The following is a 69,338-nucleotide window of genomic DNA, read 5'->3' on the forward strand; positions in this document are numbered from 1 at the left end:
CATCCAACTCCACCCTTTAGGCAAGATGAGACCCAAAGAGCTGGGAGAGATGAGCATAATCTACTCCTATAAATCCAGGAATTCCATGTGTGGTCCATCATGGAAACTGTGGGACAGGGAGAAGGAAAGAGACTCAAACTGTGACAGGTGTGACTGATGCACTGTGCAAAATTGATATAAATTAGGATTGTATGGAAAATATTAGTATTTCACAAGCACTGTGAGAGTGAGGGAATGGGGAGAATAACATGTAACTTTACTCTCAATCAAAGCTCTGGAAAATTTAGCACCTTGATTATTTCTATTTGCCCCAGGTTTTGCTTATTAAGAATTATTTAGTGTATGAAGAAACCAACTTCCACACTGGGATGTTGCAGTCTTACAAAAAAAATCACTTTTAATTGGAATGAGAGACTTTACCCCAGTGCAAACCTGGGTTTGTTGATGCTGTAGGTTTGTACAGGGTAATTAAAAGCCTGCCTCGCCTCTGTGACGATATTTTGGAAATAAATGCAGCTTTTTGTAGTTTTCTGTCCTCGTTTTGGAATAGTTCTTGGCCAGTTTGAAGCTGCTGAAGGATGTGATGCTCTAGGTTTGGACATGGCCCTCTCAGCTCCCTGGGGAGCAGCCACGTCCTGCTGCAGTTGTTTTTTTACTCCTTGTTCTTTTACTACATCCACACATTATGAAAATGGGTGCTAATGACAAAAAAAAAATGCTAATTGTGATTCATGGAAATGGAATTTTGTTGACCAAAATTGCGGATTTAACTCGGCCAAAGGAAATGCTTTTACAACTGTAGATGAATATCTCAGGAATGGCCATTTCTTTGGAGAGAAAAAGCCATTCCAGTTTTAATTAAAAAAAAAAAAAAGGATAATGATGTAAAAGAAAAGCAAATAAAGGTGCAGACAGAACTAGATCCACTCAACAGCGGCAATAAAAGGTCCAGAAGTTAATTTTAGGTGAGTGAAATTAATGTAGAGTGGATGCAAGGCTAGGAGGGTGCTTGTCTCAGCACAAACCCAGTCCCCCATGACATAAATCTCCTCCTGGAATCCTGGAATGGTTTGGGTTGGAAGGGACCTTAAAGCTCATCCTGTTCCACTCATGATCCAGTGATACTGGGGTGGGAAGGATGAAGAAACAGTTTTGAAGAATGGGCTGATTGTTGTGCCCTGGACTATTGTCTTGCAGCTGCGAGGCTTTGTGGAGCGGTGGAGGACAGAGGGAGCGGAGCTCGCCTTGGGATGTGGAATTCCAGGCAGGGAATACAATCTACAGGGCATTCAAAAATCGAGGAGTGCAGTTAAAGTCCTGTTAGATTGATAAAAATGGCAAGGGGGGGGCAGAGTTTGTCCCGTGGCCACGGCAGGCTTTGGGTGCTCGGGGTTGGAAATGAGAACAGAAATGAGGGAAGTTGATCCTGGGAACTGAAAAAACAGGAAATACGAAATGCAGCTGGCATGTGTCACCCCATGACGCTGTGCACGGCATTCTGGGTTGGAGTAACTCCCTCACATGTGCTTTCCATGTTGTTAGACCAGGAGATCTAAGGATATATAACAGTGACATCAGCAAAATGGTCCAGTATTGTCCCCTAATTTGGGGGTTTGGGTGATTAACTCCCCCCCCCCCTACCCTGGGAATTCAGATAAGTCAGGCAGCAAAGCTGTGATGAAACTTTCTTTTCTAAGTAAGTAGCAGCCCTTGTTTGGGCCAAATCTGCAAGCTGATGGTAACCTAATATGATATAATTGAATGTAATATTGCTCTTGGATGTGGATTTAGGGGGAGGTGTGTGCACCAGCCAAGTCCCAGTCACTCAGCAGGAACTCGCTCCACGGCATCGTGAGCACTGCCACGTATGTTGCTTATAAAAAATGGACTTATTTTATCAGACAGATTTGCTACTCCATTTTCTACTCACGCAGCCAAGGAATTTTCACTAAAATGTACCTCTGTGGCTTCTTTTTGTCCCTCAGAAAAAGTTATTTCAGTGACACATCTAAATATTTTTAATGCCTCTGACAACCTCAGATTTCAGTGGCTTGGTCGTGTTTTCTATCAAGAAATAGGAATTGAGAATCTATCATTAAATGAGTTGTACTCAGGATCAAAAATGCCCCCCAGTACTTTTAAGCAGAGAGTAAGTTTGAACTATTAGACAAAGAGGGGAAATTCTTGGAGACTCGGACTAATGAAAACAATATGCTGGTAGAAAAATTGCATATCTGTTTTAAAAATGTTATTGTGTCTGAACATGGTTTTAAGCAAGTGAGTTACATGACACGATCCATTTTTTGACAAGTTACAGAATGGGAAATTAGAAGAAATGGGGGTGGGAGGTGAAGTCTCGGGCCATTTATTCTACTGAGATATGGCCAAAAGGGGGAAATGAACTTCTGAAAATTGGGAATTGAAAATATCAAAATTCTGAATGGTTGAGGAAAATACTATTCTTTAGTCTTCTCCAAAAGGTCAAGAGAAAAAATTTTGGAGCTTTAGCTCAGAAAGAGGACAACTGGAAGACTATTGGGGGTATTTTTACCTACTCCAGTTGCACCCCAGGTATGTCTTTTTAAAATTAAGACAGAACCCTGACAGATCTGAGTGTTGCCATCGCAGCCAGAGCTGCAACAACTGGGAGCACCTTTGAAAATCACTGTGTGTTGACAAAGTCTTTTCTTGGCAATAAACCATCATCTGAGAGTCAGGAGCAGAGAGGAACAAAATTTCATTACATGTAAATAATAGTCTAAATATAGAAGCACAGATTGTTTTTCTCATTAAGTTCCTTCTTCATACTAAAGCATATCCTGCTTTTAAAAACAAGTGACTATCAAAAAGTCCAAACTGAAAAATAAGGGGCCTGCACGAGCTTTGTCTGTACAAAACCCTGACAAGTATTTTAAACCAAATTTTCGGTACCCTCTGTTTTAGTTCGCTTCCTTATTTTAATGGAGCTGAAGACATTCTCAGCCTGCTTTATTTAAAGCCAGTTTTGAAAGAGGACACTGTGGTTTATGGCCATGTGTCAAGTTTGATAGTGCTATGCCATGATTTAGCAAAACACTTCAAGCACACGTCCACATCCCACTGAATTTGGTAGGAAGTGAAGAAGCAGAGGAAAAACTGTTTGCTGTGCAGCAAGCAGCCTCATTCAGGGGAAAAAAAAAAAGTAATTGAAATCAAAAAGGATTTGTCTTCATACAATTAGAGACCGTTTCTGCCAAATTCCTGAAACGAGACACAAACTCATCGATCACGTTAGATCCTGATTATTAAACAGACTGAATCATTTCAGATGAAGGGTTCCAAACTGGGCTGCTTCAGACCACTGAAATAGATGGGCTAATTATGGGACCCGTGGGCGTTCTGGGGAGTCAGCTGACTTTTTATTTTTTTTTTTAGATATCTTGCCGAGCACCCTGCCCCCTCCCCAAACCAGCCTCTTCGACACCCTGATAAGTCTTCATTACATGCAGGATTAAGCTGGAGTATCGGAGTGTCACTTATCAGCCTCTTCTAATTGCTCCTCATTTCCTGAGTGCTTCGTTTGATATGCTGAACGGAAAAGAAACCCACGAGAACAGTGGATATTTGGATATCTGCAATAAAAGCGGGGTGTAGACATGGCCTGGAGATGAGAGAGGGGTCCCAGCGAGGAGTCTCCTGGATTTGCTGTCTACAGTCTGGAGACCAAGCTGGGGAATATTTCTGGGAGAAATGCTTGGAAATGGAATGTTTGGAAGGAGATAGGAGTTCTCTTTGGTCAGAGAATCGGGACTTCATATATATACATATATATATATATATATATATACACACACACACACATATTCATTCATATATATTTATATATATTCTTATGAATAAAGAGGATGGTATCAAAAACCTACTTACTAGAAAGACATTTGACACCACTCTCCCCTCAATGCAAACTACCTAATTTTAAATCGTGGGTAACTCCTCCGGTCATATGGGATGAATTATAACTCAGTAATAACCAGGAGTGGTAATCTCCTTACCACATGTTCCCTGGGTGGCCCCAAACACACTTTAATCTATGGAGTGGAGACAATAATGTTTGGTTGGTTTTTTTTTTTTTTAATTTCTGTCTTGCAATGCACATAATCTAAGTGCTTTCTGAATGTAAAGTTGGGGTTTATGGAAGCTATGGAAAAGTAGGAAACTGTGTTTCATTTTTTCTCTTCTCTGCATCAAGGTGAAGGCCAAGTGAAGAGTCTCGTGGTGATCTGTATTTATAGAGTAACACACAGGTAAAAATAACTTGAATGAAGCCAAAGTGACTTGAATATTTGTATTTAATCTGCCCAATTCACAACTGATTCTGTCATCTCGCCAGGCAGCAACTTTGATGTATATTTTCCTCTCTGTATTACCTGGTCTGCTGTTGGAATAACCCACATTTTACTCGAAATTGACATGAAATGGTCAATTTGCATCTCAAGGCTCTGCTCCGGTTCCTTAGGCCTCCCAAGAACACCTGTATTGCTGTTCCTCGCTAAGAGGAAAACCCGGGCAAGCTCGTGATGATTCCCTGAACTTTTCTGCAGAAGCCCAGGGGAATAAAACTTATTATTTATAAAACTCATCATTTCCCGCTTGGTGCAGATCAGGAGCCTGAGGGTTCCACACCGCCCCCAGGGACCCCAGCCCCGTCCCGTGCTGCTCCACTCCTAAACTACTTAAACCCGCGGATTAAGCAGCAGGAATCAGAGTTGCAAATTCCAATTTTAAATAACTTTATTTATTACTACATCGACGCGCATCCACCGCCCCCCGCTGGTGCTCCGGAGGGTCCCGGGGCTCGGGTCCCTCAGGGGGGCGTGGGTCCCTTAGGGAGCGCCGCCCGCTCCCCTCACGGAGCGACCCGCGGGGGCCGCGCTGGAAAAGGGGGGAAACTTTGCGGGCAGGGCGGCGGCGGCGGCAACACGGTGCCAGCGGGGCGGCTCGGGGAGCCCCGCGGAGGGGCCGGGGGTGGGGACCGAGGGTCTCTGCCGAAGGGACCGGGGTGGGACCCCCGCCCGAGGAGGAGGCACAAAATGGCGCCGCGATTCAAACGCTGCGCGCCGGGAGCGGGCGGGGCGGCGGGAGGGGGGGGGGCGGTGTCCCGGCGGGGTTCACTGCGCCTGCGCGCGGCCTCGCAAGATGGCGGACAGTGCGGAACTAAAGGTAAAGCGCAGCTCGGGGTCCCCCCGCGGAGCGGCCGCGGCCGGGACGGGACGGGCTGGGCTGGGCCGGGGCGGCCGCGGATCCCGGCGGGGCGGGCGCGGCGGGGCGGCCGCCGGCAGCGGGGGCGGAGGGACGGGGAGAGCGCCGGCGGGCGGCACGGCGCGGAGCTGCCTGCCTTCCCCTGGCCGCCCCCCCTTCGCCGGCCGCGCTCCGCCGGGGCAGCGCGCTTGGCCCCGCTCCGCGCCCGCCGGGTCGGGCCGCGCCGGGCGGGCTGCGCGGGCAGGGGCGGCGGCCTCGCCGGGCTCCCGGGGGGTGCCGGCCATGGGCAGCGCCGCCGCTGCCGGGGCGGGGGAAGGAGCCCTCGGGCTCCCCGCGAAGTTTGCGGGGAGTGCGGCGGTGACAGCGCGGGCACCGCGCCGGGCGGCCCCGCTCGCCGCCCGCCCCGCGGGATCCAGCGCGTCACGGGCAGAGCTGGAGGAGTTCGGCGGGGCTGAGCTGGCGCCGGTCCCTGTCACCCGTGGAAAAGGGGCGCTCCGGCCGCCCCGCAGCGCAGCTGGGGCTCCCTCGGTGCGGCCCGGGGGGCGGTTCGGGGGGCTCGGCACGGGGAGCGGCCCCCGCGAGCTTCGCCTTCCACCCCCTCGGCCTCGGGGAAGTCGCCACGCACTTTGCAATAGTCACTTCAGTTATCCAGCAGGGATTTTGAGGAACTGTCGTAGCGGGCGGCGGGGGCATCCGCTCTGGTCACACGCCCAAAAATCCAAGGAAAAGCGCCCCCCCCCCCCCCCCCCCCGAAAAAAAAACCCCAAAACAACTTTGCCGTGGCTTCGATGCCGGGCGTGGGGCTGCAAACCCTGCCCTGCACGCCCGGCAGCGCGGGGAAAGTTTGGGAGTTTGGTCGCAGTTGCCACGGGGTCGTTATTCAGCAGGAGGGCTCCTGTCTCCTGCTCCGAAGTGAATGCAGCGAAAGGCACAAATCAGGTGTACATTAAATGGGTGAAATCAGAAGTGTGTTAAAAGTGCAGCAAAGTGCAGAATATGAGGTATGACTACGGAAATACTTTGGTTTTCCCTGGAGACTCAGTAGGTCTCGGTTTTCTGTGTATCAAAGGTAATGTGGACTTTCATTTTGAGATGCTTTAAGGAGCTGTCAGGAGGTAAAGAAGTATAAAACCTTGAGCGTGTCCAACTTCAGCATCATCTTTAAATCCTCCTGTGGCCTTAGTTTTTCTGGGTATTTTCAGACCACATTTTCAACCATTGGGCTGTGTTGTCCTTAAGTCCTTCTTTTCAAAATGTGCTTCCCACGGAACGAGATAACAGGTTGGGAAGCGATTCCAGCATTTTTAAGTTTTGTTAATTTAAGCGTGGCAAATGGAGTAATGTGTTTTAGTAACCAGCTCTGAGGGGTTTGGGTGCACAGCAGCCAGGTGGGGTTTATGTGATGCCTTTCTTAGCAACCCTCACTGAAATGGAGTTAGATGAGAGGTAAGGAATAAAGTTATTTTTTTGGGGTGTGTGTTAAGATGACAGGACGGTGGGCAAGGGACAGGGCTGAAAGGCAGGATTTGGCTGTGCAAATCGACAGTTTATTGATCTTGGGAGCTTTGAAACCTGAAGCCTGTGGTCCATCAGGCTGGGGGGGGCCTGTCCTTTTCTCTTCCTCTGCAGCTTCGCAGGTGGATCTTTCACAGACCTGTTTCTGTGACTGCTTGTCATCCCAGACCTCTTTCTAGATCCCTCCCTAAAACTTCCTTATTGAGAACCAGTAGAAAGAAATCAGAATTTTTAAAAATTAATTCTTCCTAAAGTGCAGTTGCTGCCTCGGGAATTTGGAGAGTGAATGCCCAGCCGACTACTTTATTTTCATATTCACTTTTCTGCTCAGGGTAGTGGCACTTGCAGGCTGACAGGGAAGGATCCCACTGCATTCTGTGAAAACTTGGGTTTTTCCTCTAGTTTTGGGGGCTTGGCATAAGAAAAAAATACTTACTTCATGAATTTACCCTTGGAAGACTTCAGTCTCCAAAACTTTTTTTTTTACAAGGAAAAAAAGGTGTGTGGGTGGGTCCTGCTGTGTCAGGAAGGAGAGGGGAAGACAAGGGGGCCCAAAATTCCTGCTTTGGGTCGGAGCTGTCCCAGGGTGGTTTTCCAGGAGCAGCACAGCTCAGTGATGAGGTCCTGGATGAGGGGAGTGCTCCTGGGAAGAACGGGGCTAATGGAAAGCTGTGACATCAGGCCTGGGGGCAGTGAGTGTTTTCTGAGCAGGAGTAAATCCCCGGAAAACTTTTAAAATTCTTTCTTTGCAAGTGGAAGGATACCAAAGGGAGGGTTTGTGATTAAGACTCTGCTGTTTGAAGGATGACCAGTGAATTCCTTTAATTATTTTCATTTTCTTAGGTAAAAGCCTTTTCCATTTCTCCTCTGATTAATTAGCAAATGGCATTGATTTCAGCTTTAGTGACCTTTAAAAACTAAAATAAAATGTGATAGCTGTGCAGTGACTCGCTTGCCTTGCCAGAAGAAGTTTGTCAGGAAGACTTAGAAAAGTTTCTAAAACTTTTTTGCCTTCCCTTGTGGGTAACGCTGCCCGTGTAAATTGGGGAATGGGATATGGTGGTGTTGCCAAAGGCAAATGAAAGGTCCTGCTCCCTCCAGAAGAACAGTGGTCAGTCTTACTTGCCATAACTTTTCCTGGAGCTTTACATCGTGAAACAGCCTCTTTTTTGTAATGTGTTATCTCACCATAATCAAGGATATTTCAGTCTTTTGCTCCATTTGGGACTGTTTGTCCTATTGGGAAAAAAAATAATCAGATAAGATCAAACATACTCTGCAGATCCCAGACTTGTGAGGTTACTGAATTCTTTGGTACTCTGGAAGGGCTGGATAAATTGAACCAGTATGTTTTCATTTCTGCTGCTGAAATAAGGTAACTGGAAAGTCTGTGGAGTTCTCCATAACTCCATAGGCTGAGGCATATGTGAATTTTCCTGATCTTAATTACTATTCCTGTATAATTGCACACAGACTCTAATTTATCTCAAGGTAAGCTATTTAAAGCTCTTTCTAATTGGAAGGAGTATACTTGAGTGATTAAATCTTTCCTTCAATATTTCTTACATCTCTTTAAATTGGTTATTAGATTGTTGTGATCTTTGCCTTCCACTCAAGTCCTTTGGAAATCATTACACAGTTTGCAATAATCAATTCAATTATACATGGATCAAAGAAGGAAAAAGAAAAGCTTATGTTCGAGTATTGTCATTCTTGATACTGTCCTAAGGAGCTGGTTTGGAAAGCACATGCTGGGAGGTTTTCTCCTTTGTTCTCTCTCCTTTTAAGAAAGTGCCTTTGGGGATTGAAGAGATCCCTGGTGTGTTTCTTGTTAGACACAATTTATACTTAAAAAAAAAAAAAAAAAAAGTGAGCCAAGAGTTTGAATGAAAATTCATAAAAGCGTTTCCACACAATGGGGAGGAAAACAAACCAGTCAGAAACACCCAGTTGGGAAATACCCCTCCCCTAAATGCAGGGAGGCAGCTTTTGAGGGGGACAGGTTGGTGGCACAGCTTTCAGGTGGGGGTGACAGCAGTGACAAGTGGATCTCTGGAATGGCATCCCCAATGCTGATAGGGATAGTCTGCCTATTTCGGTGTTCAATTAGAATTTTACTCCTCTGTATTACAATTTTACTCCTCTGTATTACGAGTTATTTTTGCTTAATCCTTTTATAAGTTGCTGTGGTTGGTTGTTTCTGTGATTAAAGTAAATATAATCTACTTTTCATTGTTATCTGAGTCCCTGGATTATGGTGGTTTCACGCTGTAATTTAGTGTGTGGCAGCACCGTGGTGTTTTTAACTGTCTTTTGGTCCAGGTATATCATTTTTTGAGCCTTTGGTCTTTGCCACTGGGATTGCAGATACCAGAGGAATAACGTTGGCAGCTGTGCATCACCACTTAACTGTCAGAGCCCCAATCCATAACCCTTCTTTATGGCCAATAAAACCCAGATTGCCTGTTGTGCACACGGAAAGGCAGTGGCAGTGCACTTGTGCAGAAACCCTCCCCGGCACCGGGGCCACCCTGGAGGCTTCTGTGCTTCTGGGTAAGGAAAAATCTCATTTGATGCCACTTGGGAGAAGGGAGGAAGGGGTAAGAGCCATGCCCACCCTACTGGATATTTGTAATGGGTTTTACAGTTCATTTTCCTTTTGCTTTAGAAGTCACAGTTACAGGGCTGAGAAGGATAGAGGCAGGTAGAAGATGCATCTTTAGCTTTATTCCACGAGGAGAGTGTTCCCCTCAGGAGGGTGGGTGCTCAGGACTCGGTGTCTGCCTGAGGCACACGAGGCAAATAGTTAAAAGCATCCCGTGGAACGGGGTGTGGACAGTTCAGATACCTTCAGATATTGAAGTTATTTATAGGGATGCAGCCACTGCTCTGGTTTCAGTGGTTTATGGCCTGACCTGCCTTCACACAGGGCACAGAGATAAGTGCAGACCTGTCACTAATGTCTCTGGCACGGAGGATTGGAGTTCCTGTAATCTGTTCTCAGAGAAGTCAGCGTCTCATCATTTCCCTCTTTAGGGCCATTAAGGTGAAAACCAAAGCACAGCTTCCACACACTTGAGACTTGAGTGCTCCCTGTAATTGTTGTGAGATACCCCCAGCCCTCTCCCACCCCGTGAGTGCCTCCCTGCTGCCATTCTCTGGAGCACCTCCTGGAATCCCTGCTTGTCCCAGGGCACAGAGAGTGTGAGCTGGTGGCTCCGTCAGCATGGCCTTCCCTGGGCTCTGCTGATACTGAATTTGAAGCAACAGTCCCTTGGTTGCTGTGAATCAACATTTTGAAAGGGTTACTTTTTGGATCACTCTAATCCCGTTGGATTTATGGCTGGGAAATGGGTTGAGTCTCTTGTGACTTTTCTCTTCTTGGTGTTTGGCCCTTTGGCTGCACAAGGAGAGAATTCCACCCACAGTCCTGCTCAGCTTTGTCACCCTCCATAAAAAGCAGTCAAAGCCTTCTGACAGCCAGGATTTCAGGGAAGGATGAAAACATCACTTTTCGTGTAAAAAACTGGTCAGTAAATACCTTGTGCGTCTCGTGCAGCCCAGCTGCCTCAGCCTGTGCTGTCCCCCCTCACCTCTGGTCACAGAATTGTGCCTGCAAGAATCACAGAGGAATTGTTTGTGCTGTTCTTGAGGGGGAGAAAAGGGGAAATGCCCAGTTTGGGGGGGCTCCTGGGGCACGTGGAGGGGCAGCTGGAGTTTGGAACCCCCTTGAGGGAGCTCGGGTATCGATTGGCTCGTTGCTCTGTCACTCTTCCAGCTCTGTGTAGACCAGTAAATGCCAGGAGTGCTGGTCTGGGCCTTTTAAAGTGAAGATGATTGGATGTTATGATGCAGAAATTGCACATAGTACCTTCAGTAGTAATCTGTTCATGAAAACAAATGCCATTCTTAAAAGTTTGTTTTTTTTTTTTGCTAGGGAGGAGGGGTGAGGAGGCGAAGGGAGCTTACCAAGAGTGCTTATTTCTGTAATTTTGCTCGATGCTGTCAAAGCCATTTTGAACTTGTAGTCACTGCTATAAAACGTGGCTATTTGAAAGCAAATTAAAAACTTTGGGGCTACAGGAAAGACTCTGAGGTATTAAACCCTTGAGAATATCTGGAGTTGAGGATGGAGCCGGGAGATGTCAGTTTTACCTGGCTTTGCTCTGATCTTCCAAATGTTCAGTGGCAGCCAGAGCCACATTAAAACAGGTAACAGTCCATTATTCTGCCTGTGCTGTGCCACAAACCCTTGGATTGTCATTTCTTCTCTCCCTGTTTTGCTGAGGCTCCTGGGGCTGGTGCAGCTGTATTGATCCAGGAGTTTGTCAGCAGTTTGCTTGATCTTGTTCTCCTTTTGGGATCAGGGATGGCTGTGGATGTCTCCGTTCCCTTGGCAAACACAAGGAATAGAGGAGTGCTCCGAGCTTTGTGTCCCAGGGCCAGGGCAGAGCAGGAGCGAGCAGAGGGTGGGTGTTATGGGCTTGTCTGGGACACGTGAAACAAAGAAATGAAAAGCCAGCACACAATGAGACCAGGGGGCAACCTCAGCTTGACCTTTATGTCTGTAGGAGATGATATACAAGAGATTTATATAGGAAGTGGCACGATAATTAATGGAGGAGCAAAAGGAGCCTTTTAAAGCAGTGGCTTGGTAAGAATAGAGCCCTGGGCTGTGCAGCAGAGCAGAGGCTCTGTGGGCATGTGAAAGTTTATTCAGCACTGGGGATGGGGAGAGAAGTGCTGGTCACTCCATGTGCATCACTGAACAGGGATCTGGGTGAGCTTCCCTGCGTTTCTTTAGGAAATGGGAATGAGCCTTCTGGGTGAGCTCTGCCTCCTTCTGCAGGGGGAACGCTCCAGGTGCCACTTTCCATCCTAGAAGGATATCTGACAGTGGGAGAGGAAGGGAGAGTGTCAGTCTCTCCCTGCTTCGAGGCTGACACACAGCCAGCAGCTTTTCCATGGTAAACTGAGCTGCATCCCTGTGCCTCTGGAGGTATTTTCTTCCCTGTGCCCTGTTTATGGTGTGTCCTAAGAATGCTTTTCATGCTCAGTTCTTCAAACCAGAGTTCAGTAGGACTCTCCTGTTTGCAGTTCTTGGTGTTACATTCAGTTTGACACCCACTTGCTCCCTGGATCCTGACCATGGATCATTTGGTAATTTTGGCTGCAAGGGAGCGTGGGAAATCTCCACACTCCAAGCTCCTGCTGGAAGCACGATCAGCTGTGAGGTCAGAACAGGTTACTCAGGACTTTATCCAGTCTGGTGTGTGAAACCTCTGAGGATGGAGATGACACCACCCCCTTGGGCAACCTCTTCACTGCTGAACTGTTCTCAAACAGGGTTGTGTCGTTGGTCTTTTCTCATATCCCCCCTCAACCTCTTATTTCATCTGGTGCCTCTTGTCTCACATCCCTCTGCTGTGTGCCGGTGTGAAGGTCATGGCTCTGTTTCCTTGATGACCTCCTTTACACACTGGAAGGTTGCCATGAGGCTCCTCCAGAGCCTCCTCTTGTGCAGGCTGAAGCAGCCCAGTTCCCCCAGCCTCCTGCTGTACCTACCTCACATCTTTGGCAAGAAAATGCCAGCAGCTTGTTTGGGAATGGCATTTTGGCTGATGATTCCATGAGGTTTTACTCCTGAGGGTTTCTGTTAGTGGAGGTGTTTTTGGAAATCCTTAACAGCTCCGCCATGTGCATGAGCAGTCCCTGTGACTGTCCACTGATAAGCTGGAAATTGCTTCAGAAAATGGAATTTCAGAAGTAGTGAACCTTCTGAGAGGAGAAGGTGACAGGCAGCAGGTGGGCAGCTCCTCACCAGGGGGCTCCGTGGGATTCTTGTCCATTTTGGAAACTGGGATACCCACCTCTCCCACTCGTTCCTCCCCTCCCATTAAATACATGCTTATAAAGCAGATGGAAAACTGAGCTCAGTCTCCTTCTTGGCTGCAGCACCTGAAGATGCAGCTTTTGTGGCCACAGCCATTGGAGTGTGCAAAGACTGATAAATGTCCTCAGGAATTTGTGTTGGGCCGGAGTTAAGTCATAACCTTTGGGCAGGGCTGAGATTAGAGGCCTGTTTTTTTCTAAGCTGGGTAAAAACCAGGTCTCTGTTCTGCTCTTGGTCCTTGGAAGAGCATCTCCCCTTGTTTGCTGTGTGAGCAGGTGAGAGACTTTCACTGTCCAGCCGCATGAGGAATTTACTGTGGAGAATCTGGTGAGAATCTTCTGAGTTGGTTGGAACTTCTTGTTCACCTTCATTTAGTGCCTTTCTGCAGGATGCTCCCCCCTGCCCTCCTGGTAGAGCAGGACCTGGACTTCATAAAACTGCTCTGTTCAGCTTTCCTACTGAAAAATGATTCATTAGCATGAAAAATAGAATATGGATGGTTTGTTTGGCTCTTTAAATGCAGCTCCCTATTATTTTTTTAGAAAAGCAGAAGCCAAATACAGTAGGGATAATGTGTTTGGGTCAGGTAAAATCTATAATCCAGACTGCAGGAGTGTGTTGTAAAGAGTTGTGTGGATGAGAATGTTTTCTGATACATTCATCCCTCACATTGTTTCTCGAGACTCCCCTGACAAAATGAGCTCACTTTTGTGCAGATGTTGTATCTTGTTTCCCTGGTGCAAAATCAGAGTCTTTGCAGCAGTCCAAGTATTTGTGTAGATTCTCAGCTTGTTGGAAAAGCTGCTGGAGCAGCTCTGCCCGGGCTGTGGATGGAGCTGTGAGTGCACCTATAAACGTGCAGCTCCAGGATGGAGAACGTGGGACACGAACTGAGCTGCTCTTTTTGGTGGGTTCTGTGCTGATTTAACAGTGTCTCATCTGTGAGTCTGCTGAGGCCAGTCTGTGGCAGGGCTGCAGATAATTTTCAGCCAGGACTGTTGTTGGTTTGAATTGCAAGGATTTTAGATAATATTTTTCTAAAGGGTGCACACCCAGCTCTTCATTCAGTTCGTTTCTGCTCTTACCTCTTTGGTGTTAAAATTTGACTCTTGGAGTTGAGAAGGAGTGTTTTTATATTCGAGGCTCTTGACGATGTCACTTGGGTTTCTGAGGAAATGGCTAAAAATAAAGGTGTTATAAACGGATTCTTCAGAATGTCAGAGAAGCTGTAGTGGTTCAGACCAAGGGTCCATCCCTGGTACAACTTCCAAAAAGGAGTGAGGAGGGAAAAGCAACAACAGGGCAAAGTGTGGGGAGTAACTGTCACCTCCCTGCAACAGTCCCCTGGTCTGCAGTCACTTTGAGCTCAGTCCTCTGGATCCAAAGGGGGCTACCAGCTGGATGAGCCACAAGAAATCTGTTTTCCAAGTGCCTGTCCAGATTTCTCTTGAACCTTTACAAACCTGTTTTGTTCACAGTGTTTAGGGAGGGACTTTTGTGCTGCTCTTTGCTGAGCGAGGACCCTGCTGGTTTTAGTTTGAGCCTGGGGTGTCAAAGAACAGGTTAAGCTGTGCCAGCCCAGGCCTCCACACATGACCATGCCTGTTGTTTGCTCTGGGAACAGCTCAGCCACACTGGGAGCAGAAGAACTTTGAAAAGCAGCTGGGGATCCATGGCCTGTTTGGTGTTTTGGAGAAGTTGTTCCTGCTGTCAGCACTCTGGTGTGTGCAGCCTGGGTGTGCAGCCTGCCTTGGACCTCTGCTGGGCCCTCGCTTTTAAACGCAGGGAGGACTCTGAGGCGGTGCCAAGCTGTTCTAAGGGGAAGCAGGGATGTGTTGGGACTTGTTTCCTATCTCCAGTTAACTAGGAAACTCTGTAAAATGTGCCTTTGTTGTTCGTAGAGTTTGGTAAAGGGCTTGAGCTAAATTAAGAGTTGATTAAGTGCATTGGCTCCTTCATTGCTTGGGCTCTGATGTCTCGAAGCCTTTATTTTTATTTCCCCCCCCTCAATATTACTGTTGTTTGCTTTTGACACAGAGGCTGAGCAGTGTTGTGAAGCAACATCCACGCCTGGAAGTGGAAGCTGTTGTTATCTAGTGAGAATTCAGGAGGCACAAAGATGAAGACACATCTCACACTGAAGTTCTGGGCTGAACCCCAGGAAATGCTTTGTTTTGTTGTGAGCCCCTAAATAATTCCCCCAGCCCTGTGCCTTTGGCCTGTGTAGGTAACAAGGACAGGCAGAGCATAAATTCATGAACATGTGAGAGTCATTCAAAGGACATTAATGAGCTTCCAAAGGCTTGTGTATATGCAAATTCCTATTCAGGGTGGGATTTGGATGAGTGCATTAATGAGGTGGGGCAAGAGTTTGGGCAGTAAAGATGAAAAGGAGCAGTGACTGGAGCAGCATCCTCCCTCTGCCCGGAGAGTGGGGGGGAATGGGAGGGAGACAGCCCGTGGAACGCTTGGAAAAGTGAGGGAGTGGTATATGAGCAGTCAGTGCTGCTGCTTTCTCTTCCTCGGGATTGCTATGGAAGTTTGAACTTTACTATCAAAGTTTTCTTGGGCAGCTCCTCCAGTCCTGGCTGTTCTTGTGGCTGAAGCCAAGTTAAACCCAGTATCGTTCTTGGAGTTTACTTGCAATGGTTTTCATGTATTTTAAATCATAGGTGTGGCTGCAACTTGGCTTATAAACCCCCTCATTCCATCAAGCAGTTTGTTTCCAGGCAGGGCAGGGGTTATTGTGGGAACAGTGAATTGAATTCAGTCTTACTCTGACTGTAAGAAAAATCGTGTCTGAAGGATGAGGTGTCTAAAGAGGAGGGGCACAGGGTGTCAGGTTGAGGGCACTGGGAAAAGAAACATCCCTCTTCCCACAGAGCAAACGTCCTTAGTATCTGTCCTGAACGTGTGCCAGAGTGACTGGGAAAATGGGGAAATAAGCTTTGTCTGTGCTACGTGTGGGCCAGGAAAATATTGCATAGGGAATATATATATAGCTCTCTACCTCACTGCATGCTTGAGCCTATAGGTAACTCTGCAGCTCATACATCGAAAAATGCAGTTTTCTGGCATGGACAAGCTCTGGAAGATGGAAGGACAGAGCAGCCTGAATTCTGAGGGGTTTGGATCAGCTTTGTCCGGGGTTTAGGCCTTGCCTGAGATGCGTCTTCCCAGTCCGCCTCTGGCTGCACGTTGTCATTTGGAACTGTTTTCTTTCTCCTCATTGAGAGCTGAAGAAAAGCAGGAAGGTCTGCTTCCTCCCCCATTATTCTGTCATCTTTTTGCATTTCTCCATGGTGGGAAGAGCCCAGTGGTTGTGGGAGATATGAAACACTGCACTTCCTGCTCTCCCTTTCTTTGTGCCGGTGCCTCCGTTCGGCGCCTTCCCAGGATTCGCATTCAGGCCGTGCCCCGCTGCTCTCCTTCCAAGCTGTGCTGGTACTTGGAACGAAATCCAAGTGATTCCTGACAGTCTCACTGATTCTTTACGGCCGGGAGCAGCAGCCAAAGAAGTCATCCGTGTCTCATTAAGTGCCTGACCCAGGATCCTGGATCCGCCTGGCTGGGAACGGGGCTGAGCTCGCCCCGCCACGGGAGCTTTTCACTGGCACATGAACTCCTGACTGCCAGCACTTCCACCTGCACTGGCATGGGCACCTCAGGAGTTGCTGTCATCCAGCTGCTTGTTAATAATAACATGGATTCTGGCACTTTAAAACTGATCTGTGTCAATAAAGGGATGTAAATGTTAATTCTGGGGCACGTGGTGTGGCTCTTGGGGATGGTCCTGTGTAGGCTTAAGGGAATAATATCCTGGGAATAAATCATTCCAGAGTCCTGCAAACGTGGGAGTGCTGCTGCTTAGTGCTGGTGCCTAAAAACCTGTTGGTTCACGAGGAGATGCTTCTGTAAAATAGAAAGGGGCAGTAATTCTTCTTAGACCAACTGAATGGTGGAAAACCAGATGTGCAGAGTCTTTATTTACCTATGTGAAAAATGGAGTATAAAAAGAAAGTTTTTTATTGTTTAGGATTTTAATTTATCTTGATGACTTACTTGAAAGGACTTAGGACTACTTAAAGAGAAGTGTGTACTTTTGTTTTCCTGCTGTAATTGCTACACATGGGTTTGAAGACCTTATGAAATAGAGATGCTGTGCAGAATGATTAGCTTTTCCTTTTCTTTATTTTTTAATTTTTGGTTTTTTTTTTTTTTAAAAAAGACTGTGCAGATGCCAGTCTGATTGCTTGATTGAATGTGGTTTTTTTCAGCTTATTGACACAGTGGGGATTTTTGGCTCCATTGCTTATTTCTGTGATAATTAAGACTAATTGTTAGTAGTAATAAATTATAATTCTCAGTGGACCAGTATTAGAGGGAATGGGATATTTGACCAGTGTATTTCATAGGTGTTTGTTGTCAGCAGATTTATTTCCTTTGGAAAAGGTTATCTTTAAATGATAAATTATTATCTCCTATACCTGCTGTTTTATCTTATCTCCCGATTTTCCCATTCTCCCATCCTTCCTCCTTTCCTCCCTCCCCGGTTTTGTTCTAGATGTTATGAGCAATTATTGGAGGCTTTTCTTTATTCCTGTGGTTCCAGATAAAAGCCCAACCAAACATCCTGGTGCATCCTGTGAGATGGCCCTGAGTTACAACCAGTCCACAAAGCCTGGGAATACATTTCTCAGAAGGGAATTTTGCTTCCAAGTCTAAAAGAAAACATTATTTTTTATCCTGTGTCATTTGAGTTTAATTTTTTTTTTTTTTTTTAAGTGTGAATGGTGAGCTGATAATTCCCGTTTTCCCTCTCTTGGGGCATCGACACAGGGATTGGTTACTTTTCAGGGAAATGAGATTCAATTATGTACTGGTTTCACCCTGCTGTTCAGTACTTTGCAAGGCAGGATCCAAATTTAATATGATTCTTAATTAAAACTTTTTGAGATACCAGAATAATAGTCGGGGATGATGTAATCTGTCTCCTGTGCTGCATCCTAGAAAATGGGACAAATGAGGGGAAGAAAAAGGTGGTGGTTTGGATGTACTTGACTGTGTGATCTCATGTTCTGAAGTGTTATCTCATTTGGAGCTCATTAATAGCAAAGTTTTAGTGCTTAACTAACTCTTCAGCACTGGGTGGTAACTTCAGGCACGTGGGGAATAGATCCCAAGAAATAAAGTTTTTTTTTTTTCTTTAAATCTTGGAGGAAAAGATGCCTGTGTCATGGCAATAATTTGTTTAAATCAAGTGGTGCTGCAGTTGAGTAACACATGCAAAACACTGATGTCTGTTGGTGCAGCAGGGGTTGAAAAACCCTGCATGGAGGAATGCAGGTCTTGCTGCTGAGAGGCTCTGGAAGCTGCTCCTGGAAGTCTCTTTATCCATATTGCAATGCAAGTACATTCATGAAATTCCAGGTGCATTCTTCTCCAGCTTTGCCTGCAGAATTGACTTACAAAAGCTACATGTGCTTCGTGCAGGTATTTTGAGATGTTTGGAAAGCAGCTGCAGCTCCTTTCTCTGGTGTTCTGCTGAAAGGTGATGGCTGGCAGGATCCTCATTTTACAGATTCCCTATCTGTAAATCCCAGATCAGTCAGTTTACGTTATAATTTATTTTGTGTTAGTTTCGTATTTTAAAACATACCTTTTATTTGTTTTAAATCACTGAAGGAGGGGAAGTAAATGTGCCTTTGTGACCTCCTGTGTGGCTTCCAGAAGCTGAGACTTCCTGGTCCTCTGTCTTTTTTTTCTTGTTTTATGCAAAGAGACAATCTTTCAGACTATACCTGGGTACTGTGTAAGTCGTTATATTTTGGGGGTTGTCCGATTCTAACGGGACAGGGTGTGTTTAGAAGCTCTTTTAGCTGTGTCTGTGCCTGGCTGGGGCTCCACTGCAGCTTCTTCCACAGGCACTGGCTCTTCTGTCAGCCACAAGGGCTGAGTTCAGGGTAAGAACACGTTAATAAAAAGTGAATGTGTCTGGCAGTGACCCCCTCCCAGAGAGCTGAAAATAATCGTGCTCCCTCTTAGCCTTAGGTGGGAGCTGTTTGCTCTTGGAGAGGCTCCTTGTTTTGTAGCCAGAGATTGTCTAAGCTGGTCTTTCTGCTCAACGACTTGTCCTGGAAATGCTGCTCTGGGAAAATGATTCCCCTCTGCAAGGGAAATACTCCAGGGACAATGAAGTTTGAGCGTGGCTGAAAAAACCTGGAGTCTCCAAGAGCAGGGATGGAGGTGACTACTGTGTCAGCAACCTTATTGAATCCCAGGGTGATGATCTGGCTCACCTGCTGGGGGGAGTCTCCCGAGCACGGTAAAACTTTGGTTATGGATTAAGATAAACTGCCTTTGCTGTCAATCAAAGGCTGTTTAGACCCGACTCCAGGCTTGGCAGGCTCTCCCCAGCAGATCCCTCCTGCAGTTTGAGCTGCCCCAGTGGCTCTGCCCCCGCAGTGGGAACCTGCAGCCAGGGCACAGCGTGGGGTTTAAACCAGAACATCTCCCGGCTTGGAGCGTTCAGACCCCCAGTTGGCATTCTGGGGGTGTGGTCACACAGTGTGATCGAATCTCCCTTCCAGAGGCAGGGAAAGGGGTGGGATGGAGATTCCAAAGGGCAATTCCCTGCACTAATGCTGCAGGGTCTATGTGTCAGTGCTTTCAGAAGGTATTTCTCACAGCAGATACGACAGGCATCTGCCAAAAGCATAGGAGAACCTTTAAGACTTGGGGATTATATGAAAAATTCCAACCTCTGTCTGTTGTTTGCAGCAGCCAGGTCAGGGGGCTGGAGCTGCCTTTCTGTTGGCTTTTGCAATATCCTGTCACTCGTCACCGAGCTTTGGTACTTTTGTCACTGTGGGTTTTCTTGAAGGCAGTGACAGACGTCTCTAACAACTTGGTGGTGTCACTGGCCTGGGATTAGATGGAGGGCTCTGGAATTCAGAGCTTAAATTTATTAGGATTAAATTTATTTATTGTTTGGGTATGGGCATTGCTCTGACCTCCCTAAAACTTACTGAATTTGGGGGCAGTCAGGTTTTAGCAGCACAACAGATATAAGCAACTGGTATTTGCCAAAGGCAGGTAAGGAAATGTTCCTTGGACGAGTTTCCTGTGGAATTCCGATTTCAGGGGTTGTGATACAGTTGGTAAGTGGTTACATGAGTTGAATACAGAAGGATTGTGGTGGGAAAAGACAGGAGGTCCCATCCCAGAAGCTTCAGACTGAGCTAAAAAACCCTGCAGTTTCTTTGGGATTTCTTCCCTGACAGAGATTTTTAGCGTTGGCAGGGACTGGAATGTGAGAATCCTGGATCCACTGAGGCTGGAAAAGAGCTCCATCATTCGAGGGTCATAACGTTTATATGAACAGATACACAACCATTAATTCCATGGAAATACCTTTTCTGTGAGCAGGCAAAGGTAAATAACCCCGGATGGCTCCAGCTTGGGGATGATTTGGGGGCTGGAATACATTACTTGGTGAAAATCATGAATACAGAGCTTGAGCTTAAGGAAGCCCAGGTCGGTGGAGACACCACCAGCAGGTCAGTCCGGGCTGTTTTGGCATTTCCAGCAGCAGGACCTCGTTTTGCTGACTCATTCTTCATGGTTTTAAATCTGTTGTCATTGCCAGCTGGACCAGTGTATGGATTTGCTCATCCAACTGCAACATGTTCTTTATGATGCACCGTGTCAACAGAGACAGGTTTCTTTGATTAAGAAATCCTTGCCCTTACGTGTGTAGTAAAAGGCAAATGATATTTGTACCTGCTCCTTTAGTGCTGCCTTGCTTTTCCCGGCATTTTGCAGGTGCCACTCCGGGAGACAGATGAGTTTTGCAGTAGGAAAACCAGCAGGCTCCGTGAAGGCTGGGGGGTGGTGCCTGTTTGTGACTGTCCCGCTGTGCTTTTGCCTCCCCTCTGGTTTGAATTACAGGCCCTTCAGCCCCGCGGCTGTTTTGGTTGCCTTGGACAAACGCAGGAAGTCTCAGCCTGTCATCGGGGGCTCCCTGAGCTTCCAGGAATTGGTTCTCTCCCTCCCTCTTGCAGGATTTCGGGAGGCTCACTGCAGTTTTTATGGTTCAGCCTCCCCAGCTTCCCTGTGGGAGTCTTGCCGGTAGAATTTAGGAGCTGGGCAATGTGACTTCGTAAAAGATGGGAATGTTTTGACCTTCAGGATTTCCTGTTTTCCCAAACCTTCAATGCCAGGAGTTTATCCTGTGTAGGTGCAGAGAGCTCCCCCAGCTCAGGTACAGCTTCCTCCTCTGCAAAACTGATTCCAGGGATGAAAAAGGCTCTTCATCCACGCAGGAGCTGTATTTTTACAGCTGGGTGTTGGAGGTTTACTGAGATCAATTCAGAACCATTTCCATTCTCATCTAATGCTTCCTACTTGCTTTTATTAGAAACAGGAACAATTTTGATTTTTTTTTTTACCTGTCTTTTGGAAGTGCATTGTGGAATTCCTGGAATAGCAGTTTCTTTTTTTTTTTTTTTTTTTCATGAGGGGGAAATTTTCATTTGTGTTGCCCTCCACTCAGGAAGGAATTTGCTGCTCTCTTCTGTAATAATGACTCTTAATTACTAAAAGATCACTAATCATTATATTTCTAATAACAGAAATTTAGTGTCACTCTTAAGTTACTGTTTATAAATGAGTGATCTCCCATTGAGTTTCTTCTTTCTCCTTTTACTTACTCTCTTCTTCCATCTTTTGACTGGTGTCTGAGTGATTTTTATTTTTATTTTCCTTTTCATTTTTTCCCCTTTATCTTCCCTGTAAATGGTTGGAGAATTGGGGAGGACCTGTTGTATTGCTTTAGGCACTGAGTGCGGTGTGGTACCAAGCCAGATGCTTCTTGTTGTGCTGGCAGATCTTCTGAATGTGTTTTGGAGCTTATTCACAGCTTCCAGTTATCATAAACATCCAGAAATAACTTGGATTCTCCAGGTAGATCGTGGGGCTGATTAGTGGAGATGGAGAAATACCCTTTCTAAGAACCCATCAAGCTCTTGGAGCTCTTGGTGCTGCCACAGGTGGATGAAAGGGCTTTGAAACCATCATCTTGTGCATCACACTGTGAACACTGCCCAATTTATATAAAAAAAAAAGAATTAAATACTGGCTGCTGCCTGGCTTTTCCCTCTCAGACAAGTCCCTCCCTTCAAAAAACGGGAAGAAGGGTGCAGGTCACTGTGGGTGGTGTTGGATCTCACAGATAGCCTGTACCTGATCCTTTCTGGAGCAGCAGGACTTGCAGCTCATCTTCCTGCATTTCCAGCCAGTGCTGAAGCCTGTGTGTGTTTTCCAGTGCAGAAATGAAGTTCCCTGTCTGAATCCTGCTCTTTAGTGCCCATCCCTGAATCCTGGGCGCAGGGTTAGCAAAGGAATTTCTTACCCAGAGGCAATAACACTTATATTTTTAATGTTTAAACTTCATTCTCAGCCTTCCTAGGTCAGTGAGACAAGACCCAGTTCCTGAAAGCAGTTTTCTTGGCTCTGACCTGTTGGACTTCTCCAGTCAGGAATCTGCCCAGCCTGGGCATCTTTCCTTGGTGGTTGGAACAACTGAACTGAAAAGAGATTTCACCTCTGCTGTTGTCCTTGCAGAGAAAACCAAAGTGAATGATTCTTACTTTAAATAATTTTCACATCTTTAAGCTTTTAAGTGGAAGAGCTGTGGGTAGAGCATCCCTTTCCTGTGGATGGAGAGAGGTAAGGGAATGACGTTGTCTTATGGCAGTGGAATGCCCAGCTGGCTTGGGGAAGGATGGGATGGATGGAGTGTGATCTCAGGCCTTGGGTGAGGGAACGTTGGAGGGGGAGCGTTGGATAAGGATCCAGCAATCCCATGACTGATTCCTTTAGCAGAGAACACGTGTTGGAGTTGTGTTGTCGAGCAGGAAATGTCAGCTGCGTGTTTGTAGATGAGAGTTGCCTTCTACACCCCGGGAAGGTGTTTACACAAAACAGAAAGTCGCTGCTAACCTGAGATAAGTCAGGTTTTTGTGAGGCTTGTTCATCATCTCTTTTACACTTTGAAGGATCTTCCCACTGTCCTCGCCCTCTCTTTGGATTTTGGGTATTCCCTGGGTGTGACAGGTACCAAAAAGCACGACATCAGCAGAGCACCTCGTGTGTTTGGTGCTGGGGTTTGTTGGACCTGGAACTGCTTTGCTCTCTGTGTTTCTCACACCCCAGTGGGGCAAGTGGCAAAGAGCTCAACCTTTTTGCGGCTAAATGGCATCAGTTTTTGTGCACTAGTGATGTTTGTAGGAGCAGGTATTTACTATTTACCATAACTGGAATTGCAGAGTGTGCAAGATGATCCCGCAGTCAGTCCTTGGGAACTGGGTACATCCTTTTATTTCTCTTTAATTCAGCTTTTCGTTGTTGTTTTGTTACTTTATTTCCTGTAGGAAAGCAAGCTCCAAACGTTTTGCCGATTCTGACCAGGCAGCCAGAGGTGGGGGCAGTTACTGCACTGTGGGTGTTTGCTGTTGTTGGGGTCACACTCTTTGGGGTGGGTTCTGTCCCTGTGATCTCTTTGCTCAACTCCTTCAGGCAACAGGCAAGAAAAGCGAGATTTCCTGAAGCAAAAGGCTTTGTGTCTTTGCCCTTCAGCTTTGCTGCTGCAGCTAAGCCAGCGAGGGGTTGGAATTGTGATGAGGTGAGATGTGACAGGGGGGAAAAAAAATAGAAATTGCAGGTTTTTGAGGGGTTTTGTGTGTTGGGTTCGTGTCCCTGCTGGAATTACCCTGCCTGTTCCAGGATTAGGGTACCAGTGTGCCATGGGGTTGGACAGGGGCACTTCTGGTAGGGCTGGGCTGTGTCCTCAAATAAAACCACCGTGTTGGAGGAGGGCAGAGGAATTTTCCCATTCATGTTGCAGCAACCTGTGAGATTTTTCCCTGTTTTCTCAGGCTCTGCTTCCCAGTGCCACTGATGGACACAATCCGCTGGCACAACCCTGTGGAAATGTGTGTGGGGGGGGATTGTTTTAAGGCATATCCTCTTTATTTTTATATATTTTCCCTTTATTATATTCATTGCCTCTCCTTATTTAAACCGCTGCCTCTCTTTATTTTGCCTCTCTCTGTATTTTATATTTCTCTTTATTCCATTTCTGATGAGAAAGAAAGGTTTATTGTTGAGTCTGGAGCTGTAATAAACCAACCAGGCTTTAGTGCTGGTTTTTCAGGGATGGATTTTGTAGTGCCCTGAGCACTGCAAACAAAATTGTTCTTGTCTCCTCTGTCAGGAATGTGCCGGGGTGGGGAAGATGTGGGGAATTTTGTTTGTTTTGGTCTGGGAGTGTGGACCCTGCTTTCTGTAGGCTCCTTTCTAACCTGCCTTTACCTTAAAAATGGAAAACATCCAACCTGTAGCAGGAGCTTCACTGTTGGCTCAGTTATTTCTTAATCCTCTTTGTTTTTTGCAAGCTGGGCCTTTGAGTTTATCACAAAACAAGAACAGAGTGAAGCTCTGAGAGGTTCTGGCTGCTCAGGAAGTGACTTTTAATGGTGGTGGCATTAAACCCTTCAGCTGTAGCTACTCGTTCTGTTGAAGAAATGTTTGTAAAGCGTTATAAATAGTGGTTTTGCCATGTTTCAAATCTATTTGTTTCACTTTCGACTGTCAACACTTCAGACTGTAATGAAGTGCCTTATTCTTGTAAGAAATCTCAATTTCTTCAGCTACCTCGTCTGTTCTCATTAGGAGCTCGGTGACAGTCCCGTCGTTTCAAAAAGTGTGAAGAAAGTTCTCAGGGTATTCAGGCTGAGAAATGAATTCCTGTTCCATCCAAAGGCTCTGTGGAAGTCTGCAGGGAAGGTTTATCTGGGATTGGCAGCGAGGTTCCTGAACTCTGAGGCTGTGGTTCAGCAGAGCAGAACTGTGGCAGGTTTGAGTTCAGTCTGGTTGGGTGCAAACCTCATTAAATACGTGAATCAGCTAATTTAGGGCTTGACAGTGATGTGGTTTCAGTGGAGAGAAATCCTACAAGGAGACCTACAACGTCTCTTGCAGGTGCTGGAGGTCTGAGGGATTGACGGGAGTTTTGGGGTGGTTTTGCTAAAAGTAAGGATGCCACACTTTCTAATACTGGCACTTCAGATTTAACGTGAAAAAAATTAATGTGTGTGAATGCTTTGCCCAGTGTGAAGGACTAGAGAGGGATGGGAGCATTTGGACTTGAGTTGAGAGGCTGCAAATGCGAGTTCTGGTGTGGCTGGGGAATTGCAGAAGCCTCATGTGCTGGGCTGGTTTAGTCCCAGTGATATCCATCAAGAATTACTTTGAGTCTGATCTTTTGGGATTGACTAAATACTCCAGGGTATGAGTAAGGGTTTTGTCAAGGGTATTTAATGGTTCTGTACAGACTGCCAGTTGTGGCAGTGGGTTCTGGGCATTTCACTTGCTTGGGATTTCTTGGGAATCCGAAATTCTGCAGGATTCTGATGATGAATAAGCCACTGCCAAGCACTGAGCTGAGCTTTTAGGTGGAAGCCGGGCTCAGAGGTGGCTTTGCTGGCTCCCTGTGCCCAGCAGGTGCTCACAGGGGATTCTGGGCTTCCCTGCTTTAAAGCAAAGTGTTTCTCTGGGTTCCTGAAGAAGTGGAACGCTTGACAAGTCCTACCAGTTTGATTCATACTGGGAGACAGTAAATGACTGTGTAAATGAAGATGTTAATTAACAGAAGGCACAGCCCAGCTCCCCCATCCCCAACAGGACACGCAGCTCTGAGGTGAGAAGGAAGGAAATGGAATCAGAAGATGTTTCCTTTAACCCAGGAACGATGATAGGGGATTGCACACAAATGGGATTATAATTTCTCTCTCTTTTGAACATCAGCCATTCACCTCCTTTCCTTTGAACCTGTGGGGATTAGTTCTGCATGGCAGAAAGGGAGGGGAGGGCTGGGAAGGGAGGTGTTCCAGAGTTAAGGACTGGCACAGCCTGGATGTTGTCAGTGTATAAATTCCTTTACATCCAACTAGAGGAATCCAAACTTTTCAACATTATTAGATGCTTGAGGGACAGGGATTGAGAAATAATTACATTTATCGTAAATGTAATTATTTACAATAAGTATTTACAATAATTACGTTTGCAGTGATTAAGAAACAGTTACATTTACAGCTTTATTTTTTTTACTGGCAACTTGTCCTTTTCTAAGTGCTTCTTCCTTCCAGCATTGCTGTCCTTCAGGAATGGAAATCCCTTTAAAAAGGTGGCTATTGGTGTCCAGCCTGGGCCAACCCCCCCAGTGTTCTACCTGTTTTGGTAACAGTTGCTCCTGCTTGGACAGGTTGAAGTTTGAAGTCAGATGTCAGGGCTGACCAACCTCAGGTTTTTATGGACTGTTCGCACAGTTCCCCTGGTAACCAGCTGGGCTGTTACAGGGTTTGTATGGGAAAAGGACTCGGTTGGTTTGCTGCATGTGGGTTTTCTTCTGAGCTTTAGGGCCATGCCAGACACAGGGTTTGCTGGTGGAGCTGATAAAAGGCCGAATAAAGCAGAAATTGGGAGTTTCTTCGAACAGCGTGTTGTAAGAGGTGACAGTAGCCACTGACACAAGCGGTGCTTCCCGAGCTGTTAAAAACTTCCCTGGGATTACCCCCCTTTCTGCTGTTGCTGTGTGAGATGCTGTTAACCCCAGTGCTGATTCTTCTGTGTGTTGTTCCCTTGAAGCAAATGGTTATGAGCCTTCGAGTTTCGGAACTTCAGGTGCTGCTGGGCTACGCGGGGAGGAACAAGCACGGCCGCAAACACGAACTGCTCACGAAAGCCCTGCACCTGCTCAAGGCCGGCTGCAGCCCCGCCGTGCAGATGAAAATCAAAGAACTCTACCGGAGGAGGTTCCCCCAGAAAATCATGACCCCCGCAGACCTGTCCATCCCCAGCGTGCACTCGAGCTCCATGCCGGCCACGCTGTCTCCATCCACCATTCCACAGCTCGGCTACGACGGCCACCCCGCCACGTCCCCGCTGCTCCCCGTCTCCCTGCTGGGACCCAAACACGAACTGGAACTGCCCCACCTCGCGTCCGCCCTGCACCCCGTGCACCCCGACATCAAACTGCAGAAACTGCCCTTCTACGACCTGCTGGACGAGCTCATCAAACCCACCAGCCTCGGTAAGGACCCCGCGCACGGCGCTCGAGACTCCGTGTGTGAACACACGGAGTAGCAGGGGGATTCAATATTATATTATTATAGAGGATAAATAATTGTATATATTATGTATGTTTCATATATTATAGAGGATATATTAGATTACACATTACAGGTATATAGACTGTACGTTATACATAATATATATTATAGAGACTATAATATAGACTATATTTTGTATTATATATTATATAGACTATTATAGGCTATTTTATATTCTATATATTATAATATATATTATATAGACTAAGGATATTATATGCACTATATATTCTATACATTATATAGACTTTAATAGGATATTATATGGACTATATATTATATATTAAAGACATAGTTCATTATATAGACTATATATGATATATATTATATCTATTATAATATTATATATAATACATGTAATTATATATATTTTTTAAAGTTTGAAGTATATATACTTTTTCAAGTTTTGGAGTATGTATATAGATATGTATATTTAAGTTTTGAAGCATATATATATATTTTTAAAGTTCTGTAATATATATGTGTTTTTTAAAGTTTTGAAGCATATACATATTTTTTAAATTTTTGAAGCACATATATATTTTTAAATTTTTGAACTATATATATATATTTTTAAATTTTTGAACTATATATATATTTTTAAATTTTTGAACTATATATATATTTTTAAATTTTTGAACTATATATATATATTTTAGAGTTTTGAAGCATATGTATTTTTTTTTAATTTTTGAAGCAAATATATACTTTTTTTTAAGTTTTGAAGTATATATACATACTCTTTTTTATGTATAACCAGCCTAGGTAAGAAAACATTGTAAGAACACTTGAATATACACATGCATATTTTAAGTTTTGAAGTATATACATACTTTTTAAAGTTTTGAAGTGTATATATATTTTTTTTGACGTTTTGAAGGATGCATATGTATTTTTTGAAGTCTAATGGACAAATTGGCCTGTTAATGCAGTAAGTGGTTAAATATTGCATCACAGCAGTGTTTAGAGAATTGCTATTTTTGGTAACTTTTGGAACAGATTGTTCTACATGGAGAGACATCTTACGTAACGCTCATTACTCGCTTTAGCCGAGCCACTAAATATGCTTTAAACATCCGTTAGTTTGGAGGGGGGAGTTCCACAAGAACTTAAAAAAAAAAAAAAAAAGGAAAAAAAGCCAGTCTGCTTTCAGTAGCTCTTACAAACCATAGACCTCCATTATTAACCCCACCCCCACCCCAAACTAACCAGAACTCCCCCCAAACCCATCAAGCCTCGAAAATCTCATCTGTGCTGGGAAAGAATTCCGGGCTGGATCCGTTACAACCTGCACGTGTGAATTTGGGGAGACTCGCGGTTCTTTTGCCACCAGTTGTGGCTCCTTCTCTTGCAGCAGGTTTTTGTGTTAAGGTATAAATCACTCGTGTGGCTGCCGAGAAGGATCTGGCGCTTCCAGAGCTTTATGTAAGGATGTTGTGATTTTTGTGGCTCTCCCTGTAGCACTTTACAGGGTGGTTAACTTTTAACACCCCAAAATGCTGCTTTGAATACGCCGGCCCTGTTGATTTCTGGAGGGTTTCTGCTCGTGTGGTGGAACCTTCTGCTGTCTGAAACCCTGGCAAGCACTCAGTGCTGGGAGGAGGAGGAGGAGGAGATTGGTGAGAGGAGATACGGGGAGATGGTGGGTGAGTGAGAAAAATATATAAAAAAAAAAAAAAAGCCCTTTGCAAAAGAAATCCCTTGTAAACAAACCCCAGCAGGTGCTTCCCAGTGCCAGCCTGCAGAGCCGTGGGGATGTGGGAGTGGGGATGGAGTCTGTGGAGTTGGATCTCGCACAGTCACTCGCCTGTTTTGTTGTAACTGAGACACTGAGGGTGAAACAGATGGTTTTGGGTAATCTCATCTTCTGGTTCAGGTATTCTTTTCAGAGGTGTTCTGTGTCTATTTAACTTTAATCTAAAAGCCTAATTGATTAATAAGCATTCCAGGCAATGCTGGTGGTGCAAGATAATTAGGTACTCAGTATGTGCCTCGTCACTTTTACATTATAAATACTTAAAAATAATGCTCTAATTTCCAGAAGACATTCCAATGCAGGAATTATGGAGTGCATTTATTCCTAGATGTGGTAAGAGCACTTTGCTGTCAGCTCTGTGCCTGACAAGGCAGCCCCAAATGCAGGGATCAGGATTCAAGCTCTGCCATGTCTCTGCCTCAGGAGCTGATGTGCAATGGGATGTTCAACCTTTTGTGGACTCTGTCAGGGTAAGGAGGTGGAAGTGGGTGAAATTCCAAGCAGGTACCTTTGTAAGGAGTTTCTGTCCCTTCTGTTAGCTGAAGGACACATTTGGGGGTTTTTATGGCAGTTCAGGCTGCAGATATCTTTGTTTTTCTGAAATAATACTATTAAAAAGTTTTTTTCCTTGTACATGTGGGGGAAGAGGGAGCTTTAGTGTCCATGCATGTCATGGAATGGTTTAGGTTGGGAGGGAACCTAAAGACATCCAGTGCCACCCCCTTCCCTGGGCAGAGACACCTTCCACCAGCCCAGGTTGCTCCAAGCCCCGTCCAACCTGGCCTTGGACACTCCCAGGGATCCAGGGGCAGCCACAGCTTCTCTGGGCAACCTGTGCCAGGGCCTGCCCACCCTGCTCAGCATAACTTGGATTAATTGTCTCCATTTGTACAGTTACTGATGCTCTTCCTACAAAGTCCTAAATTATCCATTGAATATTTGCCCCAGATGGTTTGGGGATCCTTCTCACTGCTGCCCATGGCGTGGGTTTCCTCAGATGTCCAGTTTCTGTGTCCCCTGGTGTGTTTTCCAATGGCAGATCTGTGCTGCAAGCACTCAGAACTTCTCCCTGGCATTTAGCCAGTGTTTCAGCATCTCCTCCTGGCCTTTTCCCATCAGATTACTCATGGGACAGGGATAAGGAACTCTTGAATTTGCTGTTTCCCTCCCCCACAAGAAGGAACTGATGACCTGATGGGGGGTTTTGAATAAACCCTGAAATCTGTGTGCTTAAAATGGAACCTACTGGAAGAGAAAAAAATCATGTGAGAAAGAGAAAGAATTAGTGTGATTTGAGGATATTTAGAGCCTTCTGAAATCACTACAGTCACTACATAAGACTGGGCAAAGCACATCTTCGGAGGGCGTTGTCCCTGGTCTTTCCCAAGGCAACAGCTGGGAAGGTTTGCTGCAGTAGTCTTGTGTCCTGTGGAGAACTGATTATTAATTTGAAAAGCAATAATTTGGTGAAGCCTCAGGGCAGGGAGTTGCTCAGCAGGGCACTTGAACATGCATTCTGTACCCAAATACTTTAGGTAGGTGGGTAGTACACAACTAATGTGAATAACAGATAAGAAAATTAAATGTGCTAACTCTTATTTTTAATGCTGAGAACAAAGGGAGGAAATAGATGTTGCCTTCTTACACTTGCTTCCTCAAAACGTAGCTCTGGACTTGGATTAAAATGGATGTGCTGGCATTCATGGCACTGGGGGAATGCAGGGATTTATCCACCTTGCACCCTTCTCACCAGGATCTTTCCTTGAGCACGCCTGGCTGAATCCCAGGCTCATTTAGGTTGGAAAAGATCTCTGAGATCATCAGGTCCAATCTGTGCCTGATCCCCACCTTGTCCCCCAGCCCAGAGCTCTGAGTGCCACGGCCAGGCCTTCCTTGGACATTGTTGATGGGAGACAAAGAGGTGTTTGTTCATTTTCAGTGGAGCTGTTGAATTTGATCCACGTTTTATTAGTCATCCTCAGTGCCAAATTGAGAAAGCATCTCGAGTGGATGGGTTTGTGTCCCAGCCAGCTGGGAGAAAGCTCTTGTGTGCTGGGCAGGGATGGTGGGGGGTGGATGTGCCCTGAGTGCTCGTGGGCACTCTGAGCACTCTGCCCCGTGGTTAACCAGGATTTGAAGGGAGTCTGAGGCTTTTTCATTTTGGAGGAAAAGCTGCCCAGTTAGGCCTGGATGGAATGTATGAGAATTGCCTTGTTATTGTGATTCGCTGTTGTTTTTCTGATAGGAACTCCTTTAAAGAGCAGAATTTTGGTTGTTGGTTTCTCAAGTGAAGCTGCAGCTTTCACTTATTTTTCCCCTGTTTCCAGCAACCCTCCCCTCCTCCCCCCCAGTGCACAGACTCTGCTAATTGGTTGTTTTTTAAGCATTTTCTAAAAGTAACTCCCAAGAGATAAGATCTCTTTTGTGTGGTGAAATGTGTTTGCTATGAGATGAGTAAGGAGGACCAGAATTTGCCAGATTATTATGGAAAGGACATGAGATAGTTAAACAACATCTTAAAAATACCTCCTCTTCCAGCAAATGTCATTCCTAATTGCTTTAGCTGTGTAGTTGTTCCAAAAAACATTTTAACTGGCTTAGGGGTCTTTACTTACCTGTAAGGGGAAATTACCCTTTTCTTTTCAATTTAAAGGATTAAAGAGGCTGTGGACTGTCCTCCTCTTTTAAAAGCTCTCCAGATGCCATAGGGATGATCATCCTAATTTATTTGCTCCATTTCAGCTTTCAGTGATGTGGGCACAACACTGAAACCTGGGTCTGGCCAACAGAATTAGGAGGAGACAAATACCCATCAGTGTTTTTTATATCCACCATGTTTCCAGACTCCACCGTGGAAGGAGCTTCCAGTACCAGTACTGAGCCTTCTCTTGATTGAGGGCTTAGTTTAGTTTGTTAATCGGGGGACTCTCCTAGCAGGATTTCTCCAAGCAGTGGGGTTTTGCCCCTGGTGCCTCCAGGATCGATTCTGTGCTCGCTGAGGAGCCTCTGAGCGCTCCTGGCTGACTTGGCCGTGCTGTTTTTTCGGAGACACATCTTGCAGCCGAGCTGACTGAGATCTTCAGGGTGACTGTAGTTCAAGGTACAGCCATTAAACAATTAAACAATTCAGGGCACTAGAAATCTGGGTTGGAAAGGCTGCAAGTTTTGCTTGGCAAGTGTTTCTCCCTTTCATATATCAGCGAGCCAATCTTTTGCTCTGTGCAATTGGTATTATGGTTTATATGAAAGTCACGCTTTTACTGTCTTCTGTGTTTATTATTTTTTTAAATGTACTTTGTGGGAGGAAGTTCAACAAAACACTATTTTCTAAGCTCAGGCTTGAGCTTTCTGACTTCCGGCCCTGCAGCTTTTAATTGTGCAAGAAGAGGGTGAAATATTAGCTCTGCCTTGTTCCTGTGCTGGAGCTCAACTAGAATTACAGAGCACTTGGGTTTCTTTTTTTGGCTGTATTTGCATACAGTGTGTGCCTCAGGTTCACGTATAGACAATCTTTCCATGGGCAAGAGTCTTGTTTCTTTTAAGTCTGAGCGAGCTGTACCCAGCTGTGGCTGCTGTGCTGCTGTAATTTATTGGGCTAACTTCAGCTGGTTGCTCAATCTCCTCGTGCAGAGAACTGAGATCATCGAAATTCCGGGACCTGACAGGATATGGATGTTTTCAGACACCGCTGCTCTGGTGTGAATGGATTTAGGAAGCCACTTGGCTTTCACAGGATCATGGAATATGCTGCTTTGGAAGGGACCCATCAGGATGGTGCAGTCCAGCTACTTGCTCTGCACAGGACACCCTAAAATCCCACCCTGCCTCAACACTCCTTGAGCTCTGGCAGCCTTGACCACTGCCCTGGGGAGCCTGATCAGTGCCCAACCACCCTCTGGGGGAAGAACCTTGTCCTGAGATCCAACCTAAGCTTCCCCTTACTCAACTTCATCCAGGGTGAAATCAGGATATCTTTTTTGATAATTGATAATTTGATAAGGAGTTGGACTCGATGAGCCTCGTGGGTCCCTCCCAACTCAGGATATTCCACAGTTCTAATGAAAGCTTTTAGCAGAAGGAATTACCCCAGACCCCATGGTTGACTCAAGGCATGTGATAATCCACTAATAACCAGGAGGCAGTGTAAGCCTGGAGTCCCTTCCCTGTGCTGGGGCACTGGAGGCCTCACAGGGCTGCTCACACCACACAGGAGAGGCAGCTCTGCTATTGCCATAGGTAGGTTTTAAGATTTCCACTTGCCCCTGAGATGTTGAGATCCCTCAGTAGTTGCTGGAAATGCTGATGGGACTTGGAAGTCTTTTACAGATACTTTTACCTCCCCTGATGATAAAACCACAATCTGGGTTATGCTAACCCTGGTGAAGATCTTATTAGGGACTCCGTTGCCTAATAATGAACTTTAAACTGAATTTTTTTGCCTTTTCTGTCAGGTTTATGAAACTTGCTACTTTGTTTTTGAGAGGAGAACTCCTCTAACAGCAGGATCCCCTGTGCAGGGACCTGGCAGTGCTGCCTTCTTTGTGCTGCTGCTTTGGAGTGTTTAAGAGTTGGTGCTCTTAGGAAGAAACTAAATATTCAACCTGAATGGCAGCACTGGAGTGCTGGGACATGTATTTAGGTGTGTAAAGTGACTGAATTTGAGTAAAGAAGATCCAGTGATGTTCCTTGCCTCTGGCACAGTGAGGGAACAGATGTGCTCTGGAGATGTGTGGGCTCAGGAGGGGAGAGCTGGGGTAGCTGGGTGGGTGTTGATCCCACAGAGCTGGGTTGGGAGGGTGGGGAATTCTGGCACAGACTGGCATGAAATTGTCCCTCAGTCCTCGCTGCAGGTCTTCAGAAATGCTGCAATACATGACTGACTGAAAAAATAATCAAACATAAATGTCAGTCCAATTGCACGGAGTTTCCAGCTGATCTATTCTGTTTGTACAACATATCAGAGAGACTTATAAAATACATAATATTTATGGATTAATTGTAGCCCTTGGAGTATTTCCAGGCTATTTTCATATATATATTTAGGCACTATTTCAAATAAGCTCCTTCACATCTCTACTCCCTGCCTTTCCCACCCCCAGTGTGGCTCTGCCTGTTTCTCCTGAGGATTAACTGTGAGTTGGACAGAATCTAAAGATGATTTGAAGTGATAAATGCAGCAGCTGATAACCCAGAGCCTGGGTTCAGCTTTTCCTCTGCTCTCAGGTGGAGAACGTGGCAGTGTCACTCGAGGGCGTTTGTGAGCGCAGTTGGGACCCGTGGAAGTGGGTTAAGGGCTCATCACCACTGCCAAGGCAAGAAGGGCTCGTGTGTTTACTAAAGTGCTTCTCCTCAAGTAGCTTTGAAGTGTTTTGAAATGTTAAGGTTGTGCAGCATCTCTTGTGGTAAGTGATGGAAACGGAGGGAAGTGGCCGAGATGAGACAGAGATGGAATGTGGGATTGCTCCCGGCGCTGGAGCGGCCGAGCTGCTTCCAGGAGTCTGTGGCTTGTGCAGGACATGCTCTTGGATGTTGGGGTGGGGTGTCAGGCCTGACATGGCTCTGGTGATTGGTGAGAGGCTTTTCCAGCCTTCCAGGGGACAGGGTGGCTCCAAGCAGGGGTCCGGCCCGATCCCGGCAGCAGGAAGTGGAGGGAATGGTGGGTGGTGGTTTGCAGGGCCCTGCTGCTGCTTCCAGAAGACGACAGAGGTTGTGGTTAAAGGACAGGAAGTGTTGATGTGTAAACACTTGGTTACCCAGGAACATCAGAAACTGGGGGGGGTTTAAAGACCTGCTGGTGCATCCCCAGATGCAGATCCCCCATGGACGTGGGTCCTCTCAGTGCTTCTGTCCCACTTGGATTTTGCTTGAATCAAGTCATTCCAGCATTGGATCCCACCTGCAAACAGCGGCTGGATAAATGACCCCAGTCAGGAGGGATCCAGGAGGCTCCAGGATGAGGAGCTGTGGGTCTGTGGTGTTGGGTTACGGATTTCCTGCCTCCTGCTGCCGTGGAACAGGATCCAAAGCCTGCCTGGATTTTCCCATTTGCAAAGCTGTTCTCTGGGCCTTGATCTAAACACGGGAATTTTGGCCTGGGTTGGAGGCAGCGATGGAATTTTCAGGAGCGATATTTGAAGGAGGATTGAACAGAAATGGATGCAAGGAAAAAGCAAGATGCCTAAAAATGAGGTATTTTATCTATCTGGGGAAGATAAGCAAGAATTGGAGAATCAGGGAATATGCTGAGTTGGAAGGGACCCACAAGGGTCATGCAGTCCAGCTCCTGGCCCCAACAATCCCACCCTGTCCCTGAGAGCATTGTCCAAACACTTCTTGGGGCCATGAGCACTTCCCTGGGGAGCCTGTTCTGGTGCCCAAACACCCTCTGGATGATGAACCTTTTCCTAATAATCCATCCTAAACCTCCTCTGGCTCAGCTCCAGCTGTTCCCTCAGATCCTTGTGAGGAAGTTGTAGACAGATATTATACATAAATATATATATATATATATAATATCTATGTGTTGGGTTGACTATCTAAATCTGCAATATTTAGATTTCTGGTTAATGTTATTAATGAAATTGAAATGTAATTAATCCAAACTCTGCAGTGTGTTAAGTTAGTGAATAACCAATTAGGCATCTCTTGTTTATCTTACAGCATGCAGCAAAAATTTGCTCTAGTCCTCACACTGTTACTTAACAGAAGTGTTTTTGCCTTTGGAAGTAAACACACTGCTATTGGAAATCATTGGGAATGGGCCAGCTGAGTGATAGCTCAGGTAGTAATTGTGGTGTAAAGTGCAAGTTTAATTTTAGTCCGGGTCTCTCTCTGTATTAGGAGGTAAAATATTCCCTTCAGCATTTAATAAGCTGCACTTGGTGATGATTTATGGGAAGATTAACCTCGGTGTATCGGTCAGCTGCTGTTGCATCAGGAGGCGCCTCCACCTCAGCAAGGTGATATCAGGAGATTCATTAACGACTTCAAGGTGGCTGTTCCTGAATGGGAGTTGAGAGAGTGGCTTTTTCTCAAGACAGCAAGAGAGGTATTTTGCTGCAGAAAGATTGTGTGGCTATTTTTAGCCCTGGGTACTGGTGAGGTGGAACAGAATATTTTTAGAGCTGTAGAAAATGCAGCCACTCAAGCTGGGTTCCTTTTTTTCACTCTAGTGCTGGAGGGGTTTTCCAAAATAAAGAATAAAATTGGTAGGAAATGTCTTTTATGTACCATTATTACTTATATAAGTGATATATAGATTATGTATATGTACATATATTTATTTATGTAGGATTTTAAGTGTTTTGGACCTGTGGGTGATACTGCCATATTTTAAACCCATATTAATTATATATAAACTAAATATAGATTATATACATCAATCACATTATAATTATATATTCTATATATTAACTGCATTGTAATTAAAATATAATAAAATAGATTTTCCCTCAGATTTTGAAACCTTTACTCATGAAATGTTTTAAGAAAGCTCCACAGGCAGGAAGGCAGAATTGGGCCCCTCTCAATTAATATCCACCAATCCCATATTCTGTTTGGATCATAACTTGATGGAAATCACGGAATAATTCAGGAATTGGTGAACTGGTAAAAGAAGAGCTTGGAAGGGGAAACTCTGTAATGTTTTTGCAGCATCTGAGGCATTTTGGAGTGTGTTTTACTAATTATTGGGACCTGCAGAGGCAGCAGAGCTGAGCCTGTGCTGGTTCTCAGTGTCTGTACAAGTTTACAAGAAAACATGGATTTTCTGCATTACCCTCCCTGGATTTTAGGTGGATGGATGCAGAATGAGGAAACACTCCCCCCTCCAAGCAGTGAGATCCCAGTCAGATGAGACATGGATTTCATACATGTCTGAAACTGTTCTTGTTGGCACTCAGTGAATGACATAATTCTGCTGGAAAAGCTTTGTGTTACACTCTCAAAACGTGCCCCTTCAGATTTCTGAACGATCCAGGGAGTTTTTGAGCAGCAAGCTAAAGTGATGCTCCTGCTTCATGTATTTCTTTGAAATTACTGCCCTTCTTTATATTGAAATTAAATTAATACAAGTCCCTTAGACATCCCTCCTTTCTGGACTTGCAAAGGAGACATGGCCTGTCAGCCTCTTAGCTCACCCTCCCAGCTCTGTTCCATTCAGACAGGGCTAAAGAAAAGGTTATAATATCTAATAATTCACAGTTATGGGAAAAAAACCCAACCCTCCAAAAAACATTCCTGGCGTCTTTCTTAAGAATGTCCATGTTAATTCTGTTGTCCTGGCTTGATTTCAGCTTTATTAGATTATAAAGTCTATTTTAATCCACTTGGTTTTCGATTGCAGAGCTATTTTTACCTTTCTGTTGTTAAATAATAGTAGTTGTTTGCAGGGCCTGGTTGTGTTTCTGACCCTCAAAATGGTTTTCTCGTATCAAACTGTATATTTGCATAGTTCTGGTTTTAATCAGACTCCAGAATTCAGAAATAAAGGATGAGCTTGACTTGCCAGGGTCTGTTTGGTGTTGTGATAACACCAGCTGAATTAATAGAAATCTGTCAGCTTTTCTGGGCCTAAATTCCAGATTTCCAGCGTCGTATCCTGGGAGCAGCTGAAGGGCCTGGCCGTGACTGTGTGGTGGTTGAGAGTGAGGTGGTTCTTGTCCTGTTCAGTCTGTCGAGAGTTTTGCTGTATTTGATTGGCTTTTGGAGCATCTTTGCCTAATTAACAAGTTTTTTTTCTGCCTCCTTTGCAATTTGGCCACACTGCTGTGGGAATCTCAGGGTTGCTGGTGCACAAAAACAGTGCCTGGAGAACATGGAGTGTGGGTTGGTGCTGGTTTGGAGGAACATGCCACCACTGGGACCAGCAGCTCATGGATTTTACTCACAGTCAGTGAGACAAGGGCACAATTTTGGTGACTGCTATTTGACATCTTGGCTAATTAAGGTTTAAATGAACGCAGCACTAGTGAAATGTTCAGCAGCCTTTAATGAAAGGTGTTGGAGTTCACAGCAAAAGTTCACAAAAACCTTCCAGAACTTTTCTAATAAAGCCAAAGTCGACAATTTGTGGGGTGAAGCAGATAATCCACTGGTGGAAAATAAACCAGGCAGATAAAAGCATATAGCACTAGGGAATAATACCTGGAATTCCTTCAGCTCTGCAGAGCTTTAGCCTTGCTGATTCAGCTTTTGTCGATGACAATGTGTAATTCTGACTTTTCCATTGATAACTAAAAATAGGTGTAAAACTGTATTGGAAACCAAATGTTCAAACAGCTTTTCATTGTTCATTGTACACTTTGTGTTTCTGTTTCCTGCAAACTCTCACATTTTGCTGCCATGGCTGGTTGAGAGGAAACGCATGGATATCAAAATATAACGAGTTAGAGAAATAATTTATGGTTTTTAAAAGGTTTCCTGTTGGCTGGTATTGTCCCAGAAGTTTGTTACCTGTTCCTGCCCATCCAGCTTTGGAGCAGCTGATCATAATATCTATTGATACCTGTAATACATAAAATATATTCTCTATAATGATTATTACCTATTGCATAATGTAATGAGTGTACAGATTGTAGCACTGCCACGCAAGAAAGATAGGAATGTAAATTTGGGGAGATTGCTGCTGTTAATATTTGTACTCACTCAGTGTCTTTGCTATTGTTGGTTCCAGCCCACCACATGCTGCTTTGAACAGAATATCTGGAGTCTCCCCCTGAAGTTCTCACTCATCTGTCACTCAGGGCTGAGTCAGGAAGTGCATTGTAGTAAACCAAAACCTGATCCATTTCTCCAGTCTTTAATGCACAGTGTATTTTTATTCATGGCCTTATACAATTATTAAGAGAAGTGGAATTGAGTGAAAAGCTGCTTTAACTTGCACTTCAATGTATGTGTTGGTGAGAGTGTGGAACAGTTCTCTGGGGAGATGCTTCTTCCTTTTAATTTATTTTTTTTAAAAAGCCATTTTCATTGCTGATATGTAACTCTCTGTGCCTGTAGCCCTGGGAAGGGATTTGTTTTAGATAAAAGCACTATTTTGGAGATACTTAACATGACTTTTGATTTTCAGCAGGAGCATTAACTCTTGAGCAGTGTTTGTTTTGTTCTGGGATGCTATGAAGGGCTTTAAAAGCAGATTTTATAGTTGCATATCTCGTGAGTTATTGCCATATTACATATATTTTAGTGCATTTAACTCCATAAAATACCTTCCTGAAGTGGGAGAAGTTGCATGTGTTGTGCTTCAGTCCCTCTGTGAACTTTTACAGGCTAATCCACGATCTTGGATGCTCAAGGAAATAAAACAGTGATGGACGAGAACTCCCAGGAATTCATTTAATATCAGAGAACATTTGACATTAAGCTGCTGATAAAGGTTTCAAGCTGATTTGCCTCAGCTTTGCCATTACCTGTATCACAATTTTAATCTATATTCTCCTTTAATCACTTTTATAATGTGCATTTTATCTGCGTGCGGAGTTTGCTCGTTGTATTTTTATTTACAGGAGGGTTTAAGCGGCGACTCGCCGGCTCCGAAGCCGTTCACAGGAGCAGATGTGTGGCTGTAAAAAATGAGTGTGTGTGCAGAGAGAGTTCAGTGAGAGGAGATGGCTCTGGGAATGGTTCCCTGTGCAGGTTTTGAAGTTGCTCTCTGTTCTCTTGCAGCCTCAGACAATAGTCAGCGATTTCGAGAAACCTGCTTTGCGTTTGCACTGACGCCACAACAAGTGCAGCAAATCAGCAGTTCCATGTGAGTGGGGTTGTTTCCAGAGAAAAGAACTTAGAGCAGGGACTTTTAGCACCCCACCCCTTTCATTTCGAACTGGGAGGTGTGTGCAGTGCTCAGGGAAGGGGAGTTCTGATGGGGAGCAGGAGGGCGAGGAGGGGAGGATTAAACTCCACCACTTTTGGGGTGTTTTGGGTGGGTTTCCCTTGTGTGAAGTTCTGTGCAGGTACAGAACTCTGCTTCCTGCAGCCCTTCCCTGCCACCAGCCAGATCCTTTCTCAAGTTCTTTGTTTATTCACTATAAAGATGGTATTTTACAGTGACCTATCCGAATTTTCTTTATAGTGTACAAAAAAAAAAAAAAAAAAAAGGACATAGGTAGAGGTCAGATGAGAATGTCATTGATTTATTTACCTTGAAGAATAAAAACTGTGCCTTTGAAGGTATCCTGAGAGTGGTGGTTTGACTGACCAGAGGCAGCAAAGTGTGGTACACACCATATAAACACCATATAAAAGGGTGTTTTACATACACTGAACTTAGGGCAAACTCTGGAGGAGTCTATGTTGTAATGTTGATGGATCTCCTGTGAAAACAGTGTTTTAACCTGTGTTCTGTTGTTTCTAGGGATATTTCTGGGACCAAATGTGACTTCACAGTACAGGTCCAGCTGAGGTAGGTGTGTTACTGCCTCTTCTCCATGCTGCTGGTTTTTCAGATGTATCAGCAGGTCAGGCATTCCAGGGTGGAGAAGAGCGTCATCCTGGTTGATTTTCTTGTTAGTAGTTGTAGATTGTGTGAATCCTCCTTCCTGTAACTCCACGGGCAGATTCCATGTGCCTGGGCCCTCAAAATCTCCTGGCAGAGCTGTCAGGCACAGAATTCCATGGACATGGCAACCCAAGGGCTGCTTCTCTTTAGGCAGCACTTTGGGAATCACCAGGCTGAGTCTTAACCTGCCGATTATTTTAGAGGTTTTCACAAGTTTATCATAAGTTGATGAAAATCCTGTGTATCAGCAAGTTGGGTTGGCCTGGTGTGGGATCAGCTGGACAAAGGGATGAGGAGGATTTGAGGGAAACCTGATTAGCTGTACCCTGATGGGATGGGACAGGTCCCCTGGAAGGAATCCAGTGGAACTGAGAGGCACTTGGTCCTTGGCCTGTTGTCCATTATCCTGGCCCAGGACAGGGAAGGGTGTGTCCTGCCTCAGATCCAGCAGCAAATAAACCTGTTTGAACTTAAATAAATAAATTAAACTGCCTGAACTAAGAGATCTGCCACAGGCCTGAGGGTTCCATGGCTGTGCCTCAGCAGCTGCCTGGAGGCAGGACAGTGGAAGAGACTTAACTTTTGTCCTTTGAGAAACTTTGGGCTTATGTCAAGAGGTCTGGAGAAAAGGCAGAAGAGAAACTGGGATGAGCTGTTTGTGTAGCAGCAACCTGCCTGTGTGAATGAGTCAGTCAGGGGGAGGAACTCAGGGAATCTGAGGGGGGAACCCAGAGCCATCTTGAAACACTGTAATTTTGGGGGGCTTTCCTGCTCAGTGACATGTGCAGATAATTTGAGGACTGTGTTTAGCAAGACCTGTCGTGCTTTCATTGCTCAGTGGAAAACAAATTCCTTGTAGGAAGAGATGTCACTTTAAAAGTGAAAGATGATGGAAGCTCTTTGCTTTTAGGTTTTGTTTATCAGAAACCAGTTGTCCACAAGAAGATCACTTCCCACCCAATCTGTGTGTGAAAGTAAATGGGAAACCATGCAGCCTTCCAGTAAGTAAGATGTTCTTTGATACACCTTTTTGGGTAGCACCACTAGGAACTGGCTGGCAAAAATTAGCCTGAAAATTTATCCTCACCTTTGTTTTCACATTCTGCAGTGTTTGAGTGACTAGAAAAGATTGGGTAGGTTGTTTCTGAGGAGGAGCTGAATTTCCAAAAGCCATGGCAGTGTATTTTTGTGTTTGACAAACACCAGTGACAGTCCTGGGGCAGCACAGGGGGTTGGAGTGGGCAGTGTTGGCCAGGCAGGTCCAGTAGCACTGCTGAGAGGGACCTTTTAATATTCCATGGGCAGGGATTTTGGATTTCTCTGTGAGGAGAAAGATCTTCTAAAACACCTGATAACTCTGTCTGATGCCTGTCTCTGGTGGAATAGAAGCAGGAGCCTGGCTCGGGTGGGACGCAGCTCGGGCAGGGTTGTGGTGAGGAGAAGACAAAGCCAGTCTTGACTTTTTTTTTTTATGTGTGTTTGAGAGATGAAATGCTTTGCTTTCCAGGGCTACCTTCCACCAACCAAAAACGGTGTTGAACCAAAGCGCCCCAGCAGACCAATCAACATTACCTCACTCGTCAGGTTGTCCACGACGGTACCAAACACAATCGTTGTCTCCTGGACGGCGGAGATTGGGAGGGTGAGTGGCTGCTCAGACCTCGGGAGCTGGTGCTTTGAAAGATCTGAGAGATAAGCAGGTTTAATTGTGCAGAAAACCCTTGGTGCAGCAGCACTAGACTGTTCCTTCTTTTGATGGAATTTTGATGGCAGGAGATAGGACGGGCTCCCTTAGATCAGTGCACTGACGTTTTGTGGTGTGAGCTCTCCCTCTTCACCCCCCACCCACCTTTGTGACTCACTGAGGGCTCAGATAACGAGATCAAGACATCCCAGAAGATTTTTGTTTGTTGATTTGGCCAAACTTCAGACTTCAAGCTCTTCCTGACTTCAGGGACTCGACAAACCTTATCTTGGCTTTGGCTTTGTAACCAGCATGTGACATTCAGGACAGAGTGGCCCTTGAGAGCAGGGACACAAAGCATCACAGCCCAGCAGGGCCCAGCAGGTTTCATTTACCATTTTACATTTCTTTTCTCACAACTGCCATTCCTCTGTTTCATATTTAAAAACTCGTGATTTTACCACTTTTTTTTTTGTGTCTGTGGGCAGAACGTTACAACTGGTGTTATAAAATTGCTGATGTTCCACTGGACCAATTAAATCTGGAACATGCTGCAAAAAGTGACTTCAGTAAATGAGTCCATGAATTAGTGAAGTGCTTTCAGTGCTGGCACCAAACCTGCTGGATGGGCATTACAGGGGCACCGTGTGCTGGTGCCACTGCAGCCATCCTGTTGTTAGAAGTGCCGAGAATTGTCCTGAGGTGAAACCTTGTCCAAGAATTTGTCAGTGTGCAAAGCCCAGGATTCCTGAACCAGCCTGGAAAAAATGCTTACAGCCCGGTCCTGCACAATGGGCAGCTATGAAACAGCACCAGGGGGATTTCAGGAGGGAGTTCTTGTGGGGCAGAAAACAATCTCCATCCAGATTGTGGAATAAATGATGGCTGGAAGATTCTTTTGGGAAAAAAAAAAAATCTTCTTTTCTCTCATGAGAGCTGCAAGTATCAGAACTGAGCATTTGAGAGTGCACCTGCTTTGGTTCACACTGCAAGTGGATGGATCCTGATACTCCTCTGAGTCCTTAGGAATATCAGGGAGGATTTAGGGAGGAGAAGTGCCCTGGACTCTGAGTTAGTCTCTTGTGGACTAGCTGGTTCTCAGACTTCACAGATATTTCAGTTATAAAGAACATGTTGGGTAATTTTCCATGAGCATGAGATGCCAGAAGTGCTCAAATCCAGGCTGGAGCAGCCTGGTCCAGTGGCAGGGGGTGGAATGGGATGAGTTTTAAGGCTCCTTCCAACACAGCCCATCCCATCCTGTGATTTTATGAGACACAGTCCTAAAGTGCTTCTTCAAGAGTTAAATGTGAGGAATTGCTTTATTTCTGGCTATGCCCATAAAATACAAAATTTGGATTCCCCTCTTCCCCTCACCTCAAGAGTCTCTTGCATGTCCCAGCTGGTGCTCTCTACCTTTCCTGGAGTCATCTCTGGGATTTTTACCCAATCTGTTTCAAGAGCCTTCTGGAGCAGCTGCCTTGGGCGAGTTCCTGCCTTTGTAGATTCAAGCTGTCGGTAAATAATTTCACAGCGTTAATTAGCATTTTTCTAACTTCTATACTAATTGAGGCATTAAACAAACAAGTTAAAGGCAGTAGTGGTTTTTAACGATGTGAGAAGCAGTCATTGTAAGAATAAAATATTTAAAATGTGGTGTTTCTGATGCTATTTCAGTTTGAGTAATTTTGTGGTGAGATATATTACTGAAACCCCGCCTTTGCATGCTGGTGGCATCCTAAACAAAAGATAGTAGATGTCACAACTGTATAGGGTTTTTTTTTTGTGAAAACACTTGTGGCAGTTGCTGGGGGGAAGCTTTTCATTTTTCACTTTAAATTGTATGAATGCAACTACAGCTTTAGCCATTAATGTTTATATCAAAATAATTGATGTACCCTAATGTGAGAACACGAGACTTGTCCTTTCCATTTTGGGGTGCTGCTGATGAATGCACAGTGTAGGCATTTATAACCTGCTATTTTAGAAACTTATAAGAAAAATCAGAGCTTCAGAAATGCCAGGCTGTGGTTTGAACTCAGTGCCAGGAAGAGCTTGGCCCTCCAGGGAAGGGGGGGCCTGGCAGAGTTGGGACTTCTGCATCCAACCTGCTTGGATGCCCAAGTATTGGCAGAAAGGAGCATCCACGGCCTTTCCCTGGCATTGAGAAGGAAAAGGGGCAGGGTGAGCTCTGCTTGAGGAAGTGACCCAAGCTCCTGGGAGGGGAAGGACAGGACAGGGCGTGGGAGCGGTGACTTCTTGGGCTGGTTCTCCAGAGCACGTCCCGGCCCCTCTGAACTCCTGAACTCTGTCACTGCCTTTCTCCTGCTCTGCTTCAGCAGGGAAGTTCACATTTCAGACACAGTCAAGTGCAGGAGGAGAAGGAAAAGATGAGCAGCAGGTCCTGCACTGATGCATCTTTTTAGGTGTTCCTCTGGAAGAAGCATCACTGCTCACTTTCCTATTTTGAAAACAAAATAAGCTTTCACTAGGAAAAAAAAGAAAAAAAGGTTAAGTTCTTTGACCTGACAGCTTCCCTTAAGTCCATTGACACAGGGCAGTACCTCACATCACCCCTGTAAAATTAAATGCACTGACACAGGATAATGTAAAATTACCCTGCTGAAAGGGGCTGCATGTCATGAATGAGAAATAGAACTTCCAGAAGTGTCCTAAATGCTGTTTTAATAGCTTGGTTTGCAGTTAAATCTCAGTAAAGCATCAAGTCACTTGTGTTGCATCCCAGACTCCAGCCCTGGAAACTTCCTGGTCTGAAAACTTTGCCCATCTCGAGTCTGGTAGAAACACAGAACAAGTGGTATGAAATAGAAGCTGTCTTGTGGTGCCAGCATTGTTCTTCCTGACGCTTTGCTGTGTTCCCAGAACTATTCCATGGCAGTGTACCTGGTGAAGCAGTTGTCCTCCACGGTGCTCCTGCAGAGGTTGCGAGCGAAGGGAATTCGGAACCCGGATCACTCCAGAGCCCTGAGTATGTCTGATGTGCTGCTTGTTTAACAGGGAAAACAGCTTCTTAAAGGGACATTTCAGACAGGACTGTGCTGCCCGAGGTTTGGACTTCCTACAGTTCCCTGGGTTTTGGGAATCTGATAGTGGTGTTCTTTGTATTCAGTTCCAATTCAAAGACTCAGAGGCCTTTGTTTGGATTAGGAGCCGGTCCAGGAACCCTGTTGACACTGGGAAGGGAAAAATGCAAGAGAATCTCTTTCAGTTCAGCCATACTGGCTTTGTTTCTTCAGAATGGAACAACTGTATTTATACAGTTAACTGGTAATTCAGCACCTCAGGCTGAACTGAAGGCCTGACACCGAACCTGGTGCTGAGGAGGAAAGGATTCATCAGCACAGTTTTTGTTCCTCTGGCACGGGGTTTGCAGCGAGCCTGGAGGGAGAGTGTCCAGCACAATCCTCCTCCCAGCCCCCTCCAGACTGGAGTGGGAGATTTGCTGCCTTATTGTTTTCTCTGACAACAACACGTTGGTCTAAGTTTGTGTAATAGAAACGAAAGCAAAAAGTGCTGCGTGTTTGTTTTTCGGGAAGAGGGCGAAAATACCAACACCTGATCGCTGTTCTTGCTCTCTAATGCTCACATAATGTGTTTTACACAGCACAAGAAAGAAACTAGTCCAGCAATAAATGCTCCATAGTGCTGGGCAGTACCTTGTGCTAATGCAGTTTGATTTAAAGGCACAAAAAGCCAGAGAGTTTCCAGGTGGCTGCCTCTCTGTGTGTGTACAAGGTGAGAATGAGGGTGCAGGGCCAGCTCAGAGCAGGAAAAAAATGGGGCTAATTTGTTCATTTAAACACTGACTGCTTATAAAACTTGTGTAAGTAAAACTAGAGGGTGGGGAGAAGTGAAAGACTTTAAAGGTGAAAGGCTCTAATATTTCACTGCAGTTATTTAAAACTCAGGTTTTGCCAGAGTATTTCTGATTCCCTGTTTCTCAATTTGCTTTCCAGTTTTAAATCACAGGATTGCCTGATGAGCATTTTGGGGGTTTACAGTGGTCCTTGGGAACGTGAGAGTTGTTAACACATTCACTTCATGTGCTTGAAGGCTGGAAGTGAAATCAGTGTGGCTCATCTTGCTGGTGCATTTTAACTAATGGTCAAGTGCCAAGCTGCCTGTAAATGAGGAAAGCCCTCTCTGTATAAGTACATTTTCTAAGGATCTTGGTTTAAGATGAGCTTTTCTGCTTTTCACTTTCTTAAGTCCTGTTGTTTCTGGGCTTTCCAGAGAGTAATTTCTGTTTTTGTGACTTATGTGAGTCTGGAAGAACAGTCAGAGTATGGCTTCCAATAGAAACTTTAGCACATGGTTTTAGTCCTGTTTTATTTCTTTATCATCCAATTTATGTTCCAAATTAACCTAAAATCCACCTTTTCTTCTTTCAAATAACAGTTAAAGAGAAGCTGACTGCTGACCCAGACAGTGAAATAGCAACAACAAGCTTAAGAGTGTCTCTTCTTTGTCCAGTAAGTCTTTATTTATTCCCTCCAAACTGATTCTGATTAAAATGTGGCTGTTCTGGGATGTGTGTGGGAGAGGTTACCTCGTGTTTACCTGGTTTAACTTTGTAGGGATAGAAAATTATCTATCACTGTGCTTTAAAAGCATGTGATACACCCCTGAGGAGCCAAGTGTTCCATTAGCTTGGAGATGTTATTCAAAATATATGTAAGCATACATTTAAATCTGTCATTTAAATCTGGTTAAATCTCATCACCTGAGTGTGAAGTTTGGGGCTCTGATTTGATAAAACCCTTCTCAGGGGTAGGGTGGGGAAACCTGACTGTTAAAAGCAGCTCTTCAGACAGTTCCTGCAGTCAGAGTATTGAGCATCTTGTATCTGAAATCGGTTCTGTGTTAAATACTTTGAATATTCAATAATCTTCAGCTAAAAATAAAGCAGTTTCATTGAGGTTGATCAAACCAAATTTGTTTTATTCTAAATTTGAGCTGGGAGAAATAGTTGCAGAAAAGGTAAAAGTGGCACAGACAACCAGTTTCTTGACCTGCTAAATGTTTTTTTTACCAAACGGGTGCAGTGGTTTATGCCTGGGTTTATGTTGTCAGTGGTAAAATGCACAATATTAACATGATGTGCACTTTTTTGAGACTTGTTTCGGGTGCAGTGCTCCAGAATACTTGCTCTGTGTATTGACTGACATAATCTCTTTATTACAGTATAACTTTTTAACCTCTTCTCAAGATTAGGGATACATCTGTTTCCTGGTCTGGCTCAATCTGCTCGAACTGGACATGAAATTCTCAGTTTTAAAATCTCAATAAGTAAACTGACTTTATTCTTGCAAAACTGAAGCTTATTTCTCCAGTTATTTAATATGTTCTTCAAGATAAACTTTTAGAGGTGTGAGTTTTGCCTCGTAAAAAGCGCAATTAACATCGTATTTATTTTTATATGTGTTTTATGTTCTTATAAATCTTTAAATGGGGTATTGTCATGATCTTCAGACTTTCTCCATATCAAGCATTGATTCTGACTAAGGAAGATGAGGAATTTATAAGGAAAGTAAAATTAATCTGTAGGAAAGATTTCTTGCAGAAATACAGGTTTTTACTTCAGCTGTATTTGATTTGTCCAAGTGTTGGTTTATAGATCATTCTTGGGGGGGGTTTCTGACACGTTTCTCTTTGTCCTCATTGCCTCCAGTCTGATAAAAGCCCTTCTGCAGTGCTTTTAGGTGCATTTTTTTCTTCTGGATGCAGTTCAGGTGGGTTGGGATTAGAGCAGGAATATCCCCTACAATATTCCCTTCAGGACTGCAGGTTTGGCAGAGCCTAAAGGTGCCAAATTCTCTTTTGCTCTCTGAGTTCTGCCAGGGGCAAAACAACAAAACAGCATCAGACGGTAGGATGTGACTCTTCAGAATTCCCACCTTTGCCAGAATTTGCCCTTTAAAATTTACTCTTTTTGTGAGACACATAAAAGCAAACTCTACAGCAGGTTATTCTGAGTGTATTTGTTATTTAAATGCCTACAAAACGGCTACACTTGACTTTTTCCAGTGTATTCTTTATTCAGTGCTGCGTGATTTTACTGTAGCTCTTGGAATAACCCATCACAGGTTCACTGGGACAGAGATTGAGCCTTTCAGCCTGTGGACAGAAAGGTTTTACCTCGATCCAGGCTGTGCTCAGGTCTGACTGTGATGTCATTTATAGCCTCCATGTTCTTACTTGATAATTCATAAGCATTTGGCTCGGGGAGAATTTTTTTTTTTTTGTCTCGATTTTTGTGGTTGTTTTTTTACATCTTGAACGCTCTGAAAACACACCCTGAAAATGCCGCTTCGGTCTCCAGGAGCAGGATGAAAAATCAGGGAATGAGGGGAATGATGTTCCTTCAGCTCTGGGAGTGTGGGGGTGCCGCTCTCCCCTCTGCTGGGTGGGATTTTATATCCAATAAAATAACTGGGGGTGCTGGGTTTAGTCTCTCTATCTAACCTTTCTTTTGCCCTCAGAACAGCACAGAGGAGGAGCTTCCTGGGAATTTGTTTTGGATTGCTCCCGAGCTTTTTATAGCACAGAGGCCTCAGAGACCAGGGAGGGAAAACTGCCTTTAAAACTGCTGCCTGGATCCATCCAGGATACAGCAAAGGGGCTGCTCTGAGCCTGGATTTCAGGAAGACACTTGAATTCTTTTTTTTTTTTTTTTCCCCTCCTGGAAGTACAAATAAATAAATCCCAGGCTCTGCAACCGGAGCAAATATTTAACTGAGCAGAAATTCCAAATGTAGCCTTTTACTGGGGGGGGGTTGCAGCTTTGTTTACAAATCCTCAGCTCCTGCTTTGGGGTTTTTTTTTTCAGAATGGAGCCGGTTTCAGATAGAAGTGTTTTGTGTGCTTGGAAAAGGAATTAATGCAGCGTTTCTTTGGCTGCCAGGAGGCAGGAATCAAACAGCCACAGTGCTGGGAATCACAGGGTTCCCAAAGTTGGGATGCACCCCTCCTTTTAGGGCCTTTTTATTGTCAGTTCTGACTCAGTGTGGCAGAGCTGATCCAAAAATGGGAAAGGAGCATCAGCCTGTTAACACTGAATATGCTGATTTTTGGTTACATTTAACTGCTCCTGAGAAATCAGGGGTTCAGGTTTTATGCCAAAACCTGGGGAAAACGTTTCTGGTTTCAACCTGCTTTTCCCCCCCAGGAGATGGGTATTTATGCCCTTCCTGCAGCACTTGTCTCTCACCTTCCTGGTTTTTATTTGGAGCCACAGAGAACCCTCCAGGTTTTCTGTCCTTACTCTTGGTGCTCCCTGAGCTGGGAGCCTTACTGTGCCCAAAAGGCAAATGAGCCATTGACCCACCATCTGGGAGATCAGAATTCCTGACAGACATGGATCAGGGGGGCCTTGCTGTGCTGGAGGGTTGGTTATGGGATGGAAATAACGTGCTTGGTCATGGATTTTGGGGGAGGGGGTTCCAAACACATGGCACAAAAAGCACCTCCTGCCGTTGGCTGAGGCTCTGCCACCACTCCTGGGGCTCCCCTGGGAATTCTGTGCCCCCCTCCCATCTGCTGGGGGGTCTGGGACAGTGACTGGAGAGCCAGAGGGAGGAAAAACAAGGGAGATCCTGCAGCTCCACTGGGTTTACTGGGAACGGGGTGGAGGGATTTCTGCTCAGGGGGAATAAAAAAATATGCCAGCATCATGGAGGAAGTGGTGGCCTGTGAGTGGAGCCTTTGTTCTTGAGATTGTGTTGAGTTTGGGGATATTGGGAGATTGGTGCCATCCTGTGGCATCCCTCTTGTACTGCTGAGGATCAGCCTGGCCACGGGGCTGGGCTGAGCCAGGCCAGGAACCAGTTCTGCTCCCACCCACTGCTGGAACTGGGTGTGTTTTAGCCAAATAGGGATCACTTCAAACTCCTCAGGATAAACAGTTCTTAGTAAGTAATTGTTTTGTTGGTTTTTAATGTGGGAAAAGCCTTGTTTAGACATTCCTACCTCTTGCCTTTAGTGTGGTCAGTCCAAGCCCCTCCTAAACTGCAGAGTAAGCACTTGGCCACAAAACAACTGCTTGGGCTTTGTGAGGAGAGGGAAACTTATTTCAGATTAATATGAAGTGCTTTTCACTGTCTAATCAGTTTTGCATTCGGTGTAATGATACTTTAATGATAAAATACTAAAGAAGAAGAATTCTTTCTTTGGTCCATCCAAGGACATTGGTACGTTCCAGGTGCTCAGTGAGCCCTGTATTTTCTTTCAGGAATATGGCAGGTTGTATTCTCAGTTTCCTTGATCAAATATACTTTAAAATATGATTTAATTCACTTTTGTGCCATTTCAGGCCTACAGGAATGAGGCAGCAATGAACATGCCATGTATTTTAAACAAACCTCAGATTTGTGAGAGTTTTCTGGAGTAAAACTCAACCTGTCCCTTTTCAGACAGAAAAGCCCTGATGGTTCATTTAATACCAAAGCAACATAATCTTGGTTTAATCTTGTGGTTTGTTTGTTTTTTTTCCCTTTCAGCTTGGTAAGATGCGTCTGACCATCCCCTGCAGGGCCCTCACCTGCTCCCACCTGCAGTGCTTTGATGCCACTCTCTATATTCAGATGAACGAGAAGAAACCAACCTGGGTGTGCCCTGTGTGTGACAAGAAGGCTCCCTATGAACACCTCATTATTGATGGGTAAGTGAAGCCTAAAGCAAATCAAGGGTGTTCCTCACACTCTCCTCTCGTTGTCCACGGCCAGGGCTCTGAATTCCTGGTGATCTGGTTGGGATCTGTTTTAACTCACCACATTATTTAATTTCCCTGCTGTTGGTGAAGAATTAACGACCAGGCACCTCTTCATTCAATGTTCTGGAAGAACTGTGCTCATCAAACTAGTAAATTCAGTAATAATGAAAGGTATTCCTTCCAATCCTGGGTAAATCTTCGAGCTATCCTACCTAAAATGGCTTTTTTCCCCCTCCATGTTCTATAGTGCTGAATTCTTGGGTGAAAACAGCCCATGTTGTATATTTTTTTAATGGAGCAACAGCACAAACCTGGTGTTTTTTAATAGCAGACACCTTAGAGCAAATAAATCCTGCCACCCCTCAAATCCATGTACAATTCCATGTACAATTTCACACTTGGGGAGTTGCCATCTGTACAAAGTGACACAGAGATTGATCCCCTGGTACTGCCTCCTTGCAAAACATTAAAAAAAAAAAAAATAAATCCAGGGTTGGTCTGTGCCAAGTGTGTATTGCTGGGTTTGCATTTGAATTTCTTAGATAAGAATCTTCTTTCCAAAGTGTGATAAAGGAAGAGAGCAAGTTGAGGCTTCTGAGGATACCTCACCAAAACACCACCAAAAAATGCCAAAACAAACAAACAAAACCCTGGAAGGCAAAACTAGAAACCCTGAAACAAACAGAACCCCAGAAAAACACCCCATAAATGATTTGAGCCTTTTTTAGGGATTATGTGCTTCATTTTGGGGAGCTGAAGGTCACTCAGGGGTCCCCTTTATGGCCTTGAAGAGCCACTCAGGGCTGCCCAGGCTGCTTTGGATTCCTGGATCCTGAGATTTCCAGGTCCTCTGCTTTGGATCCAAGAGCTCAAGGGTTCCTTGGTGGAGGTTTCTGCCTAAAGTAGTAAACCCAAAAAGTAGCAATAATTAACCCAACACATTTTCCTTATTTCTTCTTGTGTTGCCAGGTGCAGAGGTTGGAGATTAGCTGGTCTAATTAGAGCATCCCAAAGAGAAGGTTATTGCTAGAAAATGTTTTCAGTCTGGGAAAGAGGGGACTGTCTCTTTCCTGCAGAACCACAGGAATAGTCCTGGTCCAAAGCTGGAATTCCCACTGGGAGTGATGTGGTGCCAGGATCCCAAAGTTTCAGGAGGTGCCGGTAGGAGAAGAGGCTGCAAGTTCAGATTCCCAAGCTCAGCATTGGTTAGGAAGTTTCAGGAAATACAAGTCCCTAAATTCTCAGCTGTATGGACTCCTTTAAAGATGGGCTTCCTCAGTTAAGTACTGGCAAAGGTAAATGTGGGTAAGGAGGAGATTTTTTAAATCCTGGTTCACATCCGTCCCTTGGCTTGGGAGAAGGAGAGTTCTGTGTCAGGGGCTCTGCAGGATTCCACTCCCAGTGCTTTGAGAGAAATGTGCACGTTTTTCTCTTGGATAATACTTGAATTTTTCCCACTGTCCCTTTTTGCCAAGGAAGCAGATGAGAGAAAGGTAGAGCAGTGAAAGCTTTTGGTTTAACACTAATTCAGACTTGTACTGACTAATAAGGGTATTGGAGGAGAAAAGAGGAATTGAGCTCTTTTTGAGGGCTGATGTCAAAATGTTTTTGATGGCCAGGTTGTTCATGGAAATCCTGAAGTTTTGTACAGATTGTGACGAAATTCAGTTTAAGGAGGACGGATCCTGGGCTCCCATGAGATCCAAGAAGGAGGTGCAGGAAGTGACAGCATCTTACAACGGCGTGGATGGTGAGTCATGTTTGGGGGGTGTGGACTGAACTTCCTACAGTGGGAACCCCAAAGTGTTGATGGTCCTTTAACTTCTCAAAATGCTCATTTTTAAATGTGTATTTGTAGCTTTAGTGATCATTTGTGACAATAAGTACTTGAGTAATACCTGTTTGGGGCTTGTAATTTTGTTGTCTTAAGTTACAGCTTTATAATAAAACTGTGATGTTCTGATTGTAGTGCTGGTTTAAGCTGCAGCTTTTCCTGTTGACTTGCTTTGTGTAGGATGCATAAGCTCTTCCTTGGAACATCAGGTGTCTTCTCACCAACAGTCAAATAAAAATAAGAAAGTGGAAGTGATCGATTTGACCATCGACAGCTCATCAGATGAGGAGGAGGAGGAACCATCTGCCAAGAGGAGCTGTCCTTCCATATCTCCAGCATCACCAATAAACAATAAGGGGTGAGGATAAAACAGGCCAGTGCAGAGAGAATCTGCTGATGGTGGGCAGAAGTCATAAATTTTAAAATAAATTACATCTAGAAAGTTCTGTATTTGGGTTATATCCTCACTTAGTAGCTCAGAGCACATGGGTTTGCTCTCAGCTCACAAGGCCTAAGATTGGAATCACCACTTTGATTTGTTAAGTGTGCCACACAGGGAGGTATTTCAGTTGTATTTGTGCAAATGATGTAAAATGGGGCAAAAAAATTGTGGCTTCGAAGTCTGGTTTGTGCAAGTCTGGGAGCGCTTTTGTTCCCCAGGGAAAAGGAAAAGCAGCACATTTGGGGAGAGCGAGGAGAAGCAGGGTGTGGTGTGGGAGGGTGTGGGCTTTGCCACAACCTGGTCACACCTGAGCAGCCAGGCTGGAATTAGCTCCTTGTTTACATAAATATCCAGGGATCAAAACCCAGCCTAAACCAGAGGGATCCTGTTGTTGCAGTGATTCCTCCTCCAGGAATGGGAATGACTCAGTGACCACTTAAAACCGCTCAGGACCTTTCTTTAATGTCCTCATTTGCTGATTGCCTTGCAGAGTGTCAGTGTTTGGTGTTGTTACTCTGATTCCTGGCGGGGGGTTGGGTTCAGGATTCCTTTAGGATTGTCTGGTGGTGTCTTGGGAGTATCAGTAACATCTTTACAGCAGAGATCCCAGTACCATTTACAGTGAGAGTCCTCACTTTCTGCTCTTTGAGACTGAACTTTCCTTTAAATTTTACTACATTTCAACTGTCTGGGACTGAATTAACCTTCCTGATAAAGCAGTGTGAGGGGAAAGCCTGGGGAACGTGTTCCCTACCAGGATCCATTGAGGTGCATTTGTGAAGCTTTGGAATTTAACAAGGGAGCTGTTGCACACCTTTCACCAAGTTCTTAATGCATTTTGAATTACGGAGTTAAAATGGGAAAATTCAAATTTAAATTGGGAAAGTTTGAAAATAAGCACCCCCTGCATGGGATAACAAGAAAGCCAAGAGTCTTCTGTGTTTGTAACAAGCCTTTGTTCCTTGCAGCATTTTGAATTTACCCCATCAAGCATCTCCTGTGTCAAGAACACCAAGCCTTCCTGCTGTTGACACCAGCTACATCAACACATCACTTATCCAAGACTACAGGCATCCATTCCACATGACACCAATGCCTTATGACTTGCAAGGTGAGCTCCTGACTCTGCACCTATAAATACAGCTCTCCAAGCAATAATAACTATTGTAAAGGGAAAAAAAAGCTAGGTTAATATCTCTGGTAGTGAAAAAACTCTGAAGTGTCATGGATATTATGCTGGTTTTATTTCAGAATAAATGGTGAAGAAATGAGGAGTTTTGAGAAGCCTAATTTTTACTTTTTGTCTCTTCACAGGTTTAGATTTCTTCCCTTTCCTGTCAGGAGACAATCAGGTAAGTCAAGGAGAATCAAGTCCTGTGGCAAACGTTCTTTTCCAAGCAGGACTTGCTGGCCTGGCTGTGTAGGAGCAGATTTATGCTGTAGGTGTGCAATCAGGGAGTCTGCAGCTTTATTTTTTGTACACAAGCTGTGACCAAACACAAGCATTGCCCAAGCACAGGTGAAGGATAAGGCACAACCAAAAATAAACAGTTTGGTATCCAGGGGTTAAGCTGAGCACCCAGTTTTTATTGTGGGATGGCCCTGAAGGTGCAGCAGCACCTCCTTAATTTTCCAGTCCTGAGGTGCCACCTCTGGGACTCTGGTCACTTCTCCTCCAAGGAAAGAAGGGGCTGGGGTGTCTTTACCTGCCCCTCCTGCTCTGCTAAGCAGGAAAATGGCTCTAAATCCAGAGGGATTCTTTCATATCCTGATGAAGAGCAGAGCCTGCACTGCAGAATTTGGATTTAGGAACATTCACTAAAACACAGATAAGTGAATTACTCTGCAACAAGTCAGTGCTGCAGTGATTGTGCCAGTGCAGAAATGCTGGGGAGCAAGGCTGAGCAGCCTGAGTGTTCCGTAAAGAGCAGCATTACCCCCCAGAAAAGTTGGATTTAAAACTTGATTCCTGATAGCTCAAGCTCTTGCCTTTCAGGGGCTGCCCCAGAGGGAATAACCTGGGACAGCCCTGGCTCCATCCTGTGGGAATAAACTGTCTGTAAAGGCATTTTTCACAGAGTGCCTTCCTCACCAGCGTAGAGTTGCCCCAGCTGGGGTTGATCTCTGACTTCTGAGGGGATGGCACAGTATTTTTTTTGAATTTTGGGGAGTTTTGCCACCAGGGAGTTTTTGCAGAGGTGAAACAGTGCTGCTGCTTCCCCTTCTTTAGGACTGTGGCCAGTCCTGTTCCCGTGGTAGTGTTTGATCTTACCAACACCAGTATTTCCAATTCCTTTTGGAGTTCTGAAGCCAGTTTTAGGATTCTGAAGCCAGTTTTAGGATTCTGAAGCCAGTTTCAGGATTCTGAAGCCAGTTTTAGGATTCTGAAGCCACTTTTGGCTTCAGACTTGAGGGGCCGCAGAGCTAAAAATCCGCTGCGTCGCTCCCCTCGCTGAAAACCCTGTGAGACCCCCAACCTGCCAGAGCTTTAGCTTGACAAACCCCTTCACCTTGTGCTGCTCTGAATTCAAGCTGTCGGTGTCTGAAGTTTAACTTGTTGTTTTTCCCCCCAGCATTACAACACCTCCCTCCTTGCCGCCGCAGCCGCGGCGGTTTCCGCGTCCGATGATCAAGAACTTTTACACTCCCGTTTTTTCCCCTACACTTCATCCCAGATGTTTCTCGATCAGCTCAATGCAGGAGGAAGCAGTTCCCTGCCAGCCACAAATGGTAGCAATAGTGGCAGTAACAGCAGTCTTGTTTCCTCCAACAGCCTGCGAGAGAATCATGGGCATCCCGTTGCAAGTAGGAGCAGCACGGACACGGCGTCAATCTTTGGTATCATACCAGACATTATCTCATTGGACTGATCCTTTTGGACAGAGGAAAATCTTTGTGCTTGGTTTTACTTTATGTTAGAAACATAAAACAGAGTTTGTTTTGGTTTTGTTTGTTGGTTTGTTGTTTTTCTTTTCTTTTTCTTTCGTTTTCGTTTTTTTTTTTCTTCTTCTTTTTTTTTTTTTCCTTTTTTTAGGGGGAAAAAAAAATTTACGTGTACAGAGAACAAAAGTATATTTTCAGTTTTACTTTTGTATATAAACCTAAGATGGCCTCACTGGTAAAAATAAGAAAAAAAAAAAAAAACACAAAACAACAAAAAAAATAGCAAAAACAAGGAGCTTCAGTTCATTTTTATGGATGCTGAAGATTTTACACCTGTGCATTTGTCATGTGAGTTTCTTTTTCTTTTTTTCCCCTCTACTTTGGACACAAATGGCATTATTTTCTTCACAGTTAACATAACCAGGAAAGGAGCTGAACTTCTGAAGTTCAATCTTGGGAGAGGGTTTTTTTTTTTGTCCTCTTGGAGACATTTCCCTTTGGTGGTGGAATCTAACTCTTCCATCCCTTGTTTAGTGCAGATTTTATTATCCTTCAAGCAGAGTAGACCCTGCTCTGCTTCCCCTCTGTTTGCAGGACAGAACCTTTCAGGAGTGGGTTTGGTTTTTTAGGAGTTTTTTGCCATTTCTGTGTGACCCTTTATTCAGACCACTTTGTGAATTCCACGCTTCAGTCAAGCACGTGGCAGGTTCAACAGGGACAGGACTCGAGGGAGAGGCAGGATGCTGAGCCAGGGAGGGTTAGGTTGGATCTCAGCAGAAGGTTTTTCATCCCAAGGGTGGTTGAGCACTGGAACAGCCTCCCCAGGGTGTGGTCACAGCTCCAGGCCTGTTCAAAGAGTGTGTCAGCAACACTCCCAGGCACAGGGTGGGATTTTGGGGTGTCCTGGGCAGGGCCAGGAGTTGAACTCCATCATCCTGATGGGTCCCTTCCAACTCAGCATTTTCCATGGTTCAGTTATTCCTGAGGGCCAGACTCAACCAAATCCCAGGCTGAGCAATTCCTTGGCTCTGCCTCTGGGGGACATTTTTACAGAATCCAGCCCCTAACCCACATGCCGACACGTTGGACTGGAGGGGTTTGTTTCTGAGAACTTCCTATCAAATCCCATCCCAGTAACTTTAAGATCTTAATCAGCAAAATACTGAGCATGTGCCAGTTTGAAATCTGTGCAGCTGCTTGTGCTTTCACCTCAGCCATGCCCGTAGCTACGGCCTTGGGAATCAGGGCCCACCTTGTTCCCTCTGGAAAAACCTCCTTTTAGCTGCAGTAGATCCGAAATTTCTGCTTCCAAGTGAACTTGTCAGCTGAATACAAGGAGAAAATCCAACTCCCAGCACACTCTTGCATGGTTTGTGCAGCTGATAATGCTCTTGGTCTGCTGAGTTCCCACTCATCCCGATGAATATTCAGTGTTCAGTGTGAGTCTGAAACCAGAACCCAACCCAGGCAACCACCCACCTGGATCCCATGTACTCCCTATCCAAGTCTTTTAGGGAAGTGGCTTTCGAAATTCAGTTTTCTCTCTTTGGCCTTGGAATTCTTTTGCTTTCCCAGATTTTTCAGTTGAACTTGGAGCCATATTTACTTCCTGGTTTCTTTTCTCTTTTTTTTTTTTTTTTTTTTTTTTTTTTTTTTTTTTTTTTTTTTTTTTTTTTTTTTTTTTTTTTTTTTTTTTTTTTTTTTTTTTTTTTTTTTTTTTTTTTTTTTTTTTTTTTTTTTTTTTTTTTTTTTTTTTTTTTTTTTTTTTTTTTTTTTTTTTTTTTTTTTTGGAGTTGTGCATGACATAGGAAAACCTTTTTTTTTTTTAGAACTGATGGGTCATTTGGTCATTTGATCTGTTCTTCTTAAAAGAGTGACAAATGTGTAAATAGCTGGAATGCAGTTTTTCAGGAGATTCTTTAAAGTCAGAGAAAGGGGAGGAGAAGGAAGTGATTCTCTTGTGTCCCAAAGTCCACGTCAGAGAGAGTTAATATTTCCTCTGGTGTGAAAAATATTTTTATAACTGGTTGAAAGTGCAGGTAACAAGTTTATCAGGAAAGAGAGTTAAGGAATACTAAAATTAGCAGATTCTTGTCTGGAATTTTTCATGTCCAAAACTGTTGATTGCAGCTCTTTGCTTGGAGCATTGACAAGGGCCACCTTTTGCCTATGATGTCGTCTCAAAAATCTTGCATTGAATTAAAAAAAAAAAAAAAAAAAAAAAAAAAAAAAAAAAAAAAAAAAAAAAAAAATTTAAAAAAAAAAAAAAAAAAAAAAAAAAAAAAAAAAAAAAAAAAAAAAAAAAGGAAAAAAGATTTAAAAAAAAAAACAAAGGAAAAAAAGAAAAAAAATCTTTAATCCAAGTAGCATTAGGTATTGCTGTATGATCAGTCGTATGGTTATTTGAAAGGTTCACATGATGTGGCATCAAAATCGTTTTTAGTGTTTTTACAGCATCCCTCTGCCACTAAATAGTTGACTTGAATTTTGCAAAACAAATGTTTGTGTTTATATGTATATGTGTGTGTATATATGTATTTATAGATCCGTGTGTGTGAGTTCAAAGTGAGTTAAATAGTTTTTCCCATGCATGTGTATTTCATACATATCTGGCTGATATATATATTTCACCATACACCAATTTTATAATTTATTAAATGTCAGTTAAAAAAAAAATAAATAAAAGGATAGAAAATGGGAAATACTTATTTTTTAAACAGTCTGATTTTGAAGTGATTAAACCTACACTAGGAATATATCTCATACCTTGTAGTCATGGATACTAACCTGGTAACTTCAGAGCATATTTGCTGTGATCTTCTGTAACTGTGGAGTGTGGCTGCCCTGGGTGTTCCAGGAGTGTGTCCCAGGCTCTGGAACACCGGGAACCCGGGAGAGCCCGTGGCTGCTTTTCCGGCGCTGGTGGCGACGTTCCCATTGACTGTGTTGTTACAGGCGACCCGAAGAGCGGCTTGTGTTCACTTTTTGGTATTAAAATCTTGTTATGGCATCTCGACTGACACGTGGCAGTGTGTGGTATCCCGGGATGAGGTGACTGGTGCCGGGCTTTGGGAAGGTGAGGTCGGCCGACGGCGTCTTCCAGTCCCTGCCCCTGCCGGGGGAAGGCTCTCAGTCCACCGCTGGCATTTTTAACCTCATTGCTCTGCAAAGAAGGGCCAGCAACAATCTCCAGTCCTCCTTTTGTGGTATTATCCATGTGCTTTGTGAGTATTCCTGTGTCGTGCCCGGGTGTTCCCTGGAGCTGGGTAATTCTCTGTGCCTCTGACCACGGTGAACGTTGCTTGGTAGAAGTCTCGGTCTGAGTTCTCCACCACACCCTGCAAACTTCACTCCAAAACTGTCTCCTTTAGGTCACAAGTCCTGGCTTGTGCTCCTGCTCCCTTCCCTGCAGATGGCAGTTGCTGTGATCCGTAGGATAGTGGGTCCCTTATCCCAAAATCCTTCCCTGAGAGGAGCGGGATGTGCGCGCGTGTTCCGGAGAGCTCCGCGTGTGTCCGTGCACCCGCAGCTCCTGCGGGAGCAGGGGGGCTTTGAGCCATTCCTGCACCCTTTAGAAGGTAAAAACCCACACTAAACCATCCCTTAAAAATCTTCCCAGCACTTCCTTAGGGATGGAACAGCAAGCCCAGGCTTCCCCCTCCTCTCCATGGCGAGGATTCCATAACCCTTTCAAGGATGGGATGGCTGATGGCTTTTCCTTGGACTCTCTGGTGGACCTGCCTCCCAAAGCAGAGCTGAGGACTGTGAGGAGAACGTTTGGAAAATTAATTTTTATTGCAGTTTAACATTTCAGGGTTTTAAGCACATTTTAAATAGAAAAGATTTTGGGTTTATCAGTGTAACTTTTTTTTTTTTTTTTTTTTTAACAGAACTTAGATTTCTAACAAGGGAAAATTGCTGGTGGTCCCCAAAAGTGCTGCTGTTAATTGTTTTAATTAACAAAGGGAAAAAAAATGTATATAAGCAGAATATTAAAAATTATCATTAATTCCATGAATTTAAACCTGTCATTCATTGCCTTAAGACTTTTCTCCTAGTTTCCATACTTTGGCATGCCAAACCAGTAAATGGCTTTTAAAAATGTATAGTAGACCAATGTCAGTTTGTATAAAAGTACCAAGTGAAAATATTTATTATATGCATTGGAAAAAAAAAAAACTGGTTTACCTATTGAATGTTACCTGTTTCTGTAGAAATCTTTAGATGTAATAAAAAGCATTCAGTTATGTTGTGTTTCCTGAGGGGGGGGGGGGGGAGGGGAGGGAGGGGGCAGAGGGTGATCCCTGTGTTTCTTTTGGACCTGGAATGCTCTGCCTTTAGTTGTTTGTGGCTTGGGGTGTCTCACTCTTGTCCCTCCGAGCTCTGCCAGCCCTGCTTCGTTCCCGGAGTGTGTCCGACGGGATTCCTCTTTGCCAGCTCTCCCTTGGGAATGTTTTCCCCCACCCCAGCCTGTTGGGATGCGGCTGCATTCTGGAGTAATCCAGAGGGATTGGGAGCTGGGCAGTCCCGTGACATCCAGGCTTTTCCAGGGTGTGTGTGAAAGGATTTGTCACTGCTGTCCTGGGCAGGGGGGAGGAATGAGGGGAGGGATTGGATCAGGTGGAATTTGGCTGTTGGTGCTGTCAATGAGCCCGTGCTGTGATGAGCTGGTGATGCCCAGGGAGGGCTGTGCTGTGTCCTGGTGCTTGTGGAGCCGAGTTCTGGAGAGCTCTGGAGGCAGGGAATGACCCCCAGGGTGGGGGAAAGCTGCAGTGCCAGGTACGTGGGGGTTTGTCCCAACACTGGGATTAACTGAGGGGTGGGAACAGTTACCAGGGAATTCCCGTCTGCTGCTGTTTAATCTGCTCTTGGTTTTCCAGGGAATCTCACCTCTCATCCACTGTGTGCTGCTTTTCTGGGTGTTGCTCAAGTGCTGCTTGTAGCTGAATATTTAGAGAAATTATTTGGCTTTTCCTGCTTTATTTTCTATCCCTAGAGTAGGAAGAGCTAATTAAGGACGAAGGGGTGTGTCAGTTTTCCAGGGAGCAAAGTTCATTTCCCCTTGGAGCGCGACCTGCTCAGAGCTGGGATGTGCCAGGATCCAAGTCTGAGCTTCCTGGGTTAGTCTGGGAGAGCTGTGAGATCCACAGGGACCTGCACCTGGATCAGGGGGGCGGCAGAATCAAATGGCAGAACCTGCTGCTTTTCTTACCTGCAGGGCTGGAAGATCCTGGATCTCCCTCCTTTCCTTGCACAGCACTTGGCATGTCATGTAACCACTTGTGCTTTTTCCCCCCTATGTGATATTCCAGGAGGATAATCCCTGATTTACCCTTACAGAGACACCGATTTGGAAGGTTGAGATTTGCTCATACTTTGGGGGTTTTTTTACAGTTTTTAAGCAGCTTTGTTCCCGTTTCAGCCCTGGGTGATGCTGCTGCAGCTTTGTGTGGTGTTCTGGGATAAATGAATCGTGGAATGGTTGGGATTGGAAGGGATTGAAAAAATCATCTCATTCCAACCCCCTGCCACGGGCAGGGACACCTTCCACTGTCCCAGGTCACTCCAGCCTGGCCTTGGACACTTCCAGGGATCCAGGGGCAGCCACAGCTGCTCTGGGCAACCTGTGCCAGGGCCTGCCCACCCTCCCAGCCAGGAATTCCTTCCTAATCCATTGGATCTGCTGTGCCATGATTGAATTGGTGATTATTTCACAGAGCAAAGAGGAGATTGAGGATTAAAAAAGGGGAGAAGGCAGAGGAAGGGGCTCCTGGAGGCAGAAGCCACATCAGGTTTGTATAGGAACGTGGGCTCTTCCAGGGGGTTTTCCAGGTTGCTGCTCGTGCCCTGCCTGTGCAAAGCTGATATCTGTGCAGTTTTCCAGCTGGCTCCAGAGAGAACCTGCTGAGTGTTCTCCTGAACCCCAGATACCCTTTATGGATCTCACCAAGGCTGCTGAGACAGAGGTGGAATAAGATCAGTAGTAACTGCTGCGGGTCCAAGTGGTTTTAATCAGTCAGAGAGCTGGGGGGGAGGTTTTTGCTGGTGTAAGGAAGCTGAGTTTTCCTGGGCCCTGTTTTCCCTGCCAGGCTGTCTCTGGGAGCATGTCCTTGGCACCCAGCCCGGAATGTGGGCACCGAGCACGTGGTGGAGATGTTGACTTGGAGCACGGGGAGACCTTCACCACAGCTCACCAATTCTGCCACAATCCCTGCACTTTCATGCATTTGTGAAATAAGAGATGTTTTTTAAAGCACGTCAGGTGTTGCAGGGGGGATTGTTACTCTGGGTTTATTTAAATAACTCACACTTCGTGACACCAGAAATGAGGTGGGACCCTGTGTAAGTTAAAGCACTGCTATGAAGGCAAAATAAGGCTTTTTAAGGGCAAGTGATCCAAAAGTCCAAGTAGGAAAAATTGAAGTAAAAAAAAAAAAACAAACAACTTTCAGGTCCTGCTTCAACCTCTCGTGCTGAATTTCAGTAGTCGACCGTGGGGAGGCAAATGATGCGAACGAACTCATCATATTTTATTGTTCCATTTGGCCCAATGTTGGCTTCTTTCAGCAGGTCATCCACTGAGGGAGAGCAAAAAGAAAGAGGTAAGTCTGAGTGGCATTTATTAGGGATGTCCTGATCTTCCAAAGGAAGAGCAGCAAGGCAGGGGTTGGGTTTTCAGGCATTTTTATCAGAAATAATAATTTCTGGGATCGGGGGGGGGGGGGGGGATGCCAGTCAGGTGAGAGTTTTAAACTAGTGTTATTAACACTGACTTTGGATTCCATGTCTAACTCTCCAGAGCAGAGTTGTCCATCTCTTTGAGTTCCACATGGAAAAGCCTCACAAATTCACTCCAAATCAGCTTTTTGGTAAGAATTGGTTGATTTCACTTGAATTGCAAACCTGTCCCTGTTCAAATCATGCCATGGGCAGGGACACCTTCCACCAGCCCAGGTTGCTCCCAGCCCTGTCCAACCTGGCCTGGGACACTTCCAGGGATCCAGGGGCAGCCACAGCTTCTCTGGGCAACCTGTGCCAGTGCAAAGAAGGTCTTGATCATCTTCACCTTCCAGTTCCTTCCTGTTGTGCCCCTTGGAGGCAAATTCCTGACAAACTGGACAGGTTTGGGGTTTTAGACTTCTTTTTTTTTTAACTTTCCCGTCTCCTGCTGGCACAGGCCCTTCCCCATCCCAGGTGTGACTGCAGAGGAAAATCAGGGAATAAGAAGATGGGGAGGGTCTGATCCGTGTCTGAACTGCAAAATACCTTCCTCCTCAGAAAGCTTCTCCCCCAGCCTGGTGAGCTTTGCCCTCAGCTCTGCCACAGAGATGACTCCTCTCCTCTGCCTGTCGATCATGGCCAGCGCTGTCAGGATTTCCCTCTCGGGCTCCTCCTGCTTCATCTGCCTGTACATGATGTTCAGGAAGGTGGAGAAATCCAGCTCTGCATTCCTGTCTGCAGAAGGAAGAGGAGGTTCTTCAGGAATGGCTCATTTTCGTGGTGTGTATCCAGAATTAAGCATCCCCCCAGTTCCCCTCCCTGGGCTTTCTTTTCCCTTTTGCTGCCCCTGGTCTGGATCAGGTTGGGCCACTACTGAGGCTTTTCTGTCCTAAACTGGGGCTTTCTCCTGTCTTAAAATCCCATTTCTAGCTCTGCTAAACCTGTGCTCTGAACTTGCACCCAGAACTTTGAATCCACCCCACCTTACCTCATAATTCCTCCTCAGTCTTTGTGATTTAAATTTATTCCCCCATATCTGCAGAGAAGTATCTTTCTGTGCTCTTTTACTCTGCTGGTTGGACTGGACAGTTTCCCAGCCTCAAAATCCCCATCCATATGTTTGTCTCCCCCTGTTTTGGAAGATTTTGGGGGGGTTTTGATGGCACTGTTTTAATCTGATGGGGTGGATTATGTTCAATTAGAACATCACAACGTTCTAAAATACGCAGGGTTTGGTGACTGGCTTTTGGTTGTGCTGGTTCACCAGGGAGTGGATGTTACTCCTGGGCTCCAGGCAGCCTCCTGATCCCCCCCCCCCCAAAAAAATGAATTTTTCCAACCCTAATCCACGTTTTTTTGGCTGCCCCTGCCCCGTGCTCACCGATCCTGTGCAGGTGGAGGTGTCTCTGCACCTCCCCCGGGGTCGGGCTGGCTCCCAGGCACCTCATCACTGCCAGCAGGTCCGAGGCCTTTATCTTCCCTTTTTGTTTCTTGTCGTACAGGGAAAAACATTCCTTGAACTCTAATTAAAAACCAAAACTCGGTTAGGCCGGGTAGGATCACACTGAGCTGCCCGTGCCGGAGCTGCTCCCGCTGCCGGGCTGGCACTGGCAGGATTCCAGCAGGGATACGGTGTCGGCTCCGGGCTGTCTCCTGGCGGGGAGGGGGATGGACAGCGGGGCAGGACCCCGGGGAAAGAGCCAAGGGCAATTAAAACCCCGGGCTTGGGAACGGCCGAGCTAATTGGGGTCCGTCAGCCTAAAGGGGGAGGGAGGCTGGAAGTGGGGCCAGGCTGGGGGATGTTGTTTTAAAAAGAGCTTTTCTCTGCCTTCCTGGGGGCGAGAGAAGGGGGTGAAAAGGCTGAGGGTGCCGGGGGTGGAGGGTGCCGGGAGTGGAGGGTGCCGGGGGTGGAGGGTGCCGGGGGTGGAGGGTGCCGGCTCTGCAGCATCTCCCTCCCGCACCCCTCGCCCTCTCCCCTTCCCCCTCCATCCCGGGCTTCCCAGTTTCCCAGTGACAAAGCCAGGCTCGGAGCTGACCTAGATAAGGCTGCTCCCATCCCCTTCTCCTCGTCAGGCTCAGCGCTGACAGCAAGTTGTGCTGCCCAGGGAAAATCAGCCTGTTCTGGTGCCACCCCCCCCTCCTCATCCTCTGTGCCCCCAGCCCTCCCCACAGGGTGTGTGTGGGGTGCCAGGGCCCCCTGGGTGTCCCCTGGGTGTCCCCTGGGTGCCCCTGGGTACCGTGGCCTCCCCTGCCCCAGCACCTCCTCCCTCCAATCCCACAGAGCTGCTGAGCCCAGGGCCCTGCAGATTAACAGATTTGCAATAATACTCTTATTTCAGCTTTTCCTCTGCCGTTCCCGGAGCAAACCCAGTCCCAGGCCGGGCTCCCCTTTCCCAGGGAAGCCGCAGAGCTTCTCAGTGGGAATTTGTACCCCCTAATTCCTCCTCCTCCTTTGCTTCCATCACACCTCAAACCTCCAGAACTGCAAAGGGGCACCTGGAATACCCCCTGACCCCTGATGGCTTGGCCAGGGCTGATGTGTTCCTGGGACTGGGAGGTGGCTGGTTCTCTCTGCTGGTCCCTGTGCAACCCAGCGTGGGATCTGTGGGTGCTTTTGGGGGGCTCCAAACAAGAATTTGGGGGGATTTTCCTGTTTCCAGAGCAAACAGATCCCTGGAGAGCTGAGAGGAGGCCAAGAGGGGGGGGAGCACAAGCCCAGAACGAGCTGCTTTGGGGGGAAATGCCATTTTTATATCTATAAACACCAATTTGTTAAGCTGATCTTGCTCATTAAAACCCCCAACGAGAACAGAACAGTACGTACCATTAATTTGATCCTGGGACAGAAACTTTGCCTGGAGAGGGAAGGTGGGGGGGGGGGGGGGGGGGGGAAAAAAAAAAAAAAAAAAAAAAAATCAGCTTTAAAATCTGGCTGAGGGGAGCAGGGGGAGGGATTTGTAGTGGCTGAAAGGCTGCACTCACCATGATTTTGGGGTCGATCCGGGTGTTGTCGCTGCCCGTCGGGCTGGGAGGCGGCGGCTGCTGCCACTTTTCTCCTCGATGAAGGGCTAAAGTCCTGCAGCCCCGGGGTGGAGGCGGCCCGGCTGTAATAAATACCCGCTGCTATGGCTACGAGACCTGATCCCTGCCTGGATCCCGCTGCCGGCGCCGCTCCTGCTCCCCCTCCAGCGGGAAAAAGGGCTCTGCCCACCCTGCCCCAAGCCCAGGACCCCTCCTGGGGGGGTTTGGGGGGTGATCACCTCCCAGAGCTGCACACCTTGGTGCTGGGACTGGCTGGGGAAGGGAGAGGGGGATTTCCAGCTCTGCAGGGCACTGCTGGGGGGTTGTGGGCACAAAAAAGGGGTCATTCAGGTGGGCACCGCTGGTGATGTCCCTGTGCCCTCCCGGGGAATGGGGAGGGGGGCTGGTCTGGATGTCCTCCTTAAAGTCAGCAGAGCTGGGACGTTGCAAACAGGCTGAGAAGGGATATTTGAGACGGTTTAAAAGCCCTTTGCTGCCTGGATTTTTTATTTTTTAGCATTTAACGACGAGCAGGGGGTGAAGCAGCTGGTGCCAGGCCCAGGGACAAGATATTTAGTGACCATTATAACATGGACTGGACCCTTCCCAGGGCAGAGCCTGCCCTGTCACAGTGACACATCCAAGGCCCTGAACTGTGGAGGGGTGAAGATTCTCCCCTCCAAGCTGCTGCAGGAAGAACGTGAGTCACTCAGCTTTTCCCAAATGTTTTTATTCTCTGTGTTTTGCTGGAAGCTTTTTTTTTTGTGCCACTTGGGTTGTTTCACCCAGGGCTCTGACACAAATGGGACAGGCCTGAACCAGCCAGGGATGCAGCTGGAGCTGCAGGAGCTCCATCCCCTGGGGCTGGAGGAGGAGCTGCTGCTGGTGATGCTCAGGGATCTCCCCCTCCCTGATGCTCATTTTGGGCTGTTTGAGGGGAATTGGCCCTTTGGGGCAGGAGCAGAAGCTGCTGTTGGCACAGACCTCACGTGAGAGGGGCTGGCACTGCATTTCACCCCCTGCCTGAGGTGGTTCTGGGGCTGTTTGCGGGGAATTGGCCCTTCCTGCACCAGGTCTGAGCTCCAGAGTGAGGGTTTGACCCCTGGGAGGGCTCCTGGGAGAGGCAGAGCCACCTGCAGGTCCCAGGCAGGGCAGCTCAGCCCCTTCCTGGCATGTTTGCTCAGCTGGGAGGAGCGGATTCATCTCCCTGTGCCAACAGCCTTCCTGGCAAACCACTCCCCTTCCAGGCTGGGCTGCTCTGTGGGGTGGCAGTGGTGCTCTGGGGGTTCTCCACTGCCTGGGATGCTGCCCCTGCTCTGATACAGGAGGGTTCTGGTGCTGTGCCATAAGTCCAGCATGGACCTGAGCTGTGGAATTGTGAGGGAGACACCCCAACCCCAACCCTGCCTTTGAAGAGCTGCATTGAACCCCCTTTTTTTTGGGGGGAGGAGGGGGGCGAATTCCCCCTCCCCAGCCAGGTCCAGTTATCACACACCACCCCCTGCAGCCAAGGGTTGGTCAGGAATTTATTGGAAATACATTAAATCTACATTAGAAAAACTAGAATTTTTTTGTTTTCTTCTTCTTTTCAAATCACTCTAAAATATCAAAACTTATAAACTTTCCTTTGCTGCGTGGAGGTTGTTCATGTGCAGGGTGTAAAATGCCCAGGGCTCAGGGATATAAATCACTCCAGGGTACTTCTTCCTGAGAATTTTGTCATTCCACAGCCAGGCCACCCAGCCAGCGATGAGGAGCAGGGTGATGATGAAGGAGTAGAAGAGGAAGAGCCCGTTGCTGTCCAGGACAAGTCCCTTCCTTTTTTGGTGCATCACTAAAGCCATCATGGCAAAGAAAGTGAAGATGTAGAGGATGAAGATCTGCCCCTCTGTCACCAGGTACCTGCAGAGGTCAAACTCGTGTTAGTGATGCCAGGAGGGAGGTCTGAGGGAGGGCAGCGCTTGCAGACTTAGGGATGAGCATCTCCCTTTTTCCCTGCTCCACACCCCCACAGAGCTGCTCCTGCTGCCTGCCTGGCTTTTGTGACTCTCCTCAGGGATTTAACACCTGGGCTTTGGGAAGAGGAGGGATAAAGGAATGTCCCAACATCCAGAGGCTGAAGGGGCTGCGAATTTCAACGAGATTTAAGTTGATTTTCCAGCCCTGCAGAGCAGAAGCTGCAGCAAGTGCTGCCCTGGGGGACAGAGAACTCTGCCTGGGGCATTCCCTGGGGCATTCCCTGGGGTATTCCCTCTTCATCCCTGCCCATCCCTCATGGCCAGAAGCCTCTTACCAGTAGTAGAGGCTGCTGGGGCCCATCAGGAGCAGGGCAGCCACTGGCATCCTGCTCTCCTCTGCCACAGGGGTGAAGCAGCCCGTGAAATATATGAACAGGATCAGGAAAAAAGGGATGTACCTGCAAAGAGAAACAGCTCCCATCAGTGGGGTGACCCTGGGGAGTGTTTAAGCCCCTCCTAAATCCAAACCAAGCACGGGGGCAGTTCCTGTGCTGAGCCTGGGAGTTCATTTGGTGGAAGAGCAGAAGTGGAATCTCTTGCTCTGGGATCCCTGCTGTGTCCACAGGGCTGGTGGTGCCTGCTGAGGGGCTGCTCCTGTCCTGGCTGCTCCCAGTGCTCCTGCAGGTAATAAGAATTCCCAGTCTCTGGCAGGAAAAGCCCAATTTGGCTGATTAGGGCTCAAGTGCTCCTTGAACAATTCCCTTTGTTCCATTCCCAGGCTCTGAGAGCCTCGTGGTGTGTCCCAGCTGAGCTGCAGGAAAGCAGGATGTGCACCAGGATTTCAATAACCCCACAGAGCCCTTTTTTTTTTAAATTTTTATTTAGAAGAATGGGATTTTTTTTTTTGCTTCACAGCACTCAAGGAACAGCAAATAAACCAGGGAAGCCTGATGGGGAGAGATTTCCCTCTGCTCTGAGCAATCTCAGGATTATCTGGCAGCAGATAAAGGGACAGACAGGCCTCCCTGGGGTCCCTGGGTTGGGGTGTTTGGGGGTCAAACCCCTGAGGACCACAAAGGGGGGTGGTCTGTCCACGGGGAAGACCACCTGGGGAAGGACGAGCCGTTCCCTACAGCTGCCCAGCAACTGCCACATCCCAGAAATACCCCCGAGACAGGGATAAAGCGGGATTTTCCAAGGGTGAGCTCCCCTGTAATCGCCCTGGCCACGAGAACATTATCCCCAGCCAGCTCTCATCAGCTGTGCTCCGGGTTTTGTTCCCCACTCACCACATGGAATGACCCAAATATTCGTCATAGTAGTAGAGCAGCTCAAAGGAATCAATCTGCAACACAACACAGGGACAGATTTAGCAGGGGCAGGGGGACGGGGGCCATTAAATCACAACAAGCAGTTCATGTATTTCGTAAGTGCTCCTGCAAAACTCATCCTCTTTGCCAGTACCCATGAACTGTGATTATAAATCCTCTTTACCAGCGTCTCTGGCTTGAGGTTCTTGATGATGGGGTTCTCTCTGACAGACAGGTGGTGCTGGTACCCGCTGAAGATCAGGCGGTGGTTCACCGAGTCCCCCACCAGGTGGATGCTGGCCCCCATCACGAACATGATGATGCTCACGTAGATCATGGACCTGGGCAGGGTCTTGGGGGACCTCTCGATGAGCTGAAACCACAGGGGGAGTGTTGGGCAGCGAGGAGACTCCAGCAGGGACACCCCAGTTCTGCCCTTTCCATGCCCTGGTGCCTCTGGCAGAGCACCCAGGGCAGCTTCTCCCCCAGGAACGAGCAAAGGTGATCAGTGGGAAGCAAAAAGGCAGCGGTGTGCTCGGGCTCAGGAGCAGATCTCCAAGGCTGGCTGTGCCCTCCAGTGGCAGCTCAGCACACACCTCCCTCCCCTGCCTGAGGGACTTCA

At 46.0% G+C, this 69,338-nt stretch overlaps 3 protein-coding genes across 4 annotated transcripts in view; 1 reads left to right on the forward strand and 2 right to left on the reverse strand.

Annotated features, from left to right (window-relative positions):
- The first annotated feature begins 5,167 nt into the window (after positions 1 to 5,167).
- On the forward strand, positions 5,168 to 57,345 carry PIAS1 (protein inhibitor of activated STAT 1). Of its 2 annotated transcripts, none has more exons than XM_027898682.1 (14): positions 5,168 to 5,199; positions 26,354 to 26,798; positions 39,302 to 39,386; positions 39,990 to 40,037; positions 41,044 to 41,134; positions 41,641 to 41,775; positions 44,701 to 44,806; positions 46,237 to 46,310; positions 50,337 to 50,497; positions 52,168 to 52,298; positions 52,563 to 52,740; positions 53,793 to 53,935; positions 54,139 to 54,176; positions 55,398 to 57,345. In XM_027898682.1, exons 1-14 carry the CDS (start codon positions 5,176 to 5,178, stop codon positions 55,692 to 55,694), a joined length of 1,956 nt encoding a protein of 651 aa, XP_027754483.1. In that variant the 5' UTR covers positions 5,168 to 5,175; the 3' UTR covers positions 55,695 to 57,345. The 2 variants fall into 2 exon arrangements, with proteins under 2 accessions (XP_027754483.1, XP_027754484.1); XM_027898683.1 differs by having other exon boundaries at positions 55,598 to 57,345.
- A 4,635-nt stretch (positions 57,346 to 61,980) lies between these two features.
- CALML4 (calmodulin like 4) lies at positions 61,981 to 65,633 on the reverse strand. The gene is made up of 5 exons (XM_027898690.1): positions 65,410 to 65,633; positions 65,252 to 65,282; positions 63,809 to 63,949; positions 62,974 to 63,162; positions 61,981 to 62,285 (listed from the first exon to the last, which is right to left on the reverse strand). Exons 1-5 carry the CDS (start codon positions 65,410 to 65,412, stop codon positions 62,188 to 62,190), a joined length of 462 nt encoding a protein of 153 aa, XP_027754491.1. The 5' UTR covers positions 65,413 to 65,633; the 3' UTR covers positions 61,981 to 62,187.
- A 1,399-nt stretch (positions 65,634 to 67,032) lies between these two features.
- The window catches only part of CLN6 (CLN6, transmembrane ER protein), a 5,810-nt gene continuing 3,504 nt past the window's right edge, over positions 67,033 to 69,338 (reverse strand). Inside the window, exons 4-7 of the mRNA XM_027898685.1 lie at positions 68,901 to 69,089; positions 68,696 to 68,751; positions 67,742 to 67,864; positions 67,033 to 67,350 (exon numbers count right to left, since the gene is read on the reverse strand). Of these exons, the coding sequence (XP_027754486.1) occupies positions 67,062 to 67,350; positions 67,742 to 67,864; positions 68,696 to 68,751; positions 68,901 to 69,089 (657 nt within the window). The 3' untranslated portion in view covers positions 67,033 to 67,061. The remainder of the gene's footprint in view (positions 67,351 to 67,741; positions 67,865 to 68,695; positions 68,752 to 68,900; positions 69,090 to 69,338) is intronic.

Source organism: Empidonax traillii, unplaced genomic scaffold (assembly GCF_003031625.1).
Source record: "Empidonax traillii isolate 1590-97213 ecotype Southwest subspecies unplaced genomic scaffold, ASM303162v1 scaffold616:size383281, whole genome shotgun sequence".
In the NCBI taxonomy this organism is placed as follows: Eukaryota; Metazoa; Chordata; class Aves; order Passeriformes; family Tyrannidae; genus Empidonax; species Empidonax traillii.

What these genes read in the sequence shown, in the direction of transcription:
- PIAS1 (XM_027898682.1), top strand. Translation starts at nt 5,176, where the DNA reads ATGGCGGACAGTGCGGAACTAAAG. An exon ending in GAGTGTCTCTTCTTTGTCCA is followed by an intron (nt 46,311 to 50,336) that starts GTAAGTCTTTAT and finishes TTTCCCTTTCAG; the next exon opens with CTTGGTAAGATGCGTCTGAC. An exon ending in TCCTGTCAGGAGACAATCAG is followed by an intron (nt 54,177 to 55,397) that starts GTAAGTCAAGGA and finishes TTTTCCCCCCAG; the next exon opens with CATTACAACACCTCCCTCCT.
- CALML4 (XM_027898690.1), bottom strand. An exon ending in GTCCCAGGATCAAATTAATG is followed by an intron (nt 63,950 to 65,251) that starts GTACGTACTGTT and finishes GTTTTTAATTAG; the next exon opens with AGTTCAAGGAATGTTTTTCC. An exon ending in GAAGCTTTCTGAGGAGGAAG is followed by an intron (nt 62,286 to 62,973) that starts GTATTTTGCAGT and finishes GCTCTCCCTCAG; the next exon opens with TGGATGACCTGCTGAAAGAA.